This window comes from Perognathus longimembris, chromosome 2, assembly GCF_023159225.1.
Source record: "Perognathus longimembris pacificus isolate PPM17 chromosome 2, ASM2315922v1, whole genome shotgun sequence".
In the NCBI taxonomy this organism is placed as follows: domain Eukaryota; kingdom Metazoa; phylum Chordata; class Mammalia; order Rodentia; family Heteromyidae; genus Perognathus; species Perognathus longimembris.
The window spans coordinates 120,588,585-120,660,673 of NC_063162.1; the positions used below are offsets into that span (position 1 = coordinate 120,588,585).

The 72,089-nt window shown below is 36.6% G+C and overlaps 1 protein-coding gene and 1 long non-coding RNA gene across 3 annotated transcripts; both read left to right on the forward strand.

The window, feature by feature from the left end:
• Nucleotides 1-15,074: 15,074 nt before the first annotated feature.
• C1galt1 (core 1 synthase, glycoprotein-N-acetylgalactosamine 3-beta-galactosyltransferase 1) lies at nt 15,075-41,206 on the forward strand. 2 transcript variants are annotated; one of them, XM_048340069.1, is made up of 4 exons: nt 15,075-15,272; nt 30,566-30,802; nt 34,843-35,444; nt 36,390-41,206. In XM_048340069.1, the coding sequence occupies exons 2-4, from the start codon at nt 30,583-30,585 to the stop codon at nt 36,561-36,563; spliced, it is 996 nt and encodes a 331-aa protein (XP_048196026.1). In that variant the 5' UTR covers nt 15,075-15,272; nt 30,566-30,582; the 3' UTR covers nt 36,564-41,206. The 2 variants fall into 2 exon arrangements, with proteins under 2 accessions (XP_048196026.1, XP_048196025.1); XM_048340068.1 differs by having other exon boundaries at nt 15,080-15,272; nt 34,777-35,444.
• On the forward strand, nt 17,377-41,206 carry LOC125347034. Its single transcript, XR_007210089.1, has 3 exons — nt 17,377-17,388; nt 30,165-30,179; nt 38,600-41,206. It is a non-coding gene; the product is annotated as an uncharacterized LOC125347034 (long non-coding RNA).
• Nucleotides 41,207-72,089: the final 30,883 nt, after the last annotated feature.

The window sequence follows — 72,089 nt, forward strand, 5'->3', positions numbered from 1 at the left end:
ATATCGATATATATTTTGTACAATGTTAGAGTTTAATTTTTTTTCAAGCATTGAGAGAAACAATTAATTCTCATTTTTCTGGAGAGTCATTAACTCCATAGAGTCTTGAGGCTTTTCCAGTGGAAAAAGAACCTAGGAATCACTTAGTCCAATTCATTTAGTCTAGAGATAATTGCCTCTTGGATAAAAATCCACTTACACACACATCTCGGTATAAGTATTTTTATAGTGAGAATCTTTATGTTTGCCAATCAGTAGTTTCTGCTAAAGAAGTAAAAATGTGGTAATAACTTGAAGTGTTTGTTGAAAAGATACTGCCTCTTAACATTTCAGTCAATCCACTTGTTATCATTGTAGTTGTTGACAAAAATAACTACCATTTAGTGAATACTAGCAATGTGCTTGGGCCCAAAAATATCCTCCCACTTAACTAGTACAACCATTCTAAAAGATGAACGCTATAGTCTGCCTTTTACAATTGAAGACTGAAAGGCCCAGAAAGAAGTTCGTAATAGAAACAGGATTAAAATACATCTTGTTGAATACCTTGTACTCTATTAGGTTGTGGATTTTTTAGACATAGAAACATAGCAAAACATGAATAGTTTCCATACCATGAATTGTTGCAAGAATGGTGAATAGAGAGGGTGAAGGAGTTTGAATTGGTCAAAATACTTTACGTTTATGTGTGTAAATAGAACAATGAAGCCTGTTATGACTGGTTTGGGATGAAGGGAGAAGGATAAGGGAGAGTGACAGAGGGAAGTGAGTCTAAATCAAGGCACATTGTGCATGGGCATGTCAAAATGAGAATGCCTTGTGCAATTACTTGATGCTAATAAAATGTTTAAAAAATTTTTTAAGATATGTATATATCTTCTGCTTCTATTGATGTTTGCCCTATAAAAAAGGCAAGTATAATAAGATTATGAGTATAGCTGTCACACTGGAAATATTTCAAAATTCTGATTAAATGTAAAAAGTTAAAAAAAAAACACAACTTCCTTAATTGCTTAAATCACCACTGACTAGCATGGTGAAATGATTGTGAGCTTTGGTATAGACAGATAACAAGACCAACAGGTTTGACTAGGTCTATATATTTTTTTCATTTCCCATGTGGAGCAATGATGTTAATTGATCTCCCATACATGAAGAGCTCATTCTAGGAATGCAGAAGTAACTAAAAAGTATATCACCTATTGACCTTACTAGTGGACTTCAGGAAGGCTGAGAATCAGCTAACCTCCTATGCTAGATTTTGTCATGGGCTGAATTTCCCAGAAAACAGACTCTGAAAATGGAGATCAATATGTAGAACATTTGTTAGGGAGAGCTTTTGAGAGAGAGAAAAAAAATAGGTCCATATGTAGAAGGAGAGAAAGAGAGAGAGAGAGGGGAGAGAGAGAGGAGAGAGAGAGAAAGTACCTTGGGGTTTGAACTGAGTCTCACACTTGCTAGGAAGGCACATTTCCACTAAGCCATACTCTTGCCCATTCAACTGCTGTCATCGTTTGGATAGTCTTGCAGTTTTATCTGGGGCTTTCCTCAGACCACAACCTCCTACCTACTTATCTCCTGTAGCTGCAATCACAGATGTATACCACCATGCCTTACTTGTTTGTTGAGATGAGGTCAATTTCTGCCTCCTGAATAGCTGGGATTACAGGTATGAGCCACACACTCAGTCCCATTTGTATATATTTTCAGAAGAAATTTCTTCTCATAAAGTTCTTTCCCTACTTTCTAGTCATGTTGTTCATCTTTTAATATGCTAATAGATTCATTTTATTACTTATTTGTTAAAGACTTCTGCTTCAGTTATTCTTAAAGGACATTAGTTTACATATTGTAATATTTTTTCATGGCTTATGGAATAAAGCCAATGATGATAGTTTCTCTCTTCTATTTTCTACATGAATTTGGGGATTGATGTTCTTTAAATATTTAGCAGAACTCAACAGTGAAGTCATAGAGTCTTAAACTTTTTTGTTAGGGAGTTTCTTAACACTGACTTAATCTCTTTATTTCCTATGGTTCTATTGCAATTTTCTTTTCCAATTTGAGTCATTTAGCTAGTAGTGTTGCTAGTAATTTTCCCAGTCCATCTAGGTTATCCAACTGTTGTAAAATTATTCACATCAACAATATATATTTCTTTATAATTCTTTATTTTTGTAAAGCCAGCAGTAAGGCTTCCACTTTCACTTCTGAATTTTATTTGTCCTCTCTTTTTTGCCATTTGAATTATAAGTTTGTCAATTTTGACAATCTTTTCAAATATCGATTTTGATGCTGCCAGCTCTCATTATCTATTCTATATTATCTTTATTAGTTCCTTCCTTCTGCTAGTTTTGTGTCTGTTTGTTCTCCTTTTTCTAGGTTCTCAGGAGATAAAATTAGGTCGTTGATGGGTCTTTTTTTCAGGTAGGTATTTACAGTTAATAAATTTCCCTTTTAGCATTGTTTTCACTGCATCCTGTAAGTTTTAATGCACACGTTTTTATTTCACTAGTATTAAATGTTTTCTAATCTTCCTTGTGTTTTTTTAATCTATTTGTTGTGCAGTATTATGTTGCTTAATTTCCACATATTTTTTCAGTTTTCCTTCTATTATGATTTATAGTTTCATTATATCCTAGTCAGAATGGATACTTTGTATAATTTAGCATTTTCACCTTCATTGAGACTTGTTTTGTGGTTTAATATATAACATAGCCTGGAATGTCCCATGCACCCTTGAGAAGAATGCTTTTCTTTTATTGGGTAGACTGTTCTATAGAATGACTGTTCAGTCAAGTTTGCTGAGTGTTCAAATCCTCTAATTCCTTAATTGGTTATCTCTATGTCTAGAAATTCTATTTTTGAAAGTGTCTTCCTGAACTGTTATTGTAGAGTTATTTGTCATTAATTTAGTCATTATGAGCTCTCATGACTATAAGTATGCTTGATGAATTGACCTTTTTAACAGCATACAATGCCCTTGTTTTCATTAGAACAGTGTTTGCCTAATGTAGCACAGTCTCCCCTCCTCTCTTTTGGTTACTACTTAATTGCAGTATCTTTTCCCATCATTTCACCTTTCAAGTTATTTTGGTCTATTGATTTAAAACAAATCCTTTGTAGACAACACATGAGTGAATCATGTTTATTCATTCTTTCAATCTCTGACTTTTAAGAATTTAGCCCATTCATCTTTAAAATGTCTTTTTGTAACAAAGGACTTTTGCAATTTTCCTACTCATCTTCTGCATGTTTTACACCTTCTTGTTCTCTCATTCCCTCCATTGTTGTCTTCTTTTATGTTTACTTGGTTTTAAAGTAAACCATTTCCATTGTCTTTTCATATATCTTTTCAGTTACTTCTTTGCAGTTGCCATGGTGACAAAATTTCACACCCTTAAATTTATAGCAATATATTTTGAACTGATACCAACTTAACTTCAGAAATATATGAAAGTATGTTCTTCCTTGATGCTGCTACTGTCTTACTATGCCTTTATATAGCATGTGCCCAACAGATCTGTATTTTTTACTACATGTGTCTGTTAACTCTGTAAGAAAAAAAGGCAGAGCTGGGTGCTAGTGGCTCACACCTGTAATCCTAACTAGGCAGGAGGCTGAGATCTGAGGAGGAGGATTCAAAGTCAGCCCAAAGTCTATAAGATGCTCATCTCTCATTAACTACAAATAAAGCTAAAAGTGGAACTGTGACTCAAGTGGTAGAATGCTAGCCTTAAGCACCAAAGCTCAGGCATAGCACCCAGGCCCTGAGTTAAAAACCCCAGGACCAACACAACTATTGTGAGTTCAGTTGTCAGTAACACCCTCAACTTACCTTTTTATGAATGTGCCCGTTTTTCCTTCATTTTGAATGGACAATTTCATTGAATGTAGAATTCTTAACAAATACTTTCAGGGTTTTTTTTTCACAACTTTAAATATCTCCTCTATTGTTTTCTGTTCTCTCTGGTTTCTGATGAGAAACAAGCCTTTAACTCTCACTGAGGATTACTTGTATTTGATGACTTGATCCCTTGTTTTTACTGCTAATTTTTTTATTTAAATTTGTTTATTTAAAGTAATTTAGTTTCACAGTGAAGTTGATGGGAAATCCTCACATATGTGTAGCTTTCTCCACTGTCAATATCCCATAACTGTGATATAGCAGCAGCAGCAGCCAGGGGCCACAGGATTACATTACCATGAATCCTTGATAGTATACATTCTAGGAATTTTTACAAATGTATAATTACATGTATCCACCATGGTAGTGTTATATGAAGTATTCTCCATAGCCAGGTGGTGGTATACACCTGTATCCCAGCATTTGGAAGATGCTGAGGCAATAGGATCACAAGTTTAAGGCTAGTCCCTGGGCTAAATAATGAGACCTTATCTCCAAAATATAAAACAAGTATTAAATAAAAAAGAAAGTGAAACCCACTAGGCACTGTTGGATATGAACTATACAACTTGGCAGGAAGGGAAGTTAGGAGGCAAAAACCTGGGAGAGAATGCAGAAGGGGATGACACTGATCAAAAGGGAATATATTTATTACCTGACTTATATAACTGTAGTCCCTCAGTATATCACCTTTGCAATAATGTTTTAACTTTTTAAAAATAAAATAAAAGGAAATTTTCCTACCCTAATAATCCCCTATGTTCCAATTTTTCACCCTTCAACCCCTTAATAACACCTGGCCACTTCACATAGCTTTGCTTTTTCAAGAATGTCACCTGTTGGAATCATGTTGCATGTAGCCTTTTCAGGTTTTTTTTTAAATTTAGTAATATACATCTAAGGTTCTATCATATTACTTACTATCCTGGAAGTTAATCTCTTTTATGTATTGAATGGTATTCTATTGTCTAAATGGACCAGAACTTATCCATTTGCTTTGTGTAAGTCTGCTTAGGCTATTTAATATCACCACCTCAGTGGCATAAACAACATAAATGTATTTTTCCAAAGTTCTGAAGTCTAGAATGTCACATGGGAGAATTGGTTTCCAGTAAGTGCTCTTATCCAGCTTGTAGCTGGTCATCTCTATGATTTGCCCTTACATAGCCTTTTCTGCATGTGCTTGAAGACAGGAGGAAGAGAAGAGCACCAACCAGCCCAATCCACCTGAGCCTTATGACCTCAAGTTACCAAATTATTTGCTTATAAATCCTGTGGCATTAGAAGTTAGGGTTGCAACAAGTGAATTTGGGGTGGGGAATCACACAATTCAGACAATAGCACCACCTCATTCAGGTTCAAACAGATCATATTCAAGCCGATAATAGCTTGCAAACAAAGTTTCCTTTGTTCCTTCTGGGAACATAGTAAACAGTGCCACACTGGGCTACTATGGCTTTATGACTATAGCAGCATTATACTCACAGCAGCTACCAGATAGATGGCACTGCAAACTACTGCCACTTCACTGTCCCAGTGAAGGGCAGAGGACAGGGAAAGGAGAACTATCTTAAATAAAGTGATAAAATATATTATATTTATGTATGTGTTTGTTTATTGAGAGAGTCTTACTGTGATATCCAGGCTGGCCTCTATCATGACTGCTCAAGCACTGGGATTATAGGCATGCACAACCATACCTAACCTTTACCTTCTTTTATGTGTGTGGTACTGAGGATTGAAACTAGGGCCTTGTGCATGGTAGGTAAATGCTGTACCACTTAAGCATGTCTCTAATCCTAAGAAGAAACACACACACACACACACACACACACACACACACACGCACACACACACACACCCTATCAGCCCAGAGTCTTGAACTCAGGGCCTGGGCACTGTCCCTGAGTTGTTTTGCTCAAAGCTAGCACTCTACCACATGAGCCACATCTCTACTTCTAGGCTTTTGATGGTTAATTGGAGATGCACCTTGACTTTCCTACCCAGGTTGAATCATGATCCTCAATTCTCAGCTTTCTGAGTAGCTAGAATTATAGGCATGAGCCACCAGCACGAGGCCCCGAGAAAATATTCGAAGAATGGAAAAGTTTACTCATTCAAAGTAATTTAGCAACAACAAAACTCTTATAATTCAATATAAAAACACAAGGTAGACATTTAAGGAACCAAGCTATATATTTATGGGACAATGGCCATGGGAAACCTATGGGAAACCAGAAAGATACTCTTTCCTTTTCCCTGCCCTCTTTCAGGGAGCCCCCCCAGCTCAAGGATTCTACTTAATGTAGATTATCTGCTTTACTCTTCCCTCTTGCAGAATGACTTATGTCTGTGTATGGTTTATGTACTTGGGTTAAAACTCATTTTTGGTTACAGTTTTCAATGTTTAAGAGAGAATAGCTAATGCCTCTGGGTCCCAATTTCAGATTTGCAGAAAAAGGAACTTGAAGCAGATTCTTTCATGGACCAGCACTGTCTCATCAGCTGTAGCCAGGTAGGGAGTAAGGTCCTCTCACACAAAGCCAGCAGCAGGGCCTAACCTCTAGGTGACACTGAGGAAAAGGGGCTTAGGATCATTCAATAGAGATGCACAGAAATAAAAAAAGATTTATTTCAGTTCTTTAACAGTAAATATATATACATGTATATATTTGTTGATACTTCATACTAAAGTAAACTTCACTTATTTCACTTACAATACATGTGTTCTGTTTTGCATAAGCCACAAAGGAAAACAACTAAGGAAAATTATGATTCTTTTTCCAGGGAACTAAAGGAATACAGTATAACATAAGGGAGTATTTCCTGAGGCATCAGTCCTTCAGTGCACATGAGGCAGCTTTTGCTTTCATGTTAATTATAATGTGAGTTATGCTGAGTCCTCTACCTTAGAGGTTATAAGTATTTCCTAGACTTTCTCTATCTTCTCCTCTGCTCTGTTCTCCATCTTTGCTTCATTCCTATACTAGTCAATTCAGAAAATAACACCAAACTGTCTCAAAATCTTGAAGGCACAGCTGTAAAGAATAAACGCCTTTTAGAAAATGCTTTCTCAGTTTCCACAGAGTGAGACTGGCAGATATTTTCAACAGCAGAGAGAAAGCCCTGTTTCAAAGCGCACTTTCACTGGACAGACTTTCTTAGTTTCAGGTTCCTAATGTCCACTTCTTATTCACTTCCAAGTTTGGTACTGGAAATGGAACACATGCAGCTCTGTCCTTTTTCTCCCTAGAATCTTTCTTTGTCTGGGCAGAGATCATCTACAATGACAAATAATCTGATGTCTAGTTATGTTTTTTATTGATTTGGGGTAAAAACTAAATGGCTGAAAGAAATAATAATCTTCCTTTATCTATAGTTTCACTTTTTGAAGTTTAATTTGCCTATACCTATCTGTGTTCACAAAATATTAAGCAGAAATATGTAATTCATAAGTTTTAAATCATTATGAATACTGTGATGAAATATCTCATATTAGGCCACTCCATCCCACCCAGAACCATGAATCACCCCCAAAAAACCCCCATGCAGTCTTTTTTTTTTTTTTTTTTTTTTTTGGCCAGTCCTGGGGCTTGGACTCAGGGCCTGAGCACTGTCCCTGGCTTCTTTTTGCTCAAGGCTAGCACTCTGCCACTTGAGCCACAGCGCCACTTCTGGCCATTTTCTGTATATGTGGTGCTGGGGAATCGAACCCAGGGCCTCATGTATATGAGGCAGGCATTCTTGCCACTAGGCCATATCCCCAGCCCCCCATGCAGTCTTATTTAAGGCAGTCTCACTGATCAGACCATGTATCACAATGCCACAGTGCTTGTGCTCAAGGAACTCCTGATTCTACTTAATAATGGCCCCAAAGCAAAAGGTAGTGATGCTCTTTGATAGCCAAAGACAAGCCACAGGTGGTTCCTTTTAAATGAAAAGAGGAAGTTCTTAGTAAGAAAAAAGAATTATACAATGAAGTTGTCAACATCTACAGTGCTATAAAATATTGTAGAAAGAGGGCATATCCATGTATCTTTCATTATAGTATATTTTTATAATTATTTTATTAGTTATTAGTATTAATCTCTTAGATTATATGTTTATAAATTAAACTATATCATCAGTATGTATGTTTAACAAAAACATAGGAATACTCCCTAGCAACACCAGGGAGTTCAGATCCTTAATTCAATACATAATCAGGGTTTGAATCTTAACTAAAACTCTGCCATATAAATACTAATAAATTCACCTCTTAAGTTACTCTTGGTACCAAACTGTGTATTACCGATAACTGCAAACTCTCTGCTTCTGACATTCCATTGTATAAACCCTCCTTTGGATGCTCCAAGTCCTCTCTGAAGAGACATGTACTTCACCATTCATTTACTTATACATAGGTCAATTTTTGTTCTAGGATGAACTTACTGGTTAAATATATGTATGTTACAAACAATATTTAAGTACCACTGTTGCTATAAAGAGGGGCAAATATCTAGCCAGTTATAAATTAATTCATATAAAAAGAAGGAATCAAGTCATAATTAGGTATTCTTTTTAAAGCACAATAGATTTTCAAGAGGCTAGTAAAATGAGATCAGACACATAATAACCTACCATCCTGCCATATACTTAAATTCAAACTTCTTGCTATGAATGACACTTTTGCAGGGATCAAAAATAACACTATCATTATATGCAACTCCTTTATAGTAAAAGAGATATGTTTTACTTCATTCAATTATTTGTTCATCCACAATAATGAATTAAATTCCTTTTTATGTGCCAAACATTCTGTTAGGCCCTAATTAATTATTGTCGTATGACTAATTATCCAAAAACTTAATGGCATAAGACTATTATTTAAATATATATTATCTTAATTCTTGTGGACTAGGAATTTGAGAGAAGCTTACTGAGTGACTCTAGATCAAAGTCATTCTTGAGCTGGGAATATGGCCTAGTGGTAAAGTGCTCGCCTCGTATACATGAAGCCCTGGGTTCGATTCCTCAGCACCACATATATAGAAAAAAAAAAAAGCCGGCGCTGTGGCTCAAGAGGTAGAGTGAGCAAAAAGAAGTTGAGCAAAAAGAAGCTAGGGACAACGCTCAGGCCCTGAGTCCAAGGCCCAGGCCTGGCAAAAAACAAAAAAACAAAGTCATTCTTGAGGTAAAGATATTGACCTGTTGCAGAAGCTAGATCTAAGATCTAAAATACACTGGGGCATGACAAATTATACAAGACTCTAGGAATTCATATGCAGTGAGACCACACGAGGATACTCCTAGGGGAGAAAAGCAAAGGCACAATGCCTATGTACTTCTGATCATATAAAGTAATATGTATCTAAATGAAATCCAGGAAATCCTGGAATGGAAACAAGAGTTAAACAAAAAAAAGATATTGACCTGGGATACAAGCAGTCATTTGAAGGCTTGAATAGGGCTGATGAAATGATGCAAGATCACTAGTATGGCTATGGACAGGAAGTCTTCATTATACACCAAGTAACTCTCTCCAGAAGTTGCCCCAGTGGCCTTAAAACTATGACTTGATGGCTATCTTATGCAGAAGGTAATTTCAGGCAGAGAACAGGGAGAAATCTAGCAAGTTTTACAAATTCATATTACATTATTTGTACCTTATTCTCCTCCTGAGAACAAGTCACAAACTTTAAGTTAAGTGAAATGAAGCTCTACCCCTAGAAGGCAATATTAAGTAATTTATGGTTATATTTTATAACTACAGTTGGAATAACTATAAGTTAATTTACAAAATTAAAGTCATTATAAAGTGATTTGTAGATCTATTTAATATTTAGGTAAAGTAAGCTTATTAAAAGTAAGTTTATTAAAGAATGTCATGCTGGTTTGCACCTACTGTTTCTATTTTCTGCTTACCTTATCACAAAACTCTCTATAGTGATGAATAAATTATGACATATCTTATTATGTCAAGTAAGAACTGCATCCAGTGCTTACAACCCAAGACCCAAATAATAAAACCTAATAGAGGAGAGATTTATTTGTTGTCACATAACAAAAATCCAAAAGTGAGCAGTCAAGAGCTGGTACTCTGGCCCTCCAGAGTAAGCATGAATGCAGGCACCTCTGGCTACACTATAATAGCATGTGGGGGCTTCTATTTATGGTTGGAATATGGCTAGTCTACCTTCAGAGATCGTGTTCCAGGTAAGAAAAAGGACGGATGCAAGACAAACGGCCAACTCATATTTCTTCCACACAACTCTTCTAAAAACCCTCCTAGAGACATTTATTTTGCTTTCATTGATTATGTCATATGATCAGCTATGACTCACAAGTGTTTGGGAAGTGAATCTTTTTTTTTTTTTTTTTTGCCAGTCCTGGGCCTTGGACTCAGGGCTTGAGCACTGTCCCTGGCTTCATTTTGCTCAAGGCTAGCACTCTGCCACTTGAGCCACAGCGCCACTTCTGGCCATTTTCTATACATGTGGTGCTGGGGTATCCGAACCAAGGGCTTCATGTATATGAGGCAAGCACCCTTGCCACTAGGCCATATTCCCAGCCTGGAAGTGAATCTTTTTAAAGGACTCATTGTCACCTTAAAAAAAAAATCAGGTTTGACTAATAAGAGAGAAAGGATATTGGTTTAGATTACTAGTAATGTTTACTTTCCTGCTTCAAGGAGTTTTGACATGCTTTGCGGAAATATTAGACACCAACCAGATACTTCCTGAGATTTATGTTCCTAATGTGTTTAAAATGAGAATTAAGTAAGTTTTGAGTCCCATACATAAAATATATTTTTCAAAAAAAACACAACTTAGAGGGTTTTTTCCATTAATAACAATGTACCTGATATGAATGTCGTTTTTAGTAATGTGTTCAAGGAGATAACTGCATAATTGTACAAAATTAGAAGCATAAGAAATTTCATAAGAATTGGTTATAATAGTAAAACCTTGTGAGGGGGTAAATCAAATATCAGCCAACAAAATATTGGTAAGACATATAATGATACATCCAGTTAACACATACTATGCAACTTTAAAAATTATTATTCGTGATGTATTATTCTGTGTAAACACTGTGCATAGAATATTGATCTTAAAAACCCAGTATTTACAATGCTATTAGAAATAAAATAATGGCATTCGCAGGGAAATGGAAAAGACTAGAACAAATCATGTTGAGCAAGACAAGCGAAGAACAGAGAGGCAAACAGTACATGATCTCCTTGATATGCAGGTGTTAGAATTAAATGGCAAAGAGATATGACAAAGAAAACAGGACCCAAGATACCAATTCACAACAAGACAAAAAAGGGACAGTCTTGGGAGAAATGCACCAAAAAGTATAACCTGAACACTACTTCCTATGTACCTAAAATCATATTCAGACTGAAAAGAACTCCAAAGATAAGGAAGCAAAGGACGTCTTAACTGGTCTTATAGTATTTAGAGGACCCTATATTCTTTACCTCACATATGGTGTATATACATGCACATCTGAGGGAAGCTGGGAGGAGGGCACACAAATGGAAAGCAGGCGAAAAAAATACAATAGAGGGCACCCAACAGCTGCAATGGACATCGATGAAAGTGAACTAAGCATGGTGGGGAGGGGGGGAATGAGAGAAAAAGAAGGAACAGATTACACTAAGCATAAGGAAAGAAATGTACATATTACCCAACCTGGAAGGAATTGTTTTACTGTTAATATTCATAGAGTTCATAAGCATTGTAGACTAGATTGACGATGTCTAGCATTGGGAAGGTTAAAAAAATGATGAAAGCAAGGGTGGTGGGTTGGGGACAGGGACAGGGAAGGTGGGAGAAAAATGAGGAAAGGGGTAACAAGTATGACAAGAAATGTATTCATTACCTTAATGTATTCGTTATGTATTCATTATGACAAGAAATGTATTCATTACCTTGTGACTGCAACTTCTCTGTACATCATCTTGATGATTAAAAAGTACTGTATTTTTTTTTCTTTATGTGTTTACTTTTAAACATGCAGGAGAATGTAACATACAGATTTTAAAAGCATCTTTAACATTGTGGGATTTAAACAATTTATAACTATCTTTTTTACATTTAAAAATCATTTGAATATGCATATTTATTTAAAATATCTTTCAAAAATACCAAAAGAGAAAGATGCAGGGCTGGGGATATAGCCTAGTGGCAAGAGTGCCTGCCTCGGATACACGAGGCCCTAGGTTCGATTCCCCAGCACCACATATACAGAAAACGGCCAGAAGCGGCGCTGTGGCTCAAGTGGCAGAGTGCTAGCCTTGAGCAGGAAGAAGCCAGGGACAGTGCTCAGGCCCTGAGTCCAAGGCCCAGGACTGGCCAAAAAAAAAAAAAGAGAAAGATGCAGAGATCTCAGCCCCTTTTGCCTGTAATTTTCCCAAGTGTAACTATGGTTTACCTTATCCTTCAAAGGGTTTCTTTGTTCACTGAAAAAAAATGTTATTCTTTATTCATTGCAACTTCCAATAAATTAAATGAGATAACAAATCTTGAATTTTGTTTTGCTTTCTATTTGGAACACTCTGACCCCCAGAGGGGTCTCCCTTTTCTATTTTACTGTGGATGGAAGATTACTGAAGAAAGTTGTAGAAGGGGATGAGATTGGACAGAAGCTGGGGAGAGAAGAAGGATATGTGGGAAAACAAGATGAGCATGGGCTTCAGAAAGACACTAACCTGGATCTTACACCCTTCTTTTCAAGTATGGGCCTATAAACTTATATTTCTGCCCTCAGTTTATTCATCTCAAAAAAGACAAATTATTAGTATCATTATATATAATTTAAGTTTCTGTATCATTAGATGTAATTTTATTACTTTGTTTTAATTATGTTCAGAATATTTTTTTTGGATCTATTGATGACACATCCTGGCAGATGGTACTAAAACTGAACCTAAATAAATTGAAGGAACATAACAATAGCAAAAATGCATTGCTGATTCCTCTTGAGCATCTGTTAAGAAATGGTAAGAACACACACTGAATGGGTGAAAGTGTGGAAACCAAGTAAAAGATGTAGGGGACACCCCCCCCCCCCTTTTGAGTGCCTAGAAATGGCAGGCTTAGATAAGGTAGTGAGCTTGGGGAAGGGCAAACCTAAGCCTAATAACAGGAGCCGAAAGCAGTTTGACCTAGAGCTGCTTGACCTTTGCAAAAGAAAGCAATGAGGAAGACCACTCAGTGCATGTTTTAGTTTAGGGGAAGTTCCAGAAAGAGAAAGATTTAAGAAGTTAAATAGGTAAAAACCAGTCACACCCAGAACCAAGAATTAAACAAAGAGAGTATGTTGCTTGCCTAAGGGACTTACTGCTTTGATTGCTTTATTTAAGGAATTGTAATTGCTGTTTGTTATCACTGACCTGCCAATTCTGCTTGCTTGCTTGCTTTGCCTAACTTGCCTGACCCCTTGTGTGCCATATGTGGCCACCTGGGTGTAGTACATGTGATTTTTGCCTTTAAAAACACAGCCCTACTGAGGCCCAGTGCTGTTCTTCACCGTCCCAGTGGTGGCGAACAGATGCTGTGCACAGCTAAATAAAAGACTCCTAGGGCTGGGAATATACATGAAACCCTAGGGTTCGACTCCCCAGCACCACATAAAGAGAAAATGGCCAGAAGCGGCGCTGTGGCTCAAGTGGCAGAGTACTATCCTGGAGCAAAAACAAGCCAGGGACAATGCTCAGGCCCTGAGTCCAAGGCCCAGGACTGGCAAAACAACAACAACCAAAAAAAAACCAACCTTAAGACTCCTAGCCTGATTGACTGCTGGCGACTTTATTGTGGTGGGTTCGAGGCCCACCTGGGTGTACAGTATACATCGAAGGTAACCAAGATTTCTGCCTGCTATGGTTTGAATATGGATGTCCTTTCTAAAAAGTAGGTTGAAACTTAATCCTTACTATGAGATATTAAGAGGAGGGTTCAAGTGGGACCTTTAAGTTGATTAGGGTTCTGTTCTTATAAATGTTTCCTTCACTTATGTGATTAATGGATCAACCCGTTAAGGCTTATCTTCTCTGGGACAGTTTGGTTACATCTCCTATCCACTCCATTTCTTCCCTTATGGTATGCTGCTTCACTTCAGATCTCTGCCAGCTGTCAACAGCTGCAGCATTCTTTGACCATTGTCCAGAACCACAGTAAAAAAAATAAACCTCATGAAGCTTTATAAAATCATCCATCTACACCAAGTGTATTAAGCAATAAAGAATCAACTAAGAGGGCCCAAGCAGTTTAATTTTCAAAGTCCACACTCTTAATGGCTATGTCACAAGGTTCTAAAGAACTACCTGCAAAAAGCACATAAAAGAAGGAGAGAACAGCATCCCATTCTGGAGGTTGGCCTTGTAGATCATGTTTAAAGTCAGTAAGGTCAGACTTCTCTCCCACCTCAACAGGTGGCAGCCCTCTTTCTTTACTTCAAAGACAGCTTCCTGGTTCAAAGTCCTTTTGCCTAGCAAGGACAGAAGAGTTGTGGAAGGCCTGAGAAACTTCTTCCAGCAGTACAAGGCAGAATTTAAATTCTGACTGAACTAAAGACCACTCACGTGTTCTTCCTACAGACTTTCTGTTATCACTGACTCGGTGGGTTTTCTGATATTTTTTTTCCTCCCATACATACCACAGCTTGTCATACTTCCTTGCCAGCCAGATACTGAGTAGAGTGTAGGGAGAGAACAGCAGAGAAAGAAAAAAAAAACAAAACACCTCAAAACCCCAAACTGATTAAAAGAGGTCAAAACACTCCTAGAGCGTGACTGTTTTCAGGCAAAAGTCCCTCAGGCATCCCCCAGCAACACACCCTGCAAACTACTTGATACAATGTGCCAGAACCCTCCAGCAGGATGGAAAAGGCGGGACGCGACAGGGTCACTCCGCCAGGGGGCCACAGTTAAAGCTACATCTCCAGAAAGCTCCGACTTCCCAGACCCCTTCGCAGAAGGGCGGGGCGTGAACTCGACAGCCAATCCTCGCGTTCACACGTCTCTACAGCTCCACCCACCCGGCCCCTCCGGTCCCGCCCTTCCCTGGGGCTGGTGCGGCGGCGACGACGTCAGCGCTAGGAGACCCCTGGGTGGCGGCTGCGCTGAAGGCGGGCAGCGGCCTGGACGCGCTGCGGGGAGGGGCGGAGCGAGAGGGCGGGAGCGCACGCTGGGCCCGCCTCGGCCGCCGCCGCCGCCGCCGCGCCGCCACCGGTGAATGATCTCGGCGGCCGCGGGCGGCCCCGGCTAGCGGCCACCAGCTACTTCTGCGGCTGCCCACGGGAGCGAAGGTCGCCGGGCCCGTGTTGTCCTCCCCTCCGCCCCCTCCGGAGGGGCGAGAGGGCGCCGCGGCTGTGGCAGGTACGGCCGGCGGAGGCCCCCTCCTGCTGCGGGTCCCGGGTCCCCCGGGGTGTGTGAGCGAGCGGGGCTCGTGGGGGGGAGGGTGGCGGGAGGGGGAGGGTGTTGTGGAACCGACGCCGGACGCAGCCAAACAGGTGTCTGGGGTCGGCGGCAGACTCGGGGGCGCCGCTGGGACTTCCTGTGCCGGTGTTTCCGCGCACGCCACCGCGGCCCGGGGGTCGCGGCCGCGCTTCGGTCGACACGGAACCCCATGTTAAGGATGGCGGGTCGTTCCTTTCGCCCTCGCGCGCGCCTCTCACCGCCGCCCCCCTCTCCGCGGCGCCCGAACCCCACCACTTAGCGGTCCGGCCCCGCCCCGCCCCCGGGACCGCCCCGCCCCTGGGTCCTCCGCGAGTGGGGCTTGGGCGCGCGACGAGTCCCGCCGGCCCAGGCGCTCAGGTGTGGGTTTTTCCTGGCGATCGCCGCGGGGCCGCCGCGCCGCCTGAGCGCCCTGCCGTCGGGTGTCTGGCAGCAGTACCTGCGGTTTGCTCGGGGCTAATTTGGATCCTCAGGTTTGTCTGTAAGCAGATTTAATTCTATTCTAAGTTTCCTTGCTGCCAACGGAGTGAATCGGCCAGGTGTGCGATTGTGGCATTTGATGTGTGGAAAGGGGAAGGAATTTCTGTTTTTCTTCCCAACCAAAGTGTGGGGGAATTACTAGCTGCTTGACTAGTTGTCCATACGACTCTGTATTTAGATAAATTATATACTCTTACAAGATGATTATTAAATGGGGGGAGATTTTTTTTTTTTACTCTTTAAATCCCCGTTTTCCAGAACAAGACCAGCAATTTAAACATATTCTGGGAAAGCTAACTACATTGCTAATCTAGATAATCAAATTCACTATGGATATCAGCGTTTTCTTTTAATATGCAAAGACTGATAACACATGAACTGAAAAGTTAAACTTACAACTTTAATATATCAGACTGGGTAATTAGGCAACGTCTAAGGGATAGAAATATGTTAATTTACTAAAAGTTGGACGTAGGACATAGATAGCTATACCTGGATGTCAAAAACAAAATGTTATGCGGAATTTCAAATTGTTTTAATTCTAGTGTAAATTTGGGAGGTGGGAATCTTGAGTTTTTAGAAAGTGTGTGGATGACAGCTTCCCACTTGCTTAACAGATAAATGTCAGATGAGTTTTAGTCACATAAAACTGTATTTCTAAGTATCCTATATAATAAACTGGCGCTTGTTTAATTTTCTACTAGCTCTACTATGTATGTATGTATTGGTGTACAGTTTACATGAATATGAAGCTGTAAGTTATCAAACAGTTAATTCTTTGCACCATATGTTAAGTAAAACAGTGATTAAGTAAGGAAAGCATGACTCATTTGAAATTCATAGGAAAAGATAATGATTTTGCAGTATGAGTGGAGAACTATTAAGTGTCTTTTAAATTTGGAATTTATACTTTTCTGTATCTTTTTACTAAGGAGTCAGCATATTGAAAATATTTTGTATTACCGCCCATTTAAGGTTTTTCTTTTCAGTTACACTATTATTATACTATTCTATATTGGTGAATATATGAAATAGCAGGAAATTTTTAGATTATATCACAGTTTATTTAGGAGTACATATAAGGAGTTAATGTGTATCCAATGTAAATGTCAAAGTGTATCTTAGGCATATACTATATATTATTTGCATGTTGACTTGTGCTGAAGTGAAAATTGTGTAAAATAGCTTACCTTGTAAGCCATAGTAATTTAAAGTAGTCTTTGTATAGTGAACTCAGAACTTGAAGTATTTATGAGTACATTTACAAATAAATTTTCAATGGAAAATTGTGAGCTTGATGTTGTACTTCAGTTACTTCAGTTACTCTTCAAATACAAATCTTTGTAATACCTTCAAATGATTTGTTGGGATTTGAGTGAATAGGCTAATGTACCAAGATAAAATTATGTTGCCAAGATAAAAGAAAGGAAGAGGATATATCTATATCTATCTATCTATATTGCCAGTGTAATTAAGTTCATTCTTTGAAATGAAAGACTTGTTCCATAAAATGGGAAGTTAACATTCCATTTTGAAATCTGGTTAGAAATTTCAATATGTACTTAAGTATTTTACTTTGTACCTAAAGCAGATATCCCAGGAGACATAAGATATTTCATGCCCCAAATGTGTGTGTAATGTGTGAAAATACAAATCATCCCTTGGAGAAATAAAATAGGTCCTTTAGCTAGGGGTGGCCACAAGAAGGCAGGAGAAACCTAGATGCTAGATTCTCTAGCATCTATGGTATGAGGTGCATTGCATTTGAAGGAACATACTGAGGGAAAGGAGAGATTCTGAAACAGGAAACCTGCTTACTTGACAATGAAAGCATATACACTAGTAGAAAGTGAGTAGTAGGCAGAGTTTGATATTTTACACCGCTTGGTTTAGTCATTTGCATTGTTGGTTGTTGTATTAACTTCCTAAAGTTGCAGTAAGTACCACAAATTAGGTCATTTCCCAAACTTTTCTTAATTCTCCAGGCTATATATCTTAAGATGTTGGCAGATACTTGTTCTCAAACTTCTAGAGGAGAATGCGCTCTGTGACGCTTTGCTTCTTGTATAACTGGCAGTCCTTGATTTTCCCCTATAATCCAATCTCTGCATTTTCTGGCATTCTCCCTTTGTGGCCTTGAAACTTTTATTTTTTTCAAGAAATGTGGTCCCTGGGTCCATAGCACACCTGGAACTTTTTGAAAATGCAAATTTTCAGACACAGCTCCAGCCCTCTTGATTTGGAAGCTGTTTTAACTAGCCATCCAAATGAAGACTCAGGGTCAAGAACCACTGACCAAGATGGAGAAGACTAAACAAGAGGAGTAAGTAGAATAATACTGGATGATAACTGCTGTATGAGATAAATGCTGCAGGTAAGAATGGAATGGTATAAAAGATTTCTCCCCCCCCCCCCCAAAAAAAAAAAAACTTGCAGTAGTTAGGGAATGAGTCATGAGTAATAGATTAAAACATCCTGGCTTATTTATTTATTTATTTTTATTTTTTTGAGGAAGTGAAAGGAGTCCCTGGTTAAAACACAGGGAAACAGCATGAGAATCAATCATGTAAAATGAAAATGAGCTCCTTGCTCACTTTTTTTGCCTCCCAAACCACCAAAAAAGATGAGAAATGGGTTGAAAAGGACTGCAGACCTGTGAAGGTCATTTTAAGGTTTAGGCTTTTTAAATGAAATAGGAAAATAGCTAAAGTTTTTAGCAAATTATTGACAAGATCTAGTTTCTGTTTTAAAGGAATCTCTGGCTACTGGTAAAAAGAAATTAAAGAAGAAAAGAAGTAGGGTAAAAGTTGGTTAGAACTTTATTTATTGCTGTAAGTAAAAGAAAAGGAGGTATGTCACACTAAAGTGAAGCAATAGGGAAGTACAAGAATAAAACAAACTGAAGTGGAAAGTAAGCTCTTTTCTTCTACTCTAGTTACTTCAGTTACTAGGTTGCCCTCCTGGGAGGCAAGTTAAGTGTTTCTATTAGTTTTAGTCATTGAATTTGGGATCAGGATAAGGGGAACATTAAGAATATCTCCTGGGGATTGGGTGTGCGTCTTGTTATGTACAAGGCCTTGGTTTTCTAGTTTCTACACTCAGGACAGCTGTGAGTGAAATAGAAACCCATTGATAAGTAATTTAGATAATTACCATTTACTTAAGGCCAGAAGAGCAGATATAAAGGAGGAAGGTAAAGACTCCCTTTTGGATATGTTGAATTTGAAATGTCTATGTTCCAGGTAAAAGTCATTTGTATATGTGACCCTGAAACTTGGGAAAGTCTGAAAAGGACCTAGAGATCTTTTTGTACAAATATAGGGAAATTAGTCCTCTCTGGTTTTCTACTGTGTTCTAATAGTAGAATTAGTATCCTACTATTAGTAGAATTCTATTACACTTTAGCACTAATACTAATTATACTATTCTAAAGGTAGAATAAAGTCTACCTTTATTCAATTTTTATCAGAAAAGTCAGGTAAAATGCTAAAATTAAAATTGAAATGTAGAGTAAAAATTTGTTCTTCTTGCTCATGTCATCCAATACACATTCTCAGAAGTGACTTATAAGATATGTGTATATTTATATGTCTGTGTATAAATATGTCTATGAACATGCTTATATACAAACATTTAAAAAATGAGACTATGCTATGCAGAACTTTTTAGTTTGTATTAAAAATAAATTTTTTGCATAGATGTTAAAGTGGGTAAGGTTGCATTAGGAAAACATAAGGATAAGGTAGGGACTAGTGGGCATAGCATAATTTTAATGTAAATTAAATGATGAGCATGCCTATGTACTGATATAGGCATTACTTGTTTTGGCAAGGTTTTAAATAATGAATAGCATTTATCTTGAGGGAGAACTAGTGGTTGAGATTAATATAATTAGTCTTTTATCTTCATTTGTTTGAGTTTGTTTTTTTCTTTCCATTCTCTAATTTTTAAAAAAGCACTGTATTAGCAAAATTGTACATAGAGACCATTGGGTTTGTTTTTGTGTTCTTCCTAGACTTGAATTTAGGGCCTGGGCTCTGTATCCAGCTTTTTTGCTCAAGGCTAGTACTTTACCACTTATTTTTGAGCCACAGCTCCACTTCCAGGTTTTTGGTGCTTAATTAGAGAGGAGTCTCATAGACTTTCCTACCCCGGCTGGCTTCAAACCTCCATCCTCAGATCTCAGCCTCCTGAGTAGCTAGGTTTATGGTGTGAGCCACTGATGTCCAGTGTAAGCCATTGTTCTTGACAACTGCAGAGCATTCTGTTGTATGGATGTCTAATAATTCTCTCAAACTCTCATGTTCCAACTGTCATGCACATCTCAAAGCATCCCTGATTATGTCCCTACGATAAACTTCAGTTAAGAATTTTAAAAGGTAATTGTAAATGCTCTTCCAAAAGAGTAAAAATGTATGTTGTAAGAAAGAATGCATATATGCCAGTTAATAAACTTTGAAATTTTCCACTATGATAGCTTGATATAGTATCTATTCATTTAACTTACTTTTCTTTAATCATGAGCAAAGTTTGGACATCCTTGACTGTTGGGTTTTTTCCCTGTAACTTTTTAATTTTGTTGATATGTTTTGTGTTAGGCTGATCATTTTGTCTTAATACCATACATTAAAAAGAACATGTTACAAAGAAACTTTCTTTTGAACCAACTATTTTGCCCTTAGCAATGTATTCAGAGACTTTTTACTCATTGTTTTTCTATAAGTCATAGCTTCAAAGTTCTGGGAAGGTTTTAATTCATGATAAATATATGCAAAAAGATGTTTTTCTTCTAGTTTTGTTTTAATTTCAGTTTTTTAAATATTGAAATCTTGGAAACATTTGGAATTGTTAATTGTCATAAAGGAATCCAGCTGGTTGCTTTTTATTTTAACCAGACGATTAATTATTTTAATGCCATTTCTTGAGTAAGCCATCTTTTCCTTCATTTGAAATGGTATATGAATTATGTATTAAGTTTCCACATGTACTTGTTTTTTGCATAAACTGTTTCAATCTGATAAAGTCCCTCTGATAAAGACCACCAAGGACATATCAATAGGCTGACATAGTGAGTCTAATTAATTTGCTACAGTAAAGGAGGATTCCTACAACAGAGGACTTACCAGCATTTTATTGAAGAAGAAATCAGCATTATAGGATTTTGGAGAAGGGTTGTTGCGAACAAAATTTAACTGCAGTAATATTTGATCATTTTAAAGCAGGCAAGACTTTGTGTCCATGAGTTTATATACATAGACCTTTCTAAGGAGCAGGAAAAAAGTCTGTTCTTTCTTTGGGGACTGCAGAGTTAAGATGAATGTGAAGTATTATGTTGCCATCCCTTTTCTGAAGCTTTGAGTTGAAACGGAGTGGACATATATTGTGATTTTTTTTGTCTTCAAAACATGCCCTTAAGTTTCATACATTTTGTAACATATGTCAACATTTTTAAGGCTGATTAACATTCCCTGTATATTTGCTAACTCATCCATCTGTCAGTAGATGTGAGTTTGCTTCCATAGTTTATAGTTATTTTTAATATTGCAATTATGAACATGAACTATGAATACAGGAAGTGGGATTGGTGGATCACATTAATTATTTTCAATATTTGAGAAACTGTCATACTGTTTTCCACAGGAGCATTACACCAGTGCAGCAATACAGAAGAGTTCCTGTTCCAATTTTCCACATGCCTTCCAATTCTTGTTATTATAGTAATTATTATGATTATTATTGGTAGTAGACATTCTAAATGAGTATTCAGGTGGTATCTCATTAGATTTAATGTTCCATTAATGATTATTCATGGTTAGGAGTCATTTTATATACTTTAAAAAATACATACATATATATATATGAGATAAGGTTTATGCTCAGTTTGAATTGGGTTGATCCTTTTTGTTGTTGAATTCTAGAAGTTCTCTATTTTGAATAGTAATCCCTTGTCATATAGATAGTTTGTAAATATTGTCCGTTCTGTGGTTTGCCTAAACTTTGTTGAGTGTATCTTCCAAAGCACACATTTTAAAATTTTATTGAAGTCCAATTTGCTGCTTAATTTTGTAGGAAGTATGACTCAGCTTCATTTCTCTCTTTTGTCTTCAATAACATTTTGTTTATTGAGGGTCTTTATAGATACCTTAAAAATTCTAAGATGGATTTTTCTGTTTCTATAGAAAATAATGAGATTTTACTAAATAGTGCATTAAGCAGATCATTTGGCGTTGGTACTAAAATCTTAACTATATTAAATCGTATATATGAACATGAAACTGACTTTTTTGTGTTAATTTTGTATCCTGCTGGATAGATAATAGATTTATGAAGATAGATAATTTTACTTTCTATGCAATTTGGATGTCTTTTTTTCAAAGATCTTTTTTAAATGTTAATAACTAAATGCTCTTTTTGGTTCTCTGTGTCTCAAGTTTTAATATTCTTGTTTTCATTGGCCTTCAAGTATTTTCTTAGTTTCTTTGTGTTTTTTATATACTTTGGTTAATTTCTGTAATTTTTGGTTTCCTTCTTTTATTTATTCCTAATATGATCTTCTTGTGGTTTCAGACATCTTATTGTCTGACATCTATCTTAGGAAATCTGGAGATTTTATTACCTGTCTTCAGAAATGTTCTATGTATACTGAAGAGGAATATGTTTTCTGTTGGGTAAGGTGTTGCAATATTTATTAGATCTGGTTGGCTTTTTGTATACTTCCAAGTTCTCTATTTTCTTATCTTCTGCATCGATCTCTTCATTATTGAGGGTGAGTATAATAGAACTACCTGTGTCTCTTTTTGTTTTACTTTTTCACTTTATATATTTCAGTGATCTGTTATAAGATACATATATTTTTGTAATTATTACTTCCCTCAGAGCATCCTTTTATTAACCACTGTCATTTTGTCTTGTCATTTTTTTTAAGTGTATCTTACTTGTTATTACTTTAGCCACTTATATTCTCTTGGCTACTAGTCATATGGAATATCTTTTTCCATATTTTTACTTTGAATGTACTTACGTCTTTTTAAAATTTAAGTACAAAGGAATTGCCATTTAACAAAGCAGTTTATGAATACAGTTCATCTTGATCAGTATCACATACCCTTTCAACATTCTTACTCTACCCCTTTCAAGTATGGGCTTCCTGATGTTTATTTCTTTGAACTTTGAGTTTGCTTTTCTTTTTTTTTTTTTTTTGGCCAGTCCTGGGGCTCAGACTCAGGGCCTGAGCACTGTCCCTGGCTTCTTGTTGCTAAAGGCTAGCAATCTGCCACTTGAGCCACAGCGCCACTTCTGGCCATTTTCTGTACGTGTGGTGCTAGGGAATTGAACCCAGGGCCTCGTGTATACGAGGCAAGCACTCTTGCCACTAGGCCATATCCCCAGCCCAGAGTTTGCTTTTCTAACAAATTACACTATTTGAGTTCTCCCTTGAATCTACCATATTTCAGTTAATACATTTGTTTACACTTAGGAACTACCCAACATACAAGTTTACTGTATAAGCTAAAACTAGCGCCTACATATTGGGGGAAAAAAAATCATCCTTTTTCCCTTTGGACCTGACCTCACTTAACATAACTTTTCCTGGTCTTTCTATTCCTTCACAAATGGTGCAGTATCATTCTTTCTAATAGATGAGTAAAATTCTTTTGTGTAGATATACCACATTTTCTTGATCCATTTGTCCATTGAGGGGCATCTAGGTTAATTCTAAGCTTTGACTATGCAATGAACATAGTTGTGCTAGTGGCTTTACTATGTCCTGGTTTTGTAATCTATTAGATAAATGCCCAGGAGTAGAATTGCTGGGTCATTGGGTGTTTAATTTTTTTGAGGAACCTTTATATTGCTTTCCAGAGTGGTTGAATAAGTTTACATTACCACCAACAGTATATTAGGGCTTCCTTTTGGCAACATTTTGGCCAGCACCTGTTATTATTTGTTTTCTTGATAATGGTCATTCTAACTGGGATGAGATAGAATCTCAATGTTTTGTTGTTGTTGTTGTTTGTTAGTCCTGGGGCTTGAACTCAGAGTGTGGACACTGTCCCTGAGCTGGTTTGCTCAAGGTAATGCTCTCTCACTTTGATCCACAGCACCATTTCTGTTTTTCTGTTGGTTAATTGGAGGTAAGAATCTCAGGGACTTTCCTGCCTGGGCTGGCTTTGAACTGCAGTCCTCAGATCTCAGCCTCCTCAGTACCTAGGATTACAGGCATGAGTCACTAGTGCCCAGATAATTTTTTTTATTTGCATTTCTTTTATGACCAGAGACAATGAACATTTCTTTACATGTCTCTATTGGTCATTTTTACTTCTGAGAAGAGTCTCTTTAGCTCATTAGTCCATTTATTAATTGGGTTGTTGGTTCTTTGAGGGTTTAATTTTTCAGCTTCTCTGTTTATTGTGGATATTAGGCCATTGTTTCATGTGTAGCTGACAAAAATCTTCTCTCATTCTGTAAGCTGTGTTTTTGGCTTGTTGGCTATGCTGTTTGCCATGCAGAAACTTTTTAGGTTGATGTAGTCTCATTTATCAAGTCTTCCTTTGATTTGCTGTGCTTCTGGATCTTTAGTCAGAAAGTTCTCTCCTATGCCAAGGAGTCCTAATGTTTTTCCAACTACTTTCTGTAATAGTTGCATGGTTTTAGGCCTTCCATTGATCTTTGATCCATTTTGAGTTGATGCTGGTGCAAGGTGATAATAAAGATCCAATTACAGTTTTTCCTGGATCATTTGTTCCAGCCCATGTTTTTTGTTTCCTTATTGCAAATTACTGTGGATATATTTCTGGGTCTTCTGTTCCCTTGGTCTTCAGGTCTGTTTCTGTGCCAATACCAAACTGCTTTAATTAGTATAACTCTGTAGTAGAGTTTGAAGAGGAGTTTGTGTTTCTTAAAAAGCCAGTCCAGGGCTGGTGATATGGCCTAATGGCAAGAGTGCTGGCCTCGTATACATGAAGCCCTGGGTTCAATTCCCCAGCACCACATATATAGAAAAAAATGGCCAGAAGTGGCGCTGTGGTTCAAGTAGTAGAGTGCTAGCCTTGAGCAAAAGGAAGCCAGGGCAGTGCTCAGGCCTTGAGTCCAAGCCCCAGGAATGGCCAAAAAAAAAAGAGCCAATCCAGTGGTAATGAACTCTCTCAGCGTTTTTGGGTTTTTTTCACTTGAGAATATCTTAATTTCTCTTTCACTTTTGAAGGAAAAAAATTTTTAATATGAGATTCTTGGTTGACAATTTTTTTGTTTGTTTTACTACACTAAGAATATCAAGGGCTGGGGATATAGCCTAGTGGCAAGAGTGCCTGCCTCGGATACACGAGGCCCTAGGTTCGATTCCCCAGCACCACATATACAGAAAACGGCCAGAAGCGGCGCTGTGGCTCAAGTGGCAGAGTGCTAGCCTTGAGCGGGAAGAAGCCAGGGACAGTGCTCAGGCCCTGAGTCCAAGGCCCAGGACTGGCCAAAAAAAAAAAAAAAAAAAAAAAAAAGAATATCAAAGTATTACATTCTAATCCTCCAAAATTTCCAATGGGACATGTTAATGATGATCACTGGTATATGTGGTAAGTCACATCTTTCTTGTTGCTTTCCAGACTAGCTCTTTGGCTTTCTGCAGTTTGGTTAGGATGTATCTTCATGTCAGTCTTTGAATTTACCATACCTGCATTTTGTTGGGTTTCTTGGATGTTAATATTGATATGTTTCACTGACTTTGGAGATTTTTCAGCTATTGTTTCTTCAGACTTTCTCCCCTTTTTTGGGGACTATGTCCATCATGTGTAAGTGGGTCTTTTATAATGAGGTTGATCTGTCTTTTTTCTTTCTATTCCTCAGATTCATTTGTTCTCTCTTCAGATTTGAATTATTTTTTTCTGACTGTCCAAATTTGGCTTGGGTTCTTTTTAACAGAATTCATTTTTAAAAATTATTCTTTTAGATATATAATGTCCTTTTTATGTTTTTTTTTCTATAGATTTTTTTCTCTTTTCCAAAGGCTTTAAAATAATTGGCAATTTTGCTGGGGATATGGCCTAGTGGCAAGAGTGCTCGCCTCTTATACATGAAGCCTTGGGTTCAGTTCCCCATCACCACATATACAGAAAACGGCCAGAAGTTGCACTGTGACTCAAGTAGCAGAGTGCTAGCCTTGAGCAAAAGGAAGCCAGGGACAGTGCTCAGGCCCTGAGTCAAGCCCCAGGACTGGCCAGAAAAAAAAAAAATGTAAAAAAAAATTGGTGATTATTTTCTTTGTATGCTTTCATATTATTTGGTGAAAACCAGATGTTTTAATATAATGTAAATAATATTCTCTCTTTTTCTGCTATTTGCTGTGTTTTGGTTTTGTTGTTACGTTGTTTAGGGGATACTGAGTTTTCAGGTTACCTTATTTTTAACTTAGCAATAACCTCAAAGTGATCTTGCGGGTAATTTGGATATTCCAAAATAAGCCATAAAATTAAAAATTCCTGTAAATGAGAAGATGAAGTTTATCAGTTTAATAAGGAAAGAAAAAGTATAACCTAAGGTTAGTAAAATCAATTTTACAATAAGTTACTTTGAGACAAGCTATATTCAAATACTTTTTAGTATGTCATTTTAATTGTTCTCTTTCATTGTTAATTCTTCTGTGCCTAATTCATAAATTGAACTTATCATAGATGTATGTATAAAAAAGCTATTGTGTATAGGATTAAGTGCTATCCAGTATCAGTATGCATTTGGTCTTTTAGCACATTTCCCACAAATAAGGGGACAGGGACTGCATTATTCTAAAACTTTTAAACAAGACTGTTATGTGAAAGCTCTATAAAGTTATTGGCTCAGAGAAGAATGAATTAGGAATGGAGGGAAAAAGTGTCATCACAGAGTGTGTTAAAATAGAAATATAGAGATAGACTTGATGGTGAGGGAATGAATAAGATGTACTGATTATACGCTGTCATTTCAAGTTGGTGTTTATTTCACAACTCTTGTGAAAAGTATAATCAGCAAATCTAAGAGGCAAGATTTATGTGATATTGTAACAATTCGGTGTAGGAGATAAAATATTTCAGATCCAGCTGTTTTCTACTAAGTATGATGCTTACAAAAACTTAAAGCACTGCTTCTCTCTTCCCCCCTTCTCTTTTAGAAATATATAATTATTTTCTATAAATATTGTGTTAATAGGTAGTAAATAGGTTTATCATCACTATTAGCGGTAAATATATATAAATGGTCTTTGGCTTAGTTGTTCAGTTTACAATTTTCTTTTCCTTACCATATTGTGAACGCAGTACGCATTCAGCATTTCAGCATAAACCATTCTTTGAATTGTGAATTTTGACCTTTTCCTGGCCTAGTGATATATGGGTAGGTTGCTCACAATGCAGAACTGGAACAGCTCCCAGTCAGTACATAATTGCCAGGATAAATATCAAACACTCCACAGTGTGCTATATTGCATGACTATGGTATTCCATATGTTAGCTATATTAACATTTCAAAATCCAATATTCGTTTCTTCTTCCTTATTGTCAAAGTGAAATACAGAAAGGTTACAGTTTCATATGTAAGGGAAGTACATTTCTTATCCAATTTGTTACCTCCTCCCTCATTTTCCCCCATCTCCTCCCTCTCCAGTCCTCCCCTCTCCCCATTAGTTTTAGAGTTGGTTTATACCAATTGGTTTTGTAAGTATCGCTATTGCAGTGGTTAGGTATTTTTAGCCTTTGTTTCGCGTCAAAATCCAATATTCTTACAATGGGTTTATGTTGAGAAACATCTGTACTTTAGGCTTTTTAGGGTGGCAAAAAGAAAATACTCTGATATATGACAGGGACAAATTTGTACATTTGTCCAAACTCCTAAAATGGACAATGGGTTTAGATTAGGACTATGTTCTTTGGGTGACTGATGGTATAAGTACACTCTGAGGTGTAACCTACTTTTGTCTCCTGAGCCACCCTGAGGGATTGAGCTAAAATTGCCCTCCATGGGACCTTGCTTGCTAGTGTACTTTGCTTAGCTTCCTTCCTTCTTGTGTTATTTCCCCACAGGTTTTTTCGAGGAATAGTTTTGTCGACCTTAAGAAAAACTAGGGCACCAATTGATTAAGAAACAAAGAATTTATTTGGGCTTATGTTAGTTGCAACTCAGGAGACACTGACTTCAAGCAGACTGAAATGTGCTCTGAGAGCTTACAAATTGCCAACAAGGTTTAAAGGCAAAAACCCCAGTGGGGAAGAGGGATTACATATTAGTTGTTTGTCAGGAATTGAGTGGAGACAGAGCAGCAAGCAGTTATGTAAGAAAGAGATTGTGTAATTTAAAGAATATACACAAATCAGTTCTTAGAAAGGGAAGGAAGAGGAAACAGGAATAAAGAAATTCTTGAGACAAGAGATAAGAGAACCCTTTTGGCTTTCTGTATGATTTTATGAGTCCACAGTAAGGGAAGTAGAAGCTCTAAGCCCACTGAGCTGCAGATATAGCAAGTTGCACAGGTTCCAAAGTTATTTGGAAGTAGCTGTGACTGGAGCCAAGTCCTTCATATTCTCTTACCCTAATATTTGGGATACCTCCTTCTACCGTTAGCTTTGTGATTTAAAATTTTTCACACTTCCAAAGAAATCACTTTTACCCACATGTCTCATCTTCCAGTTTGCTCCTAGGAGACCCAACTTAAGATAACCACTAATAGTTGTGCTGTAATCTTTGATGGTATAACATTTATGTCAAATTTATACAGAAAAAATTGTTTAATTCTGGCATGTAATTTTTAGAATGGTTAAAGTAGTGTAAACTTACCTTTTAAAAAATTGAAATATTTCTTCCAAGATAACCCTCATCTTTTTTAAAAATATTGCTTCTTTTACAAAAAGTTTTATTTCTGCTATGCTGATTTGTGTTTTATATGCTTAGTCCATTTGATAGTTACCTTCTGTCCTCTTATTTGTGGTTTTCACATCCATAGATTCAGGCTACTGTGAATTTAAAATACTGGGGGCGGGGGAGGAACTGCATACTTACTGAACATATGAAGACTTTGTCATTCTCTAAGCAATGTGACATAACTATATAGTAGTTACCTTATATTTAGTAATCTAGAGATAAAACATGGGAGATCATAATAGGTTACATACAGGTATTTTACTACTTTACATAATAGACTTAAACATCTGTGGATTTTAGTGTTGCCAGAGAATCCTGAAACCAGTTTCCCAACTGATACCTGGGGACAACTATAATTATTCTGAGTAGAACTATTCCAGATATATGATGCACCTCTCTTGACTTCTCTTTCTTTCAGATCTAAGTCTAAGTTTCATTCACTTGGTATTTTACCAAGGTTTTCAAACACAGATTTTATACTTTGTTCAGTTTTTCTGATTGTATTTTTGAGTTGGTCTGAAAATCTAGTGAGCATTCTGGAAATAAAATGGTGTGAAATTGTTTTATTTTGATCATGGCAAGTATTGATTTATGTATTTTTTACAAAATATTTTAGAGGAGTTGTGATTTGAAGGCTTATCTCCCAGACTTTACCTTTATTATTAATGCCCATTGTCCTCTCATTAATAGTGATTGTGTGAAGAGTTTGAGAAATACAATGGAAAAGGATCTGGCTTTTCTTAAGCAGGCAGATCTCAGTTCAGATTTGTTGCTATTAATTATGTCAACCTGTGTGAGTTACCTGTCAGTTTTTGAAAATTTGTGTTTCCAAAGCAAGAATGGAAAATGAAATGACATGCACACTACTTGACATATGGTAGAAGCCTAGCAAACTATGTTTAAGTTATTTCAGAGAATTGGAAACTAAACATTAATACCACTCTTATTAGGAATTTATAGAAATTTGTAATTTTACCATGTAGTAATTATTAACCAGCTGTTCTAAAGGACCTATATATTTGGCAATGGGCTTTTTTTTTTTTTTGAGCAGCCTACTTAATCTTAATGATAGAAAGATGCCATTCAAGATCTTGCAGTCTAAGGAGTTCATAGTGAAAAACGGTGAGCAAGAGGAGGCTACATTCGTCACTGCAGTGAAAATAGGGTATTACTGTGGTGGCCTACAAACTTTTAAAATCAGCTCCAAGTTAAGGTTTTGTAGACATAGAACTCATGTTGCAAATATTCAGCTTTGATATGGTATGGAAACATAACTATAGTCAAAGCAAATGGACAGAACTATGTTCAAATCTTTATTTACAAATCAGGTGACAAGCCTATTTGGATCCCCACACTGTGCTAACTTTTTAGCCTCTCCACATGTTAAATGACTTACATTTCTAAAGAGTGTTTTTAGAAAGAACATCTTTATTTTATTTCTGATCTTTATAGAAGTTTGCTAACTTGTAGGTTGAACAGAATAAATGGTGACTGGGACATAAGAGAACACTTAGATTGCAGTAGTCAATGTTGACAAAAAGAAAAATACCATGACCAACCAGTAGGCTTAATTCACAAAGCATTCTTGTGGGAAGAATATGAAATTCTCTGTACAAACATTAATATTTATCACACCAACATTGATTATTTTACTATTATTCAGTGTTTTACTAAATTGTACATAATATGTTATTAGAGCCAAAAATGTAGTGGTAAAGTCATAGACAAGCAGAAGTTAAATACAGAAGGAATTAACTTTCCATGATAGCTAAACCTCAGACTTTTTGTTGTGCATAGTGCTTTATAATTTTGAAACATCCTGCTAATATATCCCCCTTCTTTTTTCTCTCTTTCAGACATACACTTTCAGGAAATGGCCTCTAAATCTTGGCTGAATTTTTTAACCTTCCTCTGTGGATCAGCAATAGGATTTTTTTTATGTTCTCAGTTATTTAGTATTTTGTTGGGTGAACGGGATGACACTCAACCTAATATTCTTCATAATGATCCTCACGCTAGACATTCAGATGATACTGGACAGAATCATCTAGAAGGTCAAATGAACTTCAATGCAGATTCTAGCCAACATAAAGGTATGATTTGTGTTATTAAAGTGTTATTGGAGCTGGAAAGTGGCGGCCCATACCTGTAAACATGCTACTTAGGAGGCTGAGCTCTGAGGACCATGGCTCCAAGCCAGCAGCAAAGTCTGTGAGCCTCTTACCTCCAGTTAACTACCAAGAAAGCCACAACTGGTGCGGTGGCTCAAATAATAGAGTGCTAAACTTGAGCAAAAAAGCTCAAGGACATTGCCCAGGCCCTGAGGTCAAGCCCCAAGATCAGTACATACACTGAAAGAGTGTTGGAAAAGTTCATTATATGAATTTTTTTCACTGTCTACATCTATACACATGTATTCTAAATTTTAAATTTAGTTTTAAGTAAGATGGTTCAAAAAACACAAAAGAGAGAAAGGCGTAATGTTTGGAAATTTTTTCTTAAGGTCCATTTTTTTTGTTATGGTTTTGTTATATTATCTGTGGCTTTTGAAAATCTCTCTACTTCTCTCTCTCTGTATATATAAATGTATATACACACATGCATGTCATATACATAGAAAAATCTCAATTTGTATTTTTATCAGTAGATAATATAACCTCTTTTCCTTTTGAGTGTCATAAAGTTTTAAAAAGTACTAATGTGTTATGATGACTTTATGTTCTCCTGACTTCTTCTTAGTCATAGAAGTTGAATCTTGTTGTAGATCCCCTCAAATGTTACTTTGTTCCGAGATTTTCTCATTTAGATTTCTTAACATTTCTCCAAGGTTTTGTCATTTAGGTTGATATCAACCTTGTAATTTTAATTTCCCTTACCATGTTATGTAGCCTACTAGAAGAAGACATTATTAGCACAGTGCAAACAAATTCTGACTTTTCTAAAGAGAGTACAAATAGCTTGAAAATAGTCAGAATTTGAAGATGCATGGTGTGCTGCATTTAGTTGTTTCTCTTACCTTTCCAATAGTAAATTATTTCTTACTCATCAACTATCAAGCTGACACAAACTGCTACACATAGTTACTGTTTCATGAATGTTTCTGTAACAGTGATTCAACTTTGAGTAGTACTCCATACTTACTATAGAGCAGTTTGGTTGCTATGTACTGTTCTGTAGCATAGCTCCATGTTGGATGATTAATTGGAGTCATATTTACTGGTGATTAGGCTATGCTGGCCTTATTGCAGGCACATATATTTGATCATTATTGTTTATGTGGCCCACAAGAAGTACATTATACTTAAAGTCTGTTTGAGTGCCTCAGATTTAACATGTGTATTGAATTGTTATTTTTCTTCCTATTCCCATCCCCAAAACTTGTTCTTCCCCAGTATATTCCTTATTTTATGTTATAGTTACCATCCGCCTAAGTCAGAACTATGAAAATGTGATACATAGTTTCCTACACATTTGAATCATTTCCACTTGTCATTGAATTCTAATAATTCTATTTCTTTACCATTTTTTCTGATCTTTTCCTCTCAGTATACTCAGTACATTCCCCTGATTCTGGCTTTTACTTACATGTGTTCTTGCACTCAACTAAACTTCCTTGTGTCTTGTCTTCTGCTCATATGAAGAGCTATGTTTTTTCCATGAATCTCACTTTTTTCTTAGTATCTTTCCCTTCTCTATTTTTTTCAAGTCCTTATGTCACTGTTCTGCAGAATTTACCAGCTCTACTTTAATTTCCCTCAACACACTGAATCCTTTGTACCTACTTCTATTATGGCATCTCCTACTATGTAGCAATTACTTGTTTGTGTGTGTGTACAGCTCCTCTGTGAAACTGAATTCTGAGGCAGGAAATAAATTCTGTTCATGTTTTTCTATCTTGGTTTAGCACATAGCTGGTACAAAGTAGCTAGTAAATTAGCAATTTAGAAAGTGGAAATATCTATCAGATCCCAGCAATTGGGAGAAAGCTGTCTTATTTAAGTTAGACCTGTAGGATTTTATCAATGCATCCAGGTTGGATGTGTCTGAATGTCTAAGAGATTGACTTTTTAGGTATATAAGCAAAGTATGCTTCTGACTGAAAATGGAGGGATTTTGTTGGCATTTTGTCCTTCTGGATTGTGAATTCTTGTTAATTAAATTGTAATATCTTGATATCCCATCCAACCTTCTATTCAGTCTCAGTTAACTGGTAAGTTATGACTATTGTTAATTTTCCTAATCACTGAAGCTTTAACTCACTATTTAACTCTAAGGGTATGCTTTCTTAGAAAATATCCTACAGTATTTGTACTCAAAGTGTGATGTGCAGACTTTGGCTGGTCTGCATCTAAAGTATTAAAGCCAGTGGCTTATGCCTGTGCCAGCTGTTTGAACACCTAGTATCTGGAGGATTGCAATTTGAAGCCAGCCCAGGCAGAAAAATGCATGCGGCTCCATCTCCAGTTAGCAAGCAAAAAGTTACTAGGTTTAGATGCATAATTCAAAACACCAGCCATGAGCAAGCAAGTGCAAGGCCTGGAGTCTAATACTATCACCAAAAAAATTAAAAAAGTATTAAAATTGAGGATAATGTCTGGGAAATTAATTTGGCCAAATTCTTTTGTGTGAATCTAAAAATAAATAAGGACTGAAGTTTATATATTTTCCAGCTTATATATATATATATGTGTGTGTGTATATATATATATATTTTTTTTTTTTGGCCAGTCCTGGGTCTTGGACTCAGGGCCTGAGCACTGTCCCTGGCTTCTTCTTGCTCTAGGCTATATCCCCAGCCCCCAGCTTATATTTTTGTAATTCATCTTTCTCATAACAATCAGAAAAATGTCTCCTTAACCACAGATAGTTTGGAAAGCACTAGTCAGAATCATGTGATTGGGCTCTTCCAGCCCGATTGTCACTCATAACTTGGTCCTTGCCTGATACCCCATGAATTGTGTGCATCCAGATGAGAAGCTCACACTAGGATGCAAGTCACTTTAAGTCCCTAGCTTCTTTGATAAGTGGAGTTTTGTTTAGTTTTGTAAAAATCCTTCCGTAATGAAGTAAGAAGTATGCTGCTTTATACTCTGACATAGTGCCTTAGTTCTTTGTAAACTTCTAGTTTAGACAAGACTATGTTGGACAAACTTGGAAATTCCATCTTTGTGAATTGTCTTGTTTGTGGCTGCTAGATTTGTGTTTGGAACTGATTCTACCAGATATAGCCTCAGGCTTTCATTAATTCCTCTATTTGAACTGGTTTAATCATTACAGCCTTCAAGGCTACCACATGTTACTTAAGAAATTCATAGAAATTGATTCTCTGCTGGGAATGTGGCCTAGTGGGAAAGTGCTCGCCTTGTATACATGAAGCCCTGGGTTCAATTCCTCAGCACCACATGTATAGAAAAAGCCAAAAGTGGCACTGTGGCTCAAGTGGTAGAGTGCTAGCCTTGTGCAAAAAGAAGCCAGGGACAGTGCTCAGGCCCTGAGTTCAAGTCCCCGGACTGGCAAAAAACAAAAAACAAATTTTAAAAAACTAAATTCATAGAAGTTGACTCTATTGAGTTTCAAAAATGAACTGCACTTTATCAAAGCATTTGTTTTGGGTTTTTTGCAGTTTAGGAGCTCATTCACAACAGTGATAAATTCCTGTGAATATTTTGCTTAAAAAAATTGAAGCTTTATAACATAAAGTGGCAAGCAGAGACTGTATTTAAAGTGCATATGAATCAGTAGGAGATTTGTTAATTCTGAAGGTGTGACTGAAATTAGCATTTCTAACAAACTTCCAATCTGATCCTGATACTTTAATTTTTTTTGATCCTGATACTTTTATTCAGTGAATCATAGTTGGACATAATTTCAGCTATCTTCTAGACAAAATTGGCATGAAACTAATAAATCAGAATATTAGTTATATAGTAGATTGGGTTTTTATTTAATCTAAATCACTCATAGAAAGGTAGAGGAGAGTCTTTGAAATAGTTTAAACAAATGTTCTCTTAATATAATTTATTTCGGTTTTACATCTGTGTAAATATAACTTTTACTTGTTTGATAGATGAAAACACAGACATCGCTGAAAACCTCTATCAGAAAGTTAAAATTCTTTGTTGGGTTATGACAGGCCCTCAAAATCTAGAGAAAAAGGCCAAACACGTCAAAGCCACATGGGCCCAGCGATGTAATAAAGTGTTATTTATGAGTTCAGAAGAAAATAAAGACTTCCCTACTGTGGGATTAAAAACCAAAGAAGGCAGAGATCAGCTGTACTGGAAAACAATTAAAGCTTTTCAGTATGTTCATGACCATTATTTAGAAGATGCTGATTGGTTTATGAAAGCTGATGATGATACATATGTAATACTAGACAACTTAAGATGGCTTCTTTCAAAACATGACCCTGAACAACCCATTTATTTTGGAAGAAGATTTAAGCCCTATGTGAAGCAAGGTTACATGAGTGGAGGAGCTGGGTATGTACTAAGCAAAGAAGCCTTGAAGAGATTTGTTGATGCATTTAAAACAGAGAAATGTACACACAGTTCCTCAATCGAAGACTTAGCACTGGGAAAATGCATGGAAATTATAAACGTAGAAGCTGGAGATTCCAGAGATACCACTGGAAAAGAAACTTTTCATCCCTTTGTACCAGAGCACCACTTAATCAAAGGTTTTCTACCCAGAACTTTTTGGTACTGGAATTACAACTATTATCCTGCTATAGAGGTAAGTTTAGAAATTTCATTACTGTATAAATATACTTGGGTCTGGCTTTTATTAAGTTAATAAAACAAACTGGCTAATATGTGTCTGTTGCTTTAATGCAATAACTAGAATTCTCCGTCTTTATATTTTACAGAGAGTGGCAGAATGAGAACAGGGGCATCAGCAATAGATTTTCAGTAAATATCTACCTGTGCCATTTAGTCATAATTACAATGTAATACACCTGTCACTCAGTAGATATTTAATCTTAGCTCTAGTTTTATACCTTATCATGTATTTCTGTGACTTGTATCCAAAGTACATAGTTTGATAAATTATTTTCGATGTGCAGACACTTCAGAATAATATGATACCTTGTACTTACCAATGTCTCCTTTAAATAAAAACATGGAAAAATTGAAAATTTACATCTTTAGTAAGTTTCCCAAAGTTAAATACTGGTAACCAGAATTTAAATTCAAATTAAAGAGCTTTCTCTCTTTGTACTGTTTAGGCTGATAGATAAAATATTAGGTTGTAAGTAGGTAATGGGCAAAACTATATAATCATTGAATGCTCTAAGGGTTTCTTTTTGAGACTGAGCCAACCATAAGACTATAGTAAGAAAATTATGCAGAGAAAGCAAAAAGTTGGACAAATAGAATCTCATTCTTTGTATAGATGCGTCATTCGAAGAAGTCTCAAGTCTGTCTTCTAAAATACAGGTGTGTGTAGGAGAATACATTTCTGTTAGAAATATTTTGGCAATTTCATGCTTGGTTTTTAAGTAATTAGGAACTTTACTGTTGGTCTCTTCCACAGGTCTGATAAAGCAGGTATCTGATATACTTCTCCAACTTTAATGCTGCAGTTCTCTTATTAAAGTTATTGTGTCCTTTATCAGTATGTATATATTGAATGTTAACGTGCTGTTTGCTAACAGTGCCTTTTCCTACTACTTTTTAGGGTCCTGGTTGCTGTTCCGATCTTGCAGTTTCTTTTCACTATGTTGATTCCACAACTATGTATGAATTAGAATACCTCGTTTATCATCTTCGTCCATATGGTTATTTATATAGATATCAACCTGCCTTACCTGAGAATATTCTAAAGGAAATAAGTCAATTAAACAAGAATTAAGATCCGAAAGTAAAATTAGGAAACCGTTAAAAAAAATAAACAATGAATCCAGGTAAAATGGTCTAGCATTGCACTGAAGAAGGACTTTGCTGCATTTCTGACATAAAACCCTGAAATCCCACTGAGGAAATCATTCTTCTAACTGAACATTCCATTTAGAAATCTTTCAAATGAATGACTGCAAACTGAAGCTTTAAGTGAGCTGTGAAGTCTGTTAAAATGTGTTTTGATACAGTAATATATAAATATATATGTGAAAAAAACTTGTGTTTCTAAAATGGTAACAGATAGACCAGAAAAGAGATTTTTTTGCCTATTCCCAACCATGTGTATTATTGTCACTGAGAAACTAAAACAGCTAAATTTGCTATACCTGCACTGCATCATGGTAGTAATACCCAATGCTAAACAGATCTGCCTTAAAGAAATTTTTAGAAGGAAATATTGCTACTCAATATTATTTATAAGTTCATTTGCAATGTGATATAAATGAATGGGCCACACACACACTTACCTAATTAAATTTTTTCTGTGGTTATTTGTAATTGGCAGTATTTCTTCAAGAAGAAGGTAGATAGAGTAAGAATAGCACTTTTCTACAGTGCATTAATAATAACACATTTTGAAGTTCTCATGGGACCTGATATATACTTGGTTCTCATTAATCCTTTTACCAAGTTCCTGTTGTCTCTTTTTTCACTGTTAACCACTCTTAAATATCATTCTCCACTACTAGTATTTATTTACTCAAAGCTATAATAGCATTCTATAAACATGCATTTTCAAATACTTTGTTTTTCAGCTTTACCCATTGTTAATTATGGGTACTTAATAAATAGTAAATTTAATGCTATTTTGGCATGCTTTTCTTCTGTCATTGCCACTCTCAGGAATTACTAAGTGACATTGTTAATTGATTATTTAAACCTCTATCCAACTACATAATTGTTATTCCTTTCATTCTCTTTCTGCTGATGAATGAGAACTTGTTTGTGCCTTTCATAACTTATTTTAAAATTGAGTTTTAGGTCTGAGGTGGCTGTTATGCTGGCAAAATATTTCAAATGTAGATTTTGACCAGAGTTGATTAAAACCACTAGAAAATGTTATTTTCCAAATGTTATTAAAATGTTACTTTAAAAAAGTAAATGCTTAATTTATGAATAATAACCTGGAATTTGATGCTGACTTACTATTTGGGGTAATTGCCTTGCCAATGATAATTCTAACAAAAAAGACAACTTATTCAAGTCTGCTGTCAAACATATATTTACAAATATTCTAGTTTTAGTTATTTTCTGTTTAAAGAGTTTCTAGTGGGTAGGGAAAAATATTTAACTTTTGTTGTCTTCAGCAATACTGAGTGTCTAACAATATTTATCAGAATGTTTTACAGATTTTTCTATATGATTATTTTAAATGCAGCATATAGTTTGCATTTCTTATGATAATTTTACGTACTTGGTATACGATTGATTCCATGCTTGGATAAATAACTTACATTTGTTGTGCCAAAACATATCAAAAGCCTTGACTTCTTTGGATAGTGTATTTTTGAGGATGCTCATTTCAATGGCTAATTATGGTTCCCTCTGTCCATATAGTGAAAACACCAATTTACCTATTAAAATTGTTCTTTGTTGTTTTCATGATAATGTCATCTGCCATAATTTCAATGTATCCATTCTTTTCTATGAGCAACTTTTTACTATGGTTTAGCATGGATTTATCTGTGTTCCATATATGATACCCTTCTTAACTAGAAGCATGAATGGCTTATAAAATAACGTCCCTAAAAAACAGAACATTTGCTTAATAGGAAATAAATGCAGTGATGAATCCTGGGCTCTGGAGTCAAACAGCCTAGTTTTTAAATTCACTTACCAGTTTGTAATCTGGAACAATTTACTTAAGGTCTCTCTGCCTCAATTTCCCCATTTGTAAATTAGGGATAATAATACTGCCTACCTCACAGGAATTTTATGAGGATTACATAAGAGACTATCTATAAGGCCTTTTGAATATTGGCCCAGAAGAATGTAAGTATTTGATATAAATGAATGAAATTATCAGATTAGATACTAAAGGACGTATTTTTTACATTTCTTACAATAGCTAGTATTCATCCAGTGCCTATTTATACCAGGGACTGTGCTTATTCTGTGTACAGTATTTAATCCTCACAAATTAAGTATTATTCCCATAATGAAGAAACTGAGGCTTAGAGATATAAAGTAGCTTTTCCACTGTTACAGAACTAGAAAGTAACATGACTAGAATTTGTACTCAAAGCCTGTGTATTCATTTGTATTATGTCAGCTTTGGAGTTAGTCATTCAGCACTGTTTTTCTTTTTAAACATATGACATATGGCATCTGATCCTATTAGCCAGTAATAGGGTAATCAGTCAAATTGTCATAGTGAGTGTTAAATTGTGGTTCTCATATTCTTTCCTGGGGGCGTGTTTAAATGAAGGTCTTAAGATTTCCAAGCCCAGAAGTTCTGATTTAGCATGGGTCCAGGAAGATGCACTCTTGCCAGACACAACAAGGGGTAGGGAACCTTTTTCTCTCAAGGGCCAGTTGGGTATTATAACATTTATTCATAGGCCATACAAATTTTATCAATCCAGGCAGATAGGCTGAGGGAAGCCAGTGAAAAATCATATATGTATCCCTCTTCATGTATAAAATGATTTTGTGGGCTTAATGTAGCCTATGAGCCTCTGCCTTCAAGGAGCATAACCTGGGAACATATTGGAAACGGAACTCCTCTTCAGCTCTCTACCCAGACGTACCCGATCTGAAACTCCAAGGCAGAGGTATATTTAAACAGGCCCTGTGTATGAGGTTTATTCATCTTAGTTCAAGAACCACTGTCCAACTACCTACATGGTTCTGGTGCAAATAGTCTTTGGAACATGCTCAAGATTACTGTCCCATGATGAGAGGTAAATTTAAAGACTTAAAACATGTTTTAAAATCAGTAGTCTAGGGTCAAACTATTAATTTGTCAATGGGTCATTTATTTTTGCAAAAATTCTTCAGACTTTCTAGCTAATATCTGTGAAATCTGTAATTTTCCAAGATTAGAAATTTCACATCTGTCAAGAAGGGTTTATTAATTATTAATAAATTCATTCTTTAATAATGTAGGTCTCACCCCAAATGTCAAATTTTATAACTTAACAAAATGCTGTTTTACAGTATGGCAGAATATGTTTTGCCAATTCATACTATCAATTCAAATCTATCACTTTGAAGCATCATTTGTTCTATAAGATCTAATAAAGCAAAAAAAATCAAATATTTCATCGAGCAAATTAAGAAAGACCTCACAGTGATAATTATTTCTTTTAGATTAAGATCTCTGTCATTTGGAAAAACGATTTCAATATGATCCTAAAACAGAAATCTTAATGTCTTATGTTCTCTAGTAACAGTATATTTACATGTTCTAATGAGTCCATAAATACATCTCTTTTCAAATACCTTACATTTCAGGTGTTTTGTTACTCTAGTAAAATTAGAAAATAAATCATTGACCAATTATATCATGTTTTTAACATGGTAATTGGACTTGAGCTTTACATTTGTTTGCTTGTTATTTTCATAATTGATTCTTGAGTGTTGGTTTCACTTCCTTGAACCTACCAATCTATATTACCAGATTGAGGCCCTACTGTACTTGAGAGACTCCCTCACTTGTTTGACCACATCATCGCTAAGCCATTATTCTTCACTTAAATTTCCAGATCATTAGATCTTTATTCTGTCTTTGACAATGTCTGTTGCTTTGTACTTACTGCTTTTATTTCTTATAACTAATGTTTTCTAACTACTCTTAATGCTGTCTTTTTAAGGTTAATTTGGCTGTTTTTAGTTATTAGAATTTGTATCACTTGCTGACAATTTTATATTACTAAATTTAGGTTTCCCTAGGGGATTAAAAGTCTTAAGAATAATGTCTGCTAGGGATTCTTGCCCTACTTAAGAAACTACAATTTTCAACTAATCTATGTCTACAGTTACTAAAGGAAATAGTTATTTGGGTCCTCACCACTCAGCTTCCTCTTGAAAACAAAAACCAAACTCATTTGGCTTTGTTTCTCCATTTACATATTAGAAACATGTACAGTAAATCTTGGGTGACAACCTGTGGTATTTTCTATTGATTTAACAGTGATTTGTGTTTATTATCAGAGTTGATAGAGAAATTTTAGCACAAGTGAATTAAGAGTTTCTCCAAATTCTCTTCAAAGAAACCAACTCTAAAACTAGTTTTAGAGTTGAGGTGTGCTCTGTTTCAATTTTCTTACCTCTTGTTTCCAGATTATAAATTAGAATCATTTTGCAGGACCCTACAAATTTATAATCTACAGGAAGTATGTCATTAGAGGGAAACTAATCTTACTGCTAAGCAGTGTATTGTACTATACAGTGAATGTTTGTGTTTTGGAATTTAAAAATTATTTAAAGTAATAGTGTTGTGAATGATTTTTAAATGTCTGGTGAGTTGCTTATTTTAAGTGATCACCATTAAAGTTAGAAAAATGTTATTTCTAAATGTTTTTTTAAAGTGCCTTTTAAAAAATTTTTAATGATGGATTTAAAAACTGCATAAAATAAATTACTGTGTTCAAAGTTGCTTCATCTCCTTATTTTTAACTGATATAAAAGTTGTGAAGTAAATATTTTCTGGGTTTTGGGTTTTTTTTTCCATCAAAAGTTTTCAATTTGAAATAGCTTAAATTGTTTTTCTGCAATATATATTATTTACTTTAAGACAATAAAGGCCCTGATGTAGAATAATATACTTTAAAAAATTAGGACACTTCATTTTATATTTCAGGTGAGAGATGGAAAGCAGTGCAAGATGTGGAGGGGAGAGGTGTGATGGAACAGGAATATTCCAGAGTTCGAAAATAAGTCTATAATTGAACCAGGTTTCCATATGGTGTTAGGAGATTGATTCCCTGGTGTTTATATGAGTGAGTAATGGCAAGATTTTTTTTTTTTCCCCCCGGTCCTGGGCCTTCGACTCAGGGCCTGAGCACTGTCCCTGGCTTCTTCTTGCTCAAGGCTAGCACTCTGCCACTTGAGCCACAGCTCCACTTCTGGCCATTTTCTATATATGTGGTGCTGGGGAATCGAACCCAGGGCTTCATGTATACGAGGCAAGCTCTCTTGCCACTAGGCCATATTTCCAGCCCCGGCAAGATTTTTGTGTATGCCAGTCCAGGGGCTTGAAATCAGGGTCTGGGCACTGTCCCTGAGCTTTTTTTGCTCAAGGATACCACTGTACCAGTTGATCCATAGCTACATGCCTGGCTTTTTTGATAGTTAATTGGAGGTAGAGTTACTCAGGCTTTCCTGCCCAAACTGGCTTTGACCTGCAATCCTCAGATTTCAGCCTCCTAGGAGGCTGATGCCCACCTTACAGTGAATTTTTAATATGTGTGTGTGTGTGTGTGCGCGCGCTTGTGTACCAGTCGGGATTTAAACTCAGGGCCTAGGCCTTGCTCTTGAGCTTTTTTTTTTTTTTGCCAGTCCCAGGGCTTGTACTCAGGGCCTGAGCACTGTCCCTGGCTTCTTTTTTGCTCAAGGCTAGCACTCTGCCACTAGCGCTGCCACTTCTGGCCATTTTCTGTATATGTGGTGCTGGGGAATCGAACCCAGGGCAGGCACTCTTGCCACTAGGCTATATCCCCAGCCCTGCTCTTGAGCTTTTATGCTCAATGCTACCTCTACTGTAGCTAGGTGGTTTATTGCAGAATCTCATGGACTTCACAGCCCAAGTTGCCTTCAAACCATGATCCTCAGATCTGAGTTCCTGAGTAGGAAGGATTATAGGCCTGAGCCACCAGCACGCAGTTGTGAATTTTTTTAATTTTTTGTCACAATCCTATAAGGGAGGTGGGGGCTTAGTAGTTAAAATTTCAGTCACTGTTCTTGTGATACTGAGTATATCACCCTCTTCCACTCAGGAAAGTTTTTTTTTAAAGTCTAGTGTGATCACCCACTTATTTCCCAACTTTACTCACGTGAATTGTTTACTCACCAAGATTGTTTTTCATCAGTCAACTTGTTTTTCTTCTTTATTTTCATTATCTTTAGGTAGTTATACAAAGGAGTTGTCATTCAAAAAAGCAGTTTATGAATACAGTGCATCTTGATCAATGTCACTTCTTTTGACATTTTTACCTATCCCATCCCTTCCCTCACTTTTCTTAACGTTTTTAGGATATGTATTCAATTTTTGGCCACTTAACAGCAGTTTACATATACAATGCATCTTGATCTGTGTCATCCTTCAACATCTTCACCTCCCTTTAAAAACCCAGTCCTTCCCCTTTTTTCCTTCCTTAATTTTCTGATATATACAATGTATTCTTGACTGCATTCTGCCCCTCTCCACTTAACCCTCTCTCCGCCCATTTCATGGTATTTATTTAGTTCACTTTGACTTAGTCATTCTCTTTGTCTTCTGAGGCTAGTGTTCCATTAACTATCTTTTGTAGTGCTAGTTTAATGGCCATGAATTCTTTTAGCTTTTATCATGAAAGGTTTTTATTTCTTCATCAATTCTAAAGGATAGCTTTTGCTGAGTCTTATGTTGGAAGTTGTCCTTCAGGGCTTAAATTACATCTTTCAGCGTCCTTGCATTAATGTTTGTGTTGGGAAATCATTTTAATGGGCCTGCCATTGGTAGGTCACTTGTCTCCATTCTTTTCACTGCATTCAATATCATTGTGTTTATTGCCCGTACTATAATGTGTCCAGGGCTATTTCTTGAGATTGGGAAAGTTTTTCTGCTATTATTTTGGTGAAGAGATTCTCAATGGCTTTAGTTTTTATTTCTGCTTTCCCAAGTATTCCTATTATATGTAGATTTGATCTTTTGATAGAGTCTTAAGAGGCCTTTCAAGTCCCATTGTTATTTTCTGAGTGTTTTTCATTGTCTATGACTTATATCTAGTTCCTCTGCTTTATCTTCAACCTGTTTTCAATTTCTTTCCTGTTAAGTAGACTTTCAATTGAGTTTTTATCTGAACAATTGAGCCCTTTATTTCCAGGACCTCAGGTTTTCTTCTTTATTGAGTTCCTGCATTGCTTTTCTTTTTTTTCCTTAGTAAGCTGTTTATGTTTATCCTCTGTTGTTTGTTCAACTTTCTTGGAGTTTAGCTAGTTGTTTGTTGTTTTTTAATCTCGTTTTGTGGGCCATTTTTGCCATTGTTTCAATGAGCTCATTGTTTGCCCTACCTCTTTGCTCTCAAGCTTTTCATTGTGTTGTTATTGTTCTTTAAGGTTTATGTTTTGTTTTCATGAATTTCATGATCTTTCACTAGAATTTACAAATCTGGGTTCAGAGTTTTTGGTGGCTTTTTCTCCTAAATACACTTGGTGGTGGTTACTTAAGACAGAGTGATGACTGGGTGGTGTGTGTTGAGATGGTGGTTCTCAGCTTACAAATAGTTTCCGTGCTCAGGACTCTGGGATGTTTTTCCTCTTGGTGATGAAGCTTGATTTCAAGATTATTTTAGATGGAAAAAACAGTCTTGTGCTTGTGTTAAGTTGTAAAAACAAAACAAAAAAAAAGGTTACTGTTTCTTTCCCAATGTTTTTAGATAAATTTAGGGCCCAGGGTATATCTTCATGTTCTAGAAGGGCCTTCTAATACCAGAATGAGAATAGTGCAGAGGATGAGGGGTATATTCCTGTTAGAATCATTCTATTTATTTTGTTATATATAGTGGGGAAGAATAGGAGTTAAAATTTATCGGAGAGGTTATTGGTAGGGTGGAGAGAGGATCAGGAAAGGGAAAAATAGTTAAAATATCGGGTTAAGGAACTATAGGTATGCTAATAAAATAAGAAAATAATTGTTTTAAAGAAATCTTGTAAGAAATGACACATCAGCTGGGAGATAGTGGCTCACAACACCTGTAATCCTTGCTACTCAGAAGGCTGAGATCTGAGGATCACCATTTGCAGCCAGCCCTGGCAGAAAGGGGCACATGAGACATTTCCAATTAACCACTCAGAAAACCAGAAGTTGCACTGTGGCTCAAGTGGTAGAAGAACACTAGCCTTCAGCACAAAGAGACTTATGGACACCACCTAGGCCCTAGTTTAAGCCCCACAATTGACAAAAAAAAAAATAAAAAAGGAAGGAGAGAGAGAGAAAGGAAGAAACACAAAGAAGAGGAAGGACGTATATCCCAAATACAGTTATGAAAGTAATTACCAAAATAAAATATAAGCCTGCCAATTATTAAAATGGAAACAAAAGGATATCAGGTCATACCAAAAGATGAAGACTTTAAAATGGGAAGTGTAATGAGATGACAGAATTAAGGTGTGTGTGTGTTGTGTGTTTACCGCTGGGGGATGTTACTAGAGTTAAGAGATTTGCTATGTATTGTATTCTATTTTGAACTTCTGGAATAGCCAGGTTGTGAGTTTTCATAGTCAAGAGAATTACAGGGAAGAAAAGAAAAAAAAGCTACTTACCCTAGGTCATTATAGTTTAAAGCATAGCCATATCGATGGACAACCAAGCACGGTAAGCAGGTATACATACACATGAGCAGGAAGGGTCTCAGAGCTGATACAGGTTCTTTTTTAATTTTGTCATGAGACACTCCTTTCTTCAATACAGGGTGTAAAGACTACTGACTTAGTCTTAGAGTAGATGTCAAGAGAGTTCACCATGAAGATCGGGTAAAAAATTATCCATCTTAATGACCTACAGCTGCATCTGGACCCATCTTAGCTTCCTTCCATCTGTTCCAAATACAATGTATACTCGCTAGTTTCTGTTTCTTCCCCAAGCCTTGGCATCAGAAAATGTTTTATATCTTAAGTCATATCTGGTTTAGCTTAAACCAGAGTTGAAGATGGAGATGAAGGAGAGTAGGTGAGCCCTTTCCCTCATAAAAATAAAACTACTGGGCATAGTTCAAAAAGAAATGTACTCATTACCTGATTTATGTATCTCTAATCCCTCTGCACATCACCTCTACACAATAATAAAATACATTTAAATAAATAAATAAAACTACACCATACCTGTTGTTCTGAAGATCCAGAAACAGATCCAGAGTCATTGAGCTTAACAGGATAACACAGTTAACTAGGCCTGTAATAGAACTCAGATCCCTTGATTCACAAGACACTGGTCTTGATGGAAAACTGAAACTTACCTGAGCTGTTTTATTGCTAGATAAACTTAATTAAATGTATTTTGTCTGCTGTCTACAAATACAGTAATAGTTTCCAAGCTCTATAGATTTTCTCTAATCAGAAGTACTAATGCACATATTAGTTGATTCACTTTGTTAATATCACAGGACAGTGGTCTTGATATTAAACTGAAATTTTTATTTTTCCAGAACAGCCTGAGCTGTATTATTGCTAGATAAATATGTTTGGTTTGCCATTTATAAATATATTTTAGGTATAGTAATGGTTTCCAGATTATAGATTTTCTCTAATAATCAGAAGTCCTGTAATGCAGACATTCATTGGCTCACTTTGATAATATGATATTGGAAACTGAAAGAGATTGGGTCTTATTTTACAAAATGTATTGAATAATGTCCACTAAAACCGTAGAATATGGACATAGGGATTTTACTGATGTAATTATTTTGACACACCGAGAAGGTCATGTAGATGGACGATTGGAGCTACCACAAGGCAAGGAATGTCAGTGGTTACCACAAGCTGGGAAAGGGTTTCTCTTAGAGCCTTCTGAAGATTGTAGCTTCATAAATGCCTTCATTTTACTTTAAAAAATTGTTAGAATTGTTAGAAAATTTTCTGTTGTTTTCATTCATCAAGTTTGTGTTATTTTTTTTATAGCAGCCCAAAGAAAAAAGTACAATGCTTATTGCAACAGACTTGGAAAGTGGCCATGAAGGGTTCAGCTTGGGGCATCTGACTGAGAACTGGAAAAACACTCAGTGAAATGATCCAGTCTGCTTCCTGGATGACTGTTCAGCCTAGAAATACTGTTTGCTCTGCTCTTAAGTATGTGTTCTTTAAGTCACAGATTAAATTCACACTTTCTAGAAGCATTTGGTGAGTTAGGGTCTACTCTGGACTTCTCTTTTCAGCACTTTAGCACAGTTTTCCTCACAGTTGTTTTTAAATTAGCTAGTGGGGTTGTTATGCATTAGGAGAAAGTGATCTTGTGTGTTAATTCCTCTTTTACCTGGACTGTGATAGGGATTTTTATAGATTTTAGACAAATAAATGGTGAGCACCTTGTCATTACAAGGAAAGGCTAATAAATACACACCCTCCACCTACTTCTGTTCCATATTAATGGAGATGGTATACAAACATTTTTCTTAGCATCAAAGATTTCTACTCAAGCAGTTTTCTACTCAAGAAAAGTACATTTGAATTTCTGTTTATCATATCATCAAGAAAAAAAGCCTTGTATTTATCTTATAGACTAAGATATAGACCGGAAAAGGGGAGAATGAAGCCATGAAGTTGATTTTGTTTATTCAATGTTACAGAGAAAAACTTGGGTTTCTTTTCTCTATAATGACCATTAAATATTCCAAAGCACTATTATCTGTTGTATGTCAATGTTCTTTTGCTAATGAAACAAGAAGGCGGGCTGGGAATATGGCCTAGTGGCAAGAGTGCTCGCCTTGTATACATGAAGCCCTGGGTTCGATTCCCTGGCACCACATATATAGAAAATTGCCAGAAGTGGCGCTGTGGCTCAAGTGGCAGAGTGCTATCCTTGAGCAAAAAGAAGCCAGACATGGTGCTCAGGCCCCGAGTCCAAACCCAGCACTGGAAAAAAAAAAAAAGAAACAAGAAGGCTACACTGGCAAAGAAACAAGACCAGGTAGCTCATATGTTTGTAATGAGCATTAGCTAAGAGAAAACATGATGGAGAGATCTTCAAGTTGCAGTTCAAGTCACAAGTTTCAAATACTTAGATACAACATTGTCTAGGAATAACCTTTTTCATATAATTTTGTTTTTACCTAGAGCTGACATATGCATTTGGTGAAACAAAATAAAGTTTATAAAATGAAAAGAAATAGTCTCTTCCCACCACCCCTGAACAACAGTCCTTTTATACTAACAATGCAGAACTGTATCCTCTGGAGGAAAAAATGTTTTTATGTTTTAAGTTCCACACTGCACATCATTGCTCTTGGCAGATCTCTGAATGAACATGTCAAGGTTCATCTCTGATGACAACTGACCTAGACTATAGATTTCTATTATAAACACTGCTGCACTGAACATCCTTGAGAGGATTAGTGGGAATAGCCTGAAGATGACTCCCTGGCAAGGATTGCTGAGCCAAATAACATATCCATTTTAATATTAGATAATTGCTTAGTTGCCTTCTAATTGAGAAAACATATTTCCCTGCCTCTTTAAAAAATTTTTTTTAATTAGTGAACTTTGAGATTTTGTCAGTTAGATTATATTACTATATGATAATTATATTGACTTATACTTGTTTAAGTGATTTTTTACACTGGCAATTTGCATTCTATTTTAATGGGTTGTTAGAGTTCTTAATTTTTAACTCTTTGAGTATTGTTTTTATGATGTGCTATGTTTTAATTTTTCTGAATATAGGGTTTTTGCAAATTTTTCACACAAGCAAATTTGTCTTTAGGAACACTGAGTTGTTTCTTAGTCACAATGTTTGTAAATAAATGTTCTTATGTTTTCCTTATAGATTTTTATGTTTAATTTTTTATTTCCCCTCACCAAAGCCTTTGTCTTATATGGAATAACAGGAAAATATCCATCCAATTGTCCCCCAAAGACCAACTGCTAATGTATTTTCCAATGTTTGTTTTAAATTACCTTTGTGTCTTATGAAATTTCAGGATGTTTGTATGTGATCTCTGTTTTCCTCTTTCTTCAGCAGCACTGATAGGTAGCAGGTAGTCATGAGTAATAGGGAAATGCACCGGCAACCTAAACTGTAATTAAGCTTCCCAAGTCACAGATAACTTCCGCCCATGTAGACTGGACATTGGGACAGAGATTTCTCATAGACAATCTCAAGCATTCAAACCCCAAAGGCTATGGCTATCATTTTCACCGAAGAGATAACCCACTTTAAATAAAGAGTATTTGTAACAGGTACTTAAAAACTTTTTTTTTTTTTTTTTTTTTTTGCTGCCAAGAATTAACTAAAAGCAGGGAAAAACCTGACATCTGTGCTTGGGTTATGTGTTTATCTTTGATTTAAGCCATTCTCTCCACAGAGAGAATGCAATCATCTTGACTTCAAGGAAAAATAAGACAGATTAATAACATCTTTATAACAAGAACTAAACAACTCCTGAGGATCAGCAGAGACTTGCAAGATAGATCACCCCCCAAATGAGGACAATTACCTGTAATGATCAAGCTGCACACTGGAGCCAGAGAGATCATCTTATAGGAACCCCTCAAGTGATGACAGTGATAAGTTCTCCAGACCCCTGGAAAACTATAACTGATACAATGGCTAACCAGGCCACACTTGTAAGTGGGCATACCTTTGGCCCTGCTCCTCATTCTTCCTCTACCAAAATTTAATGCTTAGGTCTGTACCCTGAAGATGTCTGAAGGTTATCTAAAGTAGCAACTTCCAATAGCATCGTGCCACATAATTTCTCTTCCTGTTTCTTAACAAACTTACATGACAGTAATACATTTAAATCTTACTTGAATTCTTCTCATGTTAAAAGAAAGCACTGAGGTTGATTAGTTGTACTGAATTTCTAACAGTACTATATGATTCTCATGTTTAGAGGGTCATTATAATAATTGTCTAAGTTACCCACTTCAACAATTTTCATATGGTATAGTTAACCATAGTATGGATCATGCATTATGCGCAGAACACTTTCCAGCATTGTTGCCATAAGAAGCACCTTAAAAAAATGCCCAGTTCCTGAAAGGTTCCCAGATACAGTGTCACATATACCCAAAGACGTTTCCTTGTTGCCAGCTTCCAGGCTTCTGACTCACATAAAGGAATTACTGTAGAGGGCACTGCCATCTTCCTGGAATGACTTCTCTCCAATATCTTTCTTGACCATGGGGAAGGTTATTTCTTCTTCCCTTAGTATCCACAGCATAGAAAAGATTGCTCTTTTCCAACTTCCAGAAAGAGAGCACTTACGGGAGCTAACAAGCACCAGTGGGACCCTCGCCTCATACTAGGCTGGCTTTCTGCCTTCTTTGCCACCTATTTCCAAGGCCTAGAGGTGGCTCAACCACCTCACTAGAAGAATTGGCCATCTTTTAGAAACTCAAGAGCCAAATGGAACATGCCTTCCCTGAAAAATGAGAAGTTTCTTCTCAAATGTGTCCAAAGCTCTCGGCACTCCCCCTTCCTGCTGGAGATTTAGCCTCCCTCTGGGAAGCTGACAATGAAAGCATTTATTCTCTTCAGAGCAATGAGGCTGTGATTTGGATTTATTGGACTCCAATAATAGAGATATCTAAATGAGTAGATGTCATTAAGCATATTCCACCTCACTGAAAACACATCTTAGGGTTCAAACTGCCATGGTCACCAATCAACTTTGGGATGTAATATAATAAAAATTTACTTACAGCATATTTCTTCTTTAAGTCAACTATTTCCACATTGTTCTTTACTCTCCATAACATATAAAATATTTGGAATTAGAAGGAGGGAAAAGTTGAGATAACAGATGAAATCACCTTTATTTTCTTAGTGAGAATAACTTAGACATGGACCAACTATGTGTGTACATATGTATGCATATGTTTATGCAACCAGTACTACACTCAGCTTTTTTGCTCACAACTGGCACTTTGCCACTTGAGCCACACCTTCAGTCTGCCATTTTGGGTGGTTAATTAGAGGAGTCTCATAGACTTTTCTCGCTTCCTGAGTAGCCACGATTACAGGTGTGAGCCACCAGCACCTTCTAGGTCGAATAGTGTTCAGTATCCAAAAGTCATGATCCTTACTAGGTTAGCATTTATATTCCATGTCTTGTTATATTTAGCTTGTTATATGTAGCTTATTCAAGCTACAGATTTTGTTGGATCAATTATCCACCAAAGTTGCCAAAAGGAAAACTGGCATACAGATGTTGAGTGACTTAGAGAAGAGAGCAAGTGGTGCAGAAGAGAGTAAAGAAATTTAACCTGAGTCTGAAGATTGCAAACACATCAAGATCCAGTCATTGGGGCTGGGAATATGGCCTAGTGGCAAAAGTGCTAGTCTCGTATACATGAAGCCCTGGGTTCCATTCTCCAGCACCACATATATAGAAAACTGCCAGAAGTGGCGCTGTGGCTTGTGGCAGAGTGCTAGCCTTGAGCAAAAGAGAAGCCAGGGACAGTGCTCAGGCCCTGAGTTCAAGGCCCAGGACTGGCAAAAAAAAATAAAAAAGATCCAGTCATCTTTGTATTTGAATGATATATAGACTTAGGAGGTGGAAGGGATGAAAGCTGCTGTGTGCTTATAATTCTTGTCAGTTATTTTTATTTATCCTTAAATAAATAATTGTACAAAGGCGTTCAGTTCAACATTGTCAGTAAGATATATCTTGCTCAGTGTCATTTCTAGTATTCTTCCCTCATATCTCTCCCAACCCCACCCAGCTCCACAAGTTTTCTAGTTCCATCTTCACAGAGGTACCTTGAGTATTTTGACTGTATCTTCATTTGTATCTGCATTTTTCTCACCTCATAAATCTTAATGTGGGTTATAAATAACCTTATAATAGGGATAATACCTGATGATAATGCAAAATAGTGGTTTAATAACTTTTGCTGTATAGTAAGCAACAGAAATTTGCCTATTTGGTCTCTTATTAATTTTACCTTCTTAGACCTAAAGAACATTTTCTAAAGGTGCTCTTTCATTCTAGGTTATTATATGGAATTTGTTGAAACTCACTTATAGGTTGCATTTTATCAGGGTTTTCTTTTTCCTTCTTTTTTACCAAAACATTTCATGTACAATTACACAAATTTTCTGTTTCTCCTCAAACTGAAATGAGCAAAAAAAGTAAACAGAACCTTTAGAAATATTTGACTGACTTTTCCAAACAAGACATTTTAGCATGGGTGAGATTTTTTTTAATGAAATTAAACAAAGTTGGGCTTCCTCTTTAAATGGACACAGTTTTCCCCATACTTTATTTTATTTATAAATTTATTTATTTATTGTCAGTCCTGGGGTTTGAACTCCAGGGCCTGGGCACTGTCCCTGGTTTCGTTTTGCTCAAGGCTAGCACCCTACCTCTTGAGCCACAGCACCCAGTTCCTTTTTCTGTTTATTTGGTGCTAAGGAATTGAACCCAGGGCTTCATGCATAGGCAAGTACTCCACCACTAAGCCACATTCCCAGGCCCTCCATACTTTATATTATGTTATAGGATGGCAATTGTTTTCTCTCTAAAGAATTAAAAATTAACCTCATCCCTGACATGGCTAAATTAACTTTATCCCAGGCATTGTTGTGTTTGCTTCTTCTTTTACATCTCCAATAGGAACTCTATGAGAGATTCAAGCCCAACTATCTTATCAGAATACCAACAAACATTTGATTTAGTTTTGTAGTTTCTGCAATGAAAATAAAACCGTGTAGGCTGAAGTGTGGTAATTCAGATATCAAATCCACTTAATATCTCAATAACTAGAAACATCAATGTCCTGGCTTTGTATGTGAAAGAACCCAGAAACATGGCAATTAAACAATCTTGACAAAACTTGATGATCAGGTTTTGAGAGCTAAGCACAATCACTGTTTTTTGGTTTTTTTTCATTTCTTTATTGTCAAAGTGAAGTACAGAGGGGTTACAGTTGCATATGTAAGGCAGTGAGTAAATTTCTTATCCAATTTGTTACCTCCTCCCTCATTCCCGTGTCCCTCCCCTTTCTCCCTCCCCATTTTCCTCCCCCCCATGAGTTGTGCAATTGCTTTACACCATATAGTTTTGTAAGTATTGCTTTTGACAATCACTGTTAACTTGAACATTTCTAATGTTTGAGAACTATCTCTTAGGAATACTAGCCTAATGCAACAGGGGACAAAACTCATTCTCAAGAATCTCATTCTTCATTCTGTTAAACTTTGTATAGAGAAGAGAGAACACAGTGTCGGTAATCCCATTTTCCACCTGGCTACATTGCACATAGAGCAAACTGTAAATTTATATGTGCCAACTCATCCATCTAATACTAATCTTGATTTTAGACCTTAAGAAATGAATATAGAACAAAAAATAAAATGTAGGTCAGATTTTATGAGCATTATATTAAATGACTTTCTGAAGATAATCTTCATAAAGAATAAAAGCAGAATTTGGAGAGGGTAAATTACATATATTACTAAAAAGTAGGTGATAGTTAAGATTCAAAGGATAGGAACTGTCTCATATTTCTGCCAAAGTTTGCAAAAAATAGATCATCCATAAATGCCTTCCAAAATTGGGTATTAGACCAATACTTAAGCTTTATAATATGTGCACTTTAGACATAGCCAAGAGGTTAAGACTAGATTTGTCTATGAAGACTCTTCAAGCCTTAGAGATAATTATCCTGTTTTGCCAATTTCCTTCACATTTTCCTGTGTCTTGGAACTACATGGTATGCTAGCTGTAGTATAAAATATCTAGGTCTGGAATGGGACCAAAGAATCTGAATTTTCAGTCATTCTAAATGCATAAATTGACATGCTGAATTGGAACTCTTTTTGTACAGCTATTTACAGGTAATTAAAATAAGTATAATAAAGAATAAAAATTTTAAAATTATCACAGATGATTCTATTAAATAGAGTGTGAAGTCTTGCATTAAAAGCATTACATTATCCTGTGTACTGCTTCCAAGTTTTTATAGTATCACTCTAAAAAACATTTGACTCATGGTAATTTTCTCTTATGTCTGTCATGGGAAATCAGGATCTTCTACTCACTTCTTACCCAAAGTGGGCCTTGTTGATTTACTACTACATTTAAGAAAACTTTATGCTTTAAGGATGGGTGGTTGTTGTTTTTTTTAAACTATCTTAATTTTTATAAGGGCTATCAGAATTGAGCATGAAATAAACAGTTACATACCTGAGTCTCACATATCTAATATCTAGACTGATTCCAACTGTTTCATTCTTAGATACTATCTATTTTCCTCCTGGAAAGTTTTCAGATTCTAGCTTAGCTAGCATTGGTGTATCAGTTTATACCCTTAGCCCTCTTCTCTGGAGATCAGGTGTGAGTGTACCTGTTATGGAGAAGGGCCCTGCATGACCCCAGCAACAGCATTTCATCAAGACCATTTCTTTCTTTTTCTTTCTTTTTTTTGGCCAGTCCCAGGGCTTGAACTCAGGGCCTGAGCACTGTCCCTGGCTGCCTTTTGCTCAAGGTTAGCACTCTGCCACTTGAGCCACAGCTCCACTTCTGGCCGTTTTCTATATATGTGGTGCTGGGGAATTGAACCCAGGGCTTCATGTGTATGAGGCAAGCACTGTTGCCACTAGGCCATATTCCCAGCCCTCATCAAGACCATTTCTTCAGACCTCATTTCCACCTGTCTTGCCAGCTACTCCACAGAACATAGATGGATTTGTAAGAAACAATTTCCTTGGGTTCTTCTTCAAAAGGTGGAGCATTCTTAAATGTTATTAGTTTGAACTATGAAATAGTGCCATTTTTTTTTGTTACTGCCACACCTTGTGTAGCTATGTATAGCTGACAATTCATCCTCCTTCTTAACCACTCCCAAGTCATGATATGGCCAGTGCCGGAAAATGAATCGGTTACAATTATGGTTTCATTTCTCCATCATTTACTTTTGAAGCTCTCCTGGGAATTAAATTGAGGCATAAAAATAGAAACTGAGTTAATGGAATTTAAAATAAGAAATAAACATACATGCTAACCAAATTGTAAGTTGCCCGATCATTTGCCCCTTCTCAAATTCAACACAAACACACACATTTCCCTGGATCACACAAGCTATCCACTTTGAAGGCCTCTCAGCAACAGTCTATCCTCAGGGTTGACAGAGCATTCAAAATCTGCTGCCAGCCAGAGATGAGGGCAGTATAAAACATCATTAGAATTTTTACATCAATGGGAGAGAGAAGGGAAGGACTGGACAGAGGAAGGTGCTGAATGGCTAGCTTATATGTGAGCCAATTGCCTGGAGAAGGGGTAGAGCTTAGATAGCCTTCATTTTTGTACTACTTGAGACAAGGTCACCTTCTCTTTGTACATGAACATTTCTTCCCAGGGAGGAGGGAAAGCCCATGACCTTGGACACATGTCTCTTTTCAACTAAGGTTAGCTCCCTGGTAGACACCCAGCTGAGAGCCAGCACTCATATCTGCCAATGTTCCTGGCAGCTTGAAACTAAATGGGGACTGGGCCATGTACCACGTGTTCCCTATAGAATCACAGTAGAAAAGCAGCCAGGAAAGCTCAACTATTGAAAAAGGGGAAAAACAAAACAAAAAACAAAACTTACTTGTAGCTTGTGTCTTCATACCAATAACTGTTTGTCTACCCTTTTTAAGATTATTCCAGACTTGCTTACTAATAGTACCATTTTGTGTGGTTTGGCTTTCATATTTTTAAACATTCTTACTGTGAAGATTGAAAATCAGACTAAAATTCTCTGGACAACTGTAAGGTATTCCTTGCTCAAAATGATTAATTTTAGATCTATCTGAATGAAGCTGGGCTTCCAGGGAAGGTAGGGTGGCATTTAGGAGGCAGGGAAGAAAGCAGCTGCCTAATTCTTAGCATGGCTAGAATGATGATAGAAAGATTCCCCAGGATCATCTGCTCTAATGTCTTTCTCATTCAGAACAGCCTCTGACGTTAGTATTACCCACCTCTTTGTGTCACACATCTGACCCTGAGATTAGACTGACCTGTCTCCTCTCACTGTTTATCACTTGTGCTTAACTGAAATCCCTAGATGGGCTTCTTTTTTTTTTTTTCTTGAACCATAATTTTATTACCCAGTGACAATCTCTATCGACTTTTCCAACTGAAACAAATTCAGGTTGCTTCCATTTTTTATATATCGTCCAACTTACCACCATCTTTTCATGTCTACTAGTGAGGATACTGACCATTATGTTTTTATTCTAGGTTTTTAAAAGCTGTTACACTAGTTGAATTTTATAACATGTCTCTTAAATGTTTTAAAATGTAGGTCTTAGTATAGAATATTTGATCATTATAAAAAACATTCAACAATCACCATAAATATATGAGAGGTGAAAGTCTCTCTTGAAATTTGGAGAATATGTGTCTAATTACTTATTTACTTCTTTCACACTTGTATTAATTTACATTCCTCTTGAAGATTTATTTATAACAACAGATACTTGAGTAATTTGATAGATTTAGCACATATACACTTTTAAAAATTGTGGTTTTGTATTTGTGCATTATAATTAAGTGGGAAAGCACTACGTATTTTGTAGATGGGCTTCTTTGACTGATGCCTCCAGTCCCTTTAGGTCAGGGCAACCTATAGTTCTACCTCCACATTATATCTGGAACACATCTAATGTGACACACAAATCATACCAACATACAACTTCAGTAAGAGACTTTTTAGATACTATAGTTTACCAGGAGATTCCTAAATGTTAGGCAGTAATCAGATTTCAGGATAGATTAAAATCACAGGGGGAAAGTAAGGCGGGAGTAGATGGGCAACTGTAGCAGCTGGAATTTCTAAAATACCTTCCTCTCCTAATCCTTGAAACCTTTGACTAATGATATATCACTTCTACAGTGATGCTGTATTATAAAGTATAATCAACCTCAAGATAAACTTAATTTTCCAAATGATCTACATGGGCCCAGAGTAACCACAGGACTCTTAAAATATGCAAAAGGTTGCTAACTGTGGAAAGGAGAAGGGAAGCTAGAGAGACAGTCAGAGAGCTTGAGAAGGACTTGACTCACTGTAACTGTGTTAAAAATGGAAGAGATCCAGTGAGAAGGAATGCAAATGGCCTCTAGGAGCCAAGAGAGAGTCTTACCTGGCATCCAGAAAGAAAACAGGTATTAGTCCCACAACCATGGGGACTAAAGTAACCTCTAACAACCTAGGTGGGCTCAAGAATAGATTCAGATACGCCCAGTCCAGACAATTGATTTTGGCCTTGTTAATGCCTGAATTTACAAACTAGCCCCACCTACTAAACAGCTAATCTATACTAAACCATGAGATAATGAATTAGTTGTGTTTTAAGCTGCCAAATTTGTAATAAATTATTACTGTAACAGTAGAACACTAGCATAGTAGCCAAGACACAAGTCTATTCTTCACTGTTTTGAAAGCAGTATTTCTTTGGAAAGAAATCTAAAACTATGTAGCAAAAGAGAAGATCCAAAACTTAAGGTAGTCGTACAACATGCTTTCTTGAGCTTTGACTAAATATATCTCATGACCTCAGGTAGAACCCCAAAACACTGAAAAGTGAAGTACATTTCTAAAGGCCATAGGGTTAATTAGAGCTGGCTGTGTTTCCTTCTGGGTACCTTCTTCCAGGCTGATCTTCTGATGCACAACAACACATCTGTTTTATGAAGACTAAATGGAACAGAGAAGCGTTTGCCATAGACTAATAACATTCTGCTGTCTTAAAGGGGAAACTGAACAAATTTTACCTGTCTTTCTAATAGAGACATGTAATTTCTCAAGTACATCACATATAGCAGGAGCAATATATAAAAATGCATTCTGCATTCACCGTGAATAGACACTAAAACACTTTCTGAACTTCTGAACTCCTCTATTTTTACCTTACCTTCTTTGTATCCCAGTTCAATATTTGCAGCAAAAACAGCAGCTCAATAAATGTCTAAAGAAATAAGTTTATATTTCCCAGAGTCACTAAACAGATGTTTCTTACCTCAGGGCAAAATTTTTATGAGCTGAAAAACAAATAACAAACAAATCAAAGAGCCTGAATTCAGTTATCTAAAACTGTTCTAATATCGGAAGAACTAACTGTTCATCTAGGAGGAAAAGCAAGTTCTTTTTATGAACCAAAAATTCATTTATTTATTTCCCCCTGCGGTCCTGGGAGTTGAACCCGGGGCCCTATGCATGCTAGGTGATTACTCTAACCCTTTGTTTTGTATTTTTATTCTTCAGGTTATCTCACCTTGTACTCATGGAGCTTCTGCTTCCTCCACCCCAGTCACCAGAATTTCAAGAGTGTGCCACTGCAACTGGCTATTTTTCATCTTGTGCCCAACACTAAAACTGATGTATTTTCTCCCATAACATCATAACTCACAAGTTATTTTGGAGGGAATTTTTACAGCTTTTTTTCTTTATTTCCATGTTCATAGATAGATGGAGACTTGGGTTTCAGAAACTGGGGATTCATTTGCCCTTAATGGGGGTGGGGCAGCCATGTGTCAGCCTAACTGACAACCTTGTATTCTCCCATGGCTCCTGTGGGGTTTCTAAAACATACTTTCCTCAAGGGTCTACTTTCACATTTTCCATCTCTACTGTCTAACTCCCTCTCAACTCTGTCCCTCTCAACAGGCCCAATACAGACCCTCCAGGAACACATACCAGGTTTCTCAGTACCTCTCATAGCACTTACAATGTTACAATGTTTAAGAAAATACATATTTTAAAATATAACTTATTGTTATTATTAAGGTGTTGTACAGAGCAGTTATCATTTCATAAGTCAGGTAATGAGTGCATTGGTGGTTTTTTTGAACAATATCACCCCTTCCTTCACTTTTCCTCATGTCAGACCTTGTATGTTTTATTACGTAGATTTGATTTCTAAGAAGGTAGGGACTAAGTCTGACTTGCATGTCTTACAACATTTAAGAAAAGAAACTGATACAGTCGGCTCTCTGAATGGTTATTTTCCTTGAAGTTATCAGAATAGCCTTTTCCCTTTAAGAAGGGTTCCTGTACACATGGTCCCAGGAGGAACAACAACAGAACAGTGATAGTGTAGTCAGAGCTGTGAACTATGTCTAATCTTGGTAACTTGCTGATATCCTGACAGCTCCAACTACTCAGTCTTTGTTAATACTTAACAGTTTCCCTGCCTAAAAGATCATCCATTATATGAACTTTAAACTTATGGAGAGTGAAAACTTAGCTACCTAAGAGCATAGATTACACCACTTGTTGAATGAATAAATGAATTGGTGGATTGATTAATTATGGCCAGCACCTACAAAGTATGAGTCATGAGGAAGTTTTCATGGAATAGGGAGTACTCTGACAACAGGCTTAGAGAGAATAAAGGACATATGAATGAAAGAGTACAGTATTACGGTATTCCATATTAGCAGAATTATCCTTCCTTCTTCTGTGTGTGTTCTTAATTCCTATCAGGCCTGAATTGACCTTAGTGGCCAACAAGGAGGAAAGACTTAAGGCTCATGCAGTAAAAGCTCACAAGGATGATGACTGGAGACCTTAAGAGCCAAGGCCTGAAAAATAGCATGAAGCTAATATAGGCACGGATAGTTTTCCAAAAGTTTTCCTTAAAACAGTGGCTTTGGTTTTTAATGAGCAGGATTGAAAGTTTTGTTCAAATACCAAATAAAATGTTTGAATAAAAGAAAATGTTTGCCACTGTAACAAATAGCATGTGTCCTATCCAGTCTGTTGTATCAACTGGTTCACCATTTTTCAAATAGCTATTGGTGTTCATGTTTTGGCTATATTTTAGAACACAAATACTTTCTAGATGAAAATATTTCTACATAAAGACTAGATATGTTTTCTTTTAATAAAAAGCAAGTGCTAAGGAATCCACCAGCCCCCAAATACCTCCAAGGCAAGCCTTATTGGTCTGTGCTTTCCTGAGGTTTGCAGGTTTTGCATTTTTTACAATCATAAGACATCCTCCATAAAGCAAGTCTAGCAGCAATTTCTTTCCAAGTGCATGCACCCACTTTGTGTCTCTGTCACATTTTGATAATTTCCCCAGTATTTTATTTATTTATTTTTTGGTTTGGTTAATTTTTTTGCCAGCCCCGGGGCTTGACCTCAAGGCCTGAGCACTGTCCCTGGCTTTTTTTTTTTTGCTCAAGGCTAGCACTCTACCACTTGAGCACAGCGCCACTTCTGGCTTTTTCTATATATGTGGTGTAAGGAATGGAACCCAGGGCTTCGTGTATACAAGTCAAGCACTTTACCACTAGGCCATATTTCCAGCCCTCCCCACTATTTTAATTTTCTCATTATTTTAGTATATTTTCTATGGCAATCTGTGATCACCTATCTTTGACTGCATTTGCAGGAACTATGAGTATTCACAAAACAATGACCATAAAGCTGTGTGCTCTGACCACTTATCCCCCTCATCTTTGTCCCTCTTCTTAGGCCTCTCTATTCCAGAAACATAAGAATATTGAAATTAAGCCAAATAAATAATAACCCTTCAGTAGCTCTAAGTGCTCAAGTGAAAGGAACAGTCACACATTTCTCCTTGCAAACAAAATCTATTTTAGTGATAAAGGCATATCTAAAGATGAGATAAGCTGAAAGCCAGACCTCCTGAACCAAAGAGCCAAGTTGTAAATGCAAAGAAAAAGTTTCTAGAGGAAATTAAAAGTGCTACTTCAGGGAACACATGCATGATAAGGAAGTGAAACAGCCTTATTGCTAATATAGAAAGTTTTAATGGCCTGGACAGAAGATCAAACTTAACCCAGAGCAAATTCTATGGAAGCTGAAAGAAGTGAGGAGGGGGCAGAAGAAAATTATGATTGTACATAACACAAAACAATATCAATAACATAACATAAAACAGTACATGGTAAAACAGAACATGTTTATGAACTTGAAACTATAGCAAAATAATCTAGGAGGTCTTCTAATATCATTAATGAAGGTAACTAGGATAAACAACAGACTTTCAATGTAAATGAACAGCCTTATATTGGTGGTGGGGGGCGGGGCAGACGAAATGTCATATAAGATTTTCATAGCTGGAGAGGAGAAGCTAATGCCTCATAGCAAAGCCTCAAAGCACAGTGTAGCTCTTTCATTAGGCACTAACACAGCTGGGACTCTACATGGAAGCCAATGCTCATTTGTTATTCTAAAAATCCTAAGGCATTTGAGAGTTATATTACATCTACTCTTCCTATGTCCTAGAGAACAAATTCTAAAATATAGTACATCTGTTTACAACATGGCTTACTGAATATTTTAAATACACTATTGAGACCTTCTGTTTAGTAAGAAAGATTTCTTTAAAAACATTATATTCATTAATAATGTACTTAAGTCACCCAAGAGCTCTAACAGAGGAGGTACAATAAGATAGATTTTATTTTTCTGCATTCTAACACAAACCTATTCTTCTGCCAGTGGATCAAGGAATAATTTCCACTTTTATTTCTTATATAGGAAATTATTTTGTGCCCAGCACTCATGGCTCACACTTGTAATCTTAGCTACTCAGGAGACTGAGATCTGAAGATCTCAATTTAAAGCCAGCACAGGCAGGAAAGTCCATGGACTCTTATTTCCACTTAATCAGCAAAATGCCAGAAGTCAGCTGTGGATCAAGTGTTAGAGTGCTAATCTTGATCAAAAAAACTCGGGGACAGTGTCTCAGATCTGATTTCAAGCCTCGGGACTGGGGCCAAAAAAGTAGAAATGATTTTGTAAGGCTAATCTTGCCACAGATAACAAATCCTCTAATAGGTATCGTTAAAGGAAATTGAAAAGCTTCTGGAAAGAATTCACCATTCCATATGGCATTAAGAACATTTGTGATTCACTATGTGTCCAAGTATCAACTTTAACATGAGTTAGGATAAAGAAGTTGATTCCAGTCCTTATGGCTTACTTGAGGGGCTCAAAGCCTCAGAGAAGGAAGCACCTGCGTATGTGGTAGGTGAACCTTCTTAAAACGACAATAAAAGACTTAGAATATTACACAGATGTAGTTGATAAAGCAGGGGCAGAATCTAAGAGATATGACCTTAGTTTTGAGGGACACTGCAGAACAAAAAAATCTTTGGGGGAAAGGAAATACCAATGGATATGGCACTTTTCATTGTCATCTTGTTTTCAGAAATTGCCACAGCAACCCCAACTGCCTCTACCACCACAATCACCAGCAAGGCCAGACAACCCACCATTGAAAAAATCATGACTCAATAAAGGCTCCGTTGATTTCTTAACAATTGTTAGCAATATAGTATTTAAATTAAGTTATGGGCATTAGTTTTTAAGACATGATGCAGGTTATGTATTCAACCCACTTAGACTCCAGAATAGCATAAACATGAATTGTATTTGTACTGGGAAACAAATATTTGCTTCATTGTAGTATGTAGAACAAAACTTTCAGCATCTCCAAGATATGGTGATACTTCATTTGAAGGATGGAATTTGGTAAATGTGACAAAAGCTGCTTTTGTTAATTAGGAATTAAGGGCATATATGTTCCAACATGCTTTTTATGTGTGAGTTTGGCCTATACTCTTACTTGGCTTGCTTTTTGTTTTTTGTTGCCAGTCCTGGGCCTTGAACTCAGGGCCTGAGCACTGTCCCTGGCTTCTTTTTGCTCAAGGCTAGCACTCTACCACTTGAGCCACAGTGCCACTTCTGGCTTTTTCTATATATGTGGTGCTTAGGAATAGAGCCCAGGGCTTCCTATATGCGAGGCAAGTACTCTACCACTAGGTCATATTCTCAGCCCTCACTTGGCTTTCTTTCTCACACCTGGCACTCAACCATTTGAGCCACATCTCTAGCTCCACTTTTTCCTGTTTAATCAGGGATAAAGTCTTCCAACCATTTCTGCCCATGCTAGCTTTAAACCACAATTCCCCAGGTTTCTCCTAAGTAGGTAAGATTACAGGCATGAGCCACCAGCTCTGACTTGTGATTATTTTTTGAAGCGTTAACATATGGTGCAAAGTTAGAAAACGATAGAATAAAGAAATAGACACCCTTCTTAACTTGCTTTGATTTAATATGTAATGCAGCAGGCAATGGTACAGCACAGTGAACTTTGCACACTACAGTAGCTTAACAAGAGAACAGAACAGAACAGATGGATACTATTGTGGGTTTTAATCTGTGTCTCGGAAAAGATATGAAATCTACAGAGAAGACATTTAGGAGAAACTTAGGTTAATATTATATTCTACATAATCAAATTATTGTGTACACTTAAGAAATGCCAAAATGAAATACATTATTTTGCACTATTAATACACTAAAAAGAAGGAAAGATAATGTCATTCTTACAAGTACAAACAATAATAAATTTTACATACATCTCAATACTTCATATGAGATATCAAGTACCTGCCCTACTTTTATAGTGACTCCTCACAATAACTGAAAATTTGGCTTAATTTCCCATTTTACTAATGAAGCCAACATTAAATAATTTTCCTGAGGGTGACTTCCAGTTCTCTTACTTGCTGGGGATCTTTATGTTCATTGATTGAATTGTCTGAGTTTCACTCTCTAGGTCTATAAAAGAGACAGAATACTGGGGAAATTGACACAAGTTAATTGTAGGAACATGTTAGGAGTTAATAATTATTTTATAATTAAATTATATACTTGAGCCAATAAGATCTACACTGGGAAACAGCAAGTTCGAAAGAAGTCCCATCCTAGTTTATAAGGTTCTTATTCTCAAGGTCTAACTCATCCAACATGGCTGAAGTTCTGTTTCCTACGAAGGAAAATGAGGCCCAAGAATCTCACTTTCTGAAATAAATTATTCTATAATGAATGTGTTGTTTATTTCCATAAGTTGTGACCAAGTTACAAAGACATCTACTCATATGATGATGAAGAAGAAGAAGAAGGAAGAGGAAGTGGAGAAGGAGAATGGAGGACAGAGGAAGAAGGAAGGAGGAGGAAGAGGGGAAGCAGGAGAGGAGGAGGAGCAGTAGAGAAGGAGGAAAGAAGGAAGAAGAGGAAGAGGATCACCTGTGATTCCCTGATTTTGTGATTCTGTATGTCTTTCATTCTCTCCATAGTTCCACGATGTATTAGTTAGAAGAGTGTATAGCCTTTTGTAGTGTGGTTTGTTATATAAAATGTCACTAACATGTGACCATTTGTATGGAGGGAGGAAAAGCCTACATAGGGTTAAGATGTTTTCAAAATCAGATTAAAGGAATGGTCAGTGGTGCCTTGGGCAAAGGTACCAATCTAAAGGGAAGCCAAACCATTTATGAATCTGCCAGCAAGTGACAATCATACCCAAATCTTGAAGACATGTGACTTTGTGTGACTTTGGAATTCTGCATACAAAAATCCTATCAAATGGCAAGTTTATATGCCAAGGAAAAGACACCCTATTTAATGGAAACTTTTTTCAAGTGTTCAAAATTTTTTAATTGAATTGAAAAATATACCAAAGAAGATCTTCTGTGTTTTTACATCTAATGATGAGATCTGTTTCGTGATTTATATGAAAATCTCAGCTACTACAAGCAAGTTATAGTGCATGCAAACCTTTCTTTAAAGCAGCTATTCAGTTTGATGAGCCATGGTCGTCAGCTGTTATTTTTGCAGTATCAAGGGAGTGTAAATGAATGCCTCTTTTTTGAACTGCCTCAGTTAACTATTGAAGGACCTGATGTTGATGTGTTTTGTCTTCTCCAAGATTTCTTTTTGAAACATAAGCTCACATGTGGTTTATGTGAATGCATTTGTACTGATGCTATCCCCTGCTATGCTTAGTAAAATGTCAAGTTTTGCTGCCTCTATATTTTTTGAAAGAAGTAGCTATTTGTATAATGAAGCACAATTCAGTTGCTATAAGAACTTTGTCTATAATAATATAGAGTAATATAATAAATAATAATAATAAAGAGTATTCTGTTTTTATATAGGAAGAAAATTCCACCAAGAGAAAAGTATCTTTGCCTTTTGTGTGTTTGTTTTTTCTAAATGACAGAACTGGTAGATGACTCAGTATCCATGTCCACATAGAAACCAAGTGACTTCCAAAGCAACACATTTTGTAACAGTGTTGTTAATAAAGACTTCCTCTCTTTTTCCTCTCTGTGAAAGTGGTTTCCCTCCAGTTTGCCTAGGTGCCCATCTAATTGGAGGTTGGAGATACACAATAGTTCAGATTGGGATTTACAATAACAAAGAATACAAAATAGTATCTATTATTTCATATCACTCAGTTCTTTTTTTCTTCTTTATTGTCAAAGTGAAGTACAGAGGGGTTAAAGTTTCATATGTAAGGCAAGTACATTTCTTATTCAACTTGTTACCTCCTCCCTCATTTTCCCCCATCTCCCCCCTCCCCACTTCCATCCCCCCCCCCCAAACACACAGTTGGTTTACACCAATTGGTTTTTTAAGTATCGTTATTGCAATGGTTTGTCTTTTTATCCTTTGTCTCTCGATTTTGGTATTCCCTTTCCCTTCCCTAGTTCCAATACATATGTATACAGTGTCTGGAGTACTAAGATCAGTTACAGTGATAGCAGGGGTAAAACCACAGGAAGGGAATAGGAGAGGGAAAAAAGAGAGAGAAAAAAGGGTAGGGTTTCACATGGCATGTTGAAAATAACTACAACAATGATATACCACTTGTTTCCATAACTTGGAGTTCATTTCACTTAGCATCATCTTATGTGTTCATATGGGCATAACTATTGAGCTATTGTGATCTTCTTCTATGACCATCCTAGACATGTACTAATTATTCTCTATGATGGAAACCATAGAGTCCATGTTTCTTTGGGTCTGGCTCACTTCACTTACTATGATTTTTTTCCAAGTCATTCCATTTCCTTACGAATGGGGCAGTGCCATTCTTTCTGATAGAGGCATAGAATTTCATTGTGTATATGTACCACATTTTCTTGATCCATTCATCTGCTGTGGGACATCTGGGTTGGTTCCATATTTTAGCAATGACAAATTGTGCTGTGATGAACATAGTTGTGCTGGTGGCTTCACGGTGGTCTTGCTTGTAATCTTTTGGGTAGATGCCCAAAAGTGGGGCTTCTGAGTCGCATGGCAGCTCTATGTTTAACCTTCTGAGGAACAATCATACTGCTTTCTGGAGTGACTGAACAAGTTTACATTCCCATCAACAATGTAGTAAAGTTTCGTTTTGGCCACATCCCCTCCAGTATCTGTTATTATTAGTTTTCCTGATAATGGACATTCTTGTTTGGGTGAGGTGGAATCTCTGTGTTGTTTTGATTTACATTTCTTTTATGACCAGTGATGTAGAGTACTTCTTCATGTGTCTCTCAGCCGTTCTCATTTCCTCTTCTGGGAAGTCTCTTTAGACCATTTGTTGAGGGGGCTGTTGGTTTTTTTGAGGATTTGTTTTGGAGGAATTTAAGTTTTTGAGTTCTATGTATATTTTAGATATGAGGCCTTTGTCCATTGTATGGCCTGTAAAGATCTTCTCCCAGTCTGTGGGCTATTTATCTTGCAAGCTATGTTGTTTGCCATTCACAAGTTCTGCAGTTTGATGCAGTCCCATTTGTCCAACCTTTCTTTGATTTGTTGCATTTCTGGGCCCTTATTAAGGAAGTTTCATCCTGTGCCAAGGAGCCCAGGTATTTCTCCTATTCCCTCTTGTAGTATTTTCAGGGTATCTGATTTTACTTCGAGATCTTCGATCCATTTGGAATTGTATAGCACTCAGTTCTAACATAAGAAATATGATGGGTGATGTTTATCATGTTCTATTGTATCCATAAACTGTTTTATTCAATGCAACACCTTTGTACAACTACTTAAGGATAATAATAAAAAACAAGAATGAAACAAAAAATAAAATATAATTATGAACAAAAGAAACAAAAAGAATTCCAAGTCAGATCATCGCCTTAAGAGAAGTATTTCCTAAATATTTCTCTCTCTCTCTCTCTCTCTCTCTCTCTTTCTCTCTCTCTCTCTCTCTCTCTCTCTCTCTCTCTCTCTCTCTCTCTCTCTCTCTCTCTCTCTCTCTCTCTTCTGTTTAACACAACCCAACTGGGAAGATCCAGCTTTTAAGTGAATTCTTCTATGGTCTAGAGAAGAAACCCCTACTAGCTAGAAAAGTGACAGCAAATCTTAACACTTGTTGCTACAAAGTAGAAGATACAAGAGCACAAAATAAAAGACAACCTGTCCATTTTTCCCCCCAGGGGATAGCAAGAAAAAGGAAGCAGGATGGAGAAGGACTAGGAAAGCTTTATTGAGAGCTGAATATATGATCATTTAATCATTCCCTGTCCCTGACATAAAAACAAAAGTACAATGTAAAGACTCCACTTAGCTCTCTGAGAAAGACCATCTCAAAAATGTTCTGCACCAACCTAGAGTGAATTCATAGCACTTGGCAGTGCCAAAGGTTAGAAGGAGGTTGTGGTTTCCCTAGATGCCTCAGTACCTGGATTGGGATGTGTAAGATTCTGCAACCACTGAGGTCATAGTGAAAAGGGTCACAGGCCTGAAAATCAAATGTCTGTTGATCCTGAAGAACTACACTGGGGCTGAATCCTCCTGCAAGAAACCAGATAACAGGGCACTCACATGTCCCTCTGATGAGCCTGCACTATAACCACGTGAATACCTAAGAACAACACCCAGGGAGTGCCTTTACAGTTCCTAACTGTCAGAATGAAAATGGAGGCCCAGGAGATTATGGCAAAAGTTAAAACATACATGGAGAGTTGTAGGGGAGAATGCGGATAGCTCTTAATCTACACACACACACACACACACACACACACACACACACACACGGACTATGCAAATACTCTACCTTGTACAGCAATCACAGGACCAAGTTACAAGCACCAACTAGGCAAGTACCAACCAAGTATATTTAAGTTCACTACTCCCTGTGGTTTAAGTTCAAAATCCCTGTGATCATGGCTGCTCCCCTAACCTCAAGAATAAGAAAACTGCACCTATCCCCTAGTGCCACAAAAACTATCTTGGAGAAGAATCAGAAAAATCCAAGATAAGGAATATAAAAAGACTGTTCTTTTTTTTATTATTTTTGTTGCTGCTTTCATTAAAAATGCTGAACATTATCTGAACTGGACCAGGATTCAAAATACAAGCTTAGCACAAATTTCCAGACATCTGGTGCTTACCTTCCAATAGCAAGCAAGTCAATCCAAAGTATGCAGCTTTGATCTAACATAAATGCAACCTGATGAAGAGTGTCCACTTGCCTTTAATTTAAACTGTCTTTGTAACTTTGAACAGAATACAATGTGTGTTAAGGAGTAATTTGAAAAGCTATAGTATTATTACATGTCACTTTTAATGATATAAAACAAATGTAGTAACTTGTTCCAAATTGTAAGAACACATACTAAGCCTGAAATCATTGCAAACAGAGATTCTTCTCATAAGCTATTAGATCTTGAAGTCTCAGCTTGTCCATTGTCAATGTTTTTAGCTCAGTGTCATCTCACCTTCTCTCCAGTTTTCTTCCAGCTGTCATTTCTTATATACCCATTTGCCAATGGCTGCTTCTGATCTTTCTTGAGTGGCAATTCTAAATATTGGAGCCTGAATCCTGTGTCTCTGTCTTTCTTTTCCTTATCATTCCTGTCCAGTTATTACATCTTCCCACACTTCAATGAGGTATCATATCCAGTTTTATGTAAGGTTGCAGGTTGTGTGGAAAATCCTTACATGTATTTTATTACATATTTATGAAAGCACACATTGAATAGAGTTGGACAATTAAAAGGATGATTCAGAATTACTTTTGTTGCCCAATTAATCTACTGAAGAAGAAACACATATTCACACAGTCACATCCCCAGCCCCCAAGGAGTATAATGGCCTATGTGATTCTCCCAGACCTAGCGGCTACAGATGACCCCGTCTTCTCGGCCAATCTGTGGTATTCATTCCTCTATGCATCTTGTTGAGACTATGTGCCACACAACAGTTTTCACTCCCAGCAAGCACTCAAAGTAGATCCCATGTGAATTTGCTCATCACAATTTCATCAATAAATCAGCAGAACACTGTAGCATCCTTACTGATGCTGTACTTATAATTCCATTGTCGATCCTCTTTCCAATCTCAGTACTCCCCTATTCCTGCAAGAGTCTCAGCATCCTCCCACATGGCCACCATATTTTCAACTGTCACTCTACCTTTTTGGCCCAGTAATGTACCCTTGGATCATGTGAACTCATGTCTTTCAGTCCAGAAAAAACAAAAGACCTGAAGGCAGTCCTGTTTGGTAGGAACTCCCAGAAAGCTCATATCCACTTTATGGAAATAAATATTTTCAGATATAAAATTATTTGATTGATATTTAATGAGACCTAGGAGGTGATATACCTGAATTTAGTCTGGGTGTGTTTTTTGCTTACAATAGAATTTAGGGTCAGGAATACCACCTGTTAAGAAGACTTAGGAAAAATAATAAGAAAAGGAAAAAAGTAATATACATAGACAAAAGGAGGTGGAGATTTGACAGGGTTAGAGATTTGTGCAATGAAATGCACTTCTACTTATATATCTGCAAGAGACTAGTTCCAAAACACCTCTACCACCAAATGGCAGCACAATCCTCAGATGCTCAAGCGCCTTACACACAGTGACATGATATTTACACATAACCTTTGCAGATATGACAGCCATTTTGCAGCCATGAGGCAGAAAACTATACAACTAAAGAGAGGAGATAAATGATAAGAATGTGATTCCTGAGGAAAGCTTTGAACAATGGCATATTTTGTTGTTTGAAGAATAGCACATTTCTAACAGATAGGATATTGTATACTTTGGAAGTGGCTAACTCAAATGAAATAAGATTGTTTAGGAAGCATATGTGTAACAAAATAAAACTACTAGCCATTTCTTGCAAAAGTATGAAAGCATGAGAAAAGGAATAGCCAATAAAGTTTCATTGAATGAGGCATGATAAATGGATATTAAGTTACTCATCATTATTAATGCAAAATAAGTAAAATACTATGTTATTTCTATTAGCCTAAAATGGTTAGAGATTTCCTAAGTTTTCATATAACTAGCTTCTTCTGTGTGCTTGTATTTTTTTTCTGTACAAGGTTTTAAGTTTGTCAGCCTCATAGTTCTCCCTTAGGCATTTTCAGAATCATAAATCTTGTTGGGGAAGAAACACTATGCTGTAATCTCTAGGACTTGAGCCCAGCACAATACCCATACTAGCAATCATAGGGCCTAGTCCACCCTCTTTCTAGAAACCAAGTTAATAACTGGGTGAAGAACTAACATCTCTAACAATGTCATTCACTATTCAGGTCAATGAACCAACACTTTGATCCTCATGATATACACACAAGTATAAGAATTAATTACAGACTCCTTAGGATCTAAAAATGGGATGATAGCCCAATTGTTCTAATCCCTGATTCATGCAGTTGCATGGATTCAACCCATTCTAGGTAACGTAAATATGGACACAGAGCACATTTCCAAGTGACTGCCTTTAGGAAACTTGAGTGTGTATGTTTAGTGTTAATATGTAGCAAAAAGATTATACTTTGTAAGATTTAGAAAATAACTAGGAAAAGGGTGCCATTTCTGTTCTTTGGTAAGAACAGTTTCTCTGGGTATGGAGACTTCATCAGAAGGAAAAGATAATCGATTCTATTATGTTATCTGCCTCACAGTGAATTTAGTTTCTTATGCATACATGAAGTAAATTAAGTACTATTTATTATATTAGTACTAACACTTTCATTACTCAATTTAGAAGAAATAACATAGATCAAATGTTCATTCTTCCTTAACTAAAGTAAGTCCTTTCTTCCTACTTTAATAGTTGAAATGTAGGAAATAAAATGGACTTAGTGGAGCTAGGTCCTTAAGCAGGAGATTAAAGTGCTCAAATGCCAGTGTATTTCCAGGGAGACTAACAGAGTTATTCATTCCAAGGGTTGGCTCGATACCTCATTACTGAGAAAGTGTGTTTGATCAGGCAAGACCTTCAAATCTGAGCTCCTTTGTGGTCAGGGGAATGCTAACGACTGTCTGACAGCTTGTCACGGGCATTGGATTTTTCCCCCTAGCATCCCTGGTTAGATTTTCTTCTTTCTGGCGGCTGTGATATTACAGACTGCCAAGAGGCACCATATCCATGATCTTGAAAGGATTCTGTCTCCAGCACACCTTCTTTCACTGTCATCTTTTTATTACATCTCTATTCCAGGTCTTTCTAGAATTTGTAGTCATACTATAGTACAGATGTAACTTGCATTTGTTGACTATGTCATTTCACATGACTCCTTTTTCTTTTTTAAGAATCTCTGACAGCTCGCCCTAACAGTTCAAAGTGTCCACATGTCTGATTTTCTTTGACAGAGAGAAGTTCCCCCAAAGACTATGCCTTTGATTTGGTACACAGTCCTTATGACAGGGTTTCCCCACAAACTCTCCTGCAGGCTGGCTAATGTCCTAATTTCTTTTAATGAGAAAAAGAAGGAAAGGAATGATAGTGAAACCCAGGATAAGCTACACTTACTTTGAGGCAAAATTATCTTTTTTGTTTTGTTTTCAGCTTTTTCCTTGTACATCCATCTCGATTTTTATTTTGTTTCTCTTTCTTGATATCATGGCAATTACATATACATGTGTGCACTCATATATACATGCATATCCATAAATATGAATTCAGAAAAAAAGTTATATTGCATAAGTGGTCTATCTCAGGATACTGAGGACTGATTAAAAGCAAATATATCATTGAGAAGGTTGGAAGTGGTTTGTTTTATGGAGAAAATTATTCCTAATTTTATCTTGGAAAATAAGAAAAATGATAAGTATTAGTTGAGCCAAAGTGTCTTTATGCATAAAACTATTTATTTATTTATTTTACATATTTTATGTTATGAGATAGGTTAGATAGCTCAGGCTGACATGTAACTCACTAAATCTACCTAGTGCTAGGATTACAGGTGAGTAGATAACATTTGATGAACTAAAATCATACAATAGAAGATAAAAACGAAAACAAAGGGGAAATCTTTTCATCCTTGAATCTAGCAATAGACTCTTTTTTTTTGCCAGTCCTGGAAATTATCTTTTTTGTTGTTGTTGTTATTGTTGTTTTGCCAGTCTTGGGGCCTGGCTTCTTTTTGCTCAAGGCTAGCACTCTACCTCTTGAGCTACAGAGCCACTTCCGGCCTTTTCTCTTTTATGTGGTGCTGAGGAATCGAACCCAGGGCTTCATGCATGAAAGGCAAGCACTCTACCGCTAAGCTATATTCCCAGCCCCAAATAATCTTGATACACATAGTAATGATTCTCACAATGACATACAATTCCTCAACCACTATCTCAGATAATGATAACAAGTTAGAAGGGATGGGAGAGTACTTCACAAATGTCTCAGCTCAGGGTATTTTCTCAGTTTTATTCAAGTCAGAATACACCCAAATAGAGAAGACAGGAGTTTTGGATTCCACTCTTCCTTTTCTAGGGTACCTAATGTCTCAGAGAACCATGGTGATTCTGAACTTGGAAGAAGACAGTTTTCTATGTAAGAATAATTCCACCAGAACTG

Coding starts and splice junctions, on each gene's coding strand:
- C1galt1 (XM_048340068.1), top strand. CDS start 30,583: ATGGCCTCTAAATCTTGGCTGAATTTTTTAACCTTCCTCTGTGGATCA. Junction 30,803..34,776: donor AGATTCTAGCCAACATAAAG/GTATGATTTGTG, acceptor CTTGTTTGATAG/ATGAAAACACAGACATCGCT. Junction 35,445..36,389: donor ACTATTATCCTGCTATAGAG/GTAAGTTTAGAA, acceptor ACTACTTTTTAG/GGTCCTGGTTGCTGTTCCGA.